This window comes from Denticeps clupeoides, chromosome 18, assembly GCF_900700375.1.
Source record: "Denticeps clupeoides chromosome 18, fDenClu1.1, whole genome shotgun sequence".
NCBI lineage: Eukaryota > Metazoa > Chordata > Actinopteri > Clupeiformes > Denticipitidae > Denticeps > Denticeps clupeoides.
The window spans coordinates 5,917,528-5,985,583 of NC_041724.1; the positions used below are offsets into that span (position 1 = coordinate 5,917,528).

The 68,056-nt window shown below is 44.9% G+C and overlaps 8 protein-coding genes across 12 annotated transcripts in view; 5 read left to right on the top strand and 3 right to left on the bottom strand.

Annotated features, from left to right (window-relative positions):
• Window positions 1-912: 912 nt before the first annotated feature.
• lpar4 (lysophosphatidic acid receptor 4) lies at window positions 913-4,792 on the top strand. The gene is made up of 2 exons (XM_028960370.1): window positions 913-1,061; window positions 2,955-4,792. The coding sequence occupies exon 2, from the start codon at window positions 3,122-3,124 to the stop codon at window positions 4,181-4,183; it is 1,062 nt and encodes a 353-aa protein (XP_028816203.1). The 5' UTR covers window positions 913-1,061; window positions 2,955-3,121; the 3' UTR covers window positions 4,184-4,792.
• A 2,484-nt stretch (window positions 4,793-7,276) lies between these two features.
• LOC114768397 (uncharacterized) lies at window positions 7,277-11,059 on the bottom strand. The gene is made up of 9 exons (XM_028960657.1): window positions 11,022-11,059; window positions 8,936-10,670; window positions 8,791-8,845; window positions 8,567-8,689; window positions 8,227-8,340; window positions 7,864-7,926; window positions 7,585-7,665; window positions 7,432-7,503; window positions 7,277-7,345 (listed from the first exon to the last, which is right to left on the bottom strand). The coding sequence occupies exons 2-9, from the start codon at window positions 10,628-10,630 to the stop codon at window positions 7,332-7,334; spliced, it is 2,217 nt and encodes a 738-aa protein (XP_028816490.1). The 5' UTR covers window positions 10,631-10,670; window positions 11,022-11,059; the 3' UTR covers window positions 7,277-7,331.
• A 2,987-nt stretch (window positions 11,060-14,046) lies between these two features.
• Window positions 14,047-18,517, top strand: p2ry10 (P2Y receptor family member 10). Of its 3 annotated transcripts, none has more exons than XM_028960147.1 (3): window positions 14,047-14,350; window positions 16,410-16,566; window positions 16,652-18,517. In XM_028960147.1, the coding sequence occupies exons 2-3, from the start codon at window positions 16,412-16,414 to the stop codon at window positions 17,505-17,507; spliced, it is 1,011 nt and encodes a 336-aa protein (XP_028815980.1). In that variant the 5' UTR covers window positions 14,047-14,350; window positions 16,410-16,411; the 3' UTR covers window positions 17,508-18,517. The 3 variants fall into 3 exon arrangements, with proteins under 3 accessions (XP_028815980.1, XP_028815978.1, XP_028815979.1); XM_028960145.1 differs by having other exon boundaries at window positions 14,048-14,350; window positions 16,367-16,566; XM_028960146.1 differs by having other exon boundaries at window positions 14,048-16,566.
• A 2,056-nt stretch (window positions 18,518-20,573) lies between these two features.
• gpr174 (G protein-coupled receptor 174) lies at window positions 20,574-26,864 on the top strand. Its single transcript, XM_028960393.1, has 2 exons — window positions 20,574-20,741; window positions 24,988-26,864. Exon 2 carries the CDS (start codon window positions 25,308-25,310, stop codon window positions 26,289-26,291), a length of 984 nt encoding a protein of 327 aa, XP_028816226.1. The 5' UTR covers window positions 20,574-20,741; window positions 24,988-25,307; the 3' UTR covers window positions 26,292-26,864.
• Window positions 26,865-28,905: 2,041 nt separating this feature from the next.
• On the bottom strand, window positions 28,906-33,308 carry LOC114768080 (integral membrane protein 2A-like). Its single transcript, XM_028960169.1, has 6 exons — window positions 33,146-33,308; window positions 32,244-32,378; window positions 31,983-32,162; window positions 31,539-31,649; window positions 31,052-31,196; window positions 28,906-30,887 (listed from the first exon to the last, which is right to left on the bottom strand). Exons 1-6 carry the CDS (start codon window positions 33,215-33,217, stop codon window positions 30,799-30,801), a joined length of 732 nt encoding a protein of 243 aa, XP_028816002.1. The 5' UTR covers window positions 33,218-33,308; the 3' UTR covers window positions 28,906-30,798.
• A 16,031-nt stretch (window positions 33,309-49,339) lies between these two features.
• Window positions 49,340-53,683, top strand: tbx22 (T-box transcription factor 22). Its single transcript, XM_028960566.1, has 8 exons — window positions 49,340-49,577; window positions 49,841-50,024; window positions 50,401-50,502; window positions 50,878-51,052; window positions 51,137-51,301; window positions 52,388-52,452; window positions 52,593-52,678; window positions 52,766-53,683. The coding sequence occupies exons 1-8, from the start codon at window positions 49,418-49,420 to the stop codon at window positions 53,329-53,331; spliced, it is 1,503 nt and encodes a 500-aa protein (XP_028816399.1). The 5' UTR covers window positions 49,340-49,417; the 3' UTR covers window positions 53,332-53,683.
• A 7,680-nt stretch (window positions 53,684-61,363) lies between these two features.
• Window positions 61,364-66,024, bottom strand: LOC114768079 (charged multivesicular body protein 1b-1). 3 transcript variants are annotated; one of them, XM_028960167.1, is made up of 8 exons: window positions 65,864-66,024; window positions 65,002-65,099; window positions 64,756-64,902; window positions 63,883-63,951; window positions 63,629-63,736; window positions 63,464-63,507; window positions 62,277-62,349; window positions 61,364-61,992 (listed from the first exon to the last, which is right to left on the bottom strand). In XM_028960167.1, exons 1-8 carry the CDS (start codon window positions 65,877-65,879, stop codon window positions 61,948-61,950), a joined length of 600 nt encoding a protein of 199 aa, XP_028816000.1. In that variant the 5' UTR covers window positions 65,880-66,024; the 3' UTR covers window positions 61,364-61,947. The 3 variants fall into 3 exon arrangements, with proteins under 3 accessions (XP_028816000.1, XP_028815999.1, XP_028816001.1); XM_028960166.1 differs by lacking the exon at window positions 61,364-61,992 and having other exon boundaries at window positions 62,000-62,349; XM_028960168.1 differs by lacking the exons at window positions 61,364-61,992; window positions 65,864-66,024 and adding an exon at window positions 65,581-65,620 and having other exon boundaries at window positions 62,000-62,349; window positions 65,002-65,104.
• A 1,087-nt stretch (window positions 66,025-67,111) lies between these two features.
• The window catches only part of tent5d (terminal nucleotidyltransferase 5D), a 7,619-nt gene continuing 6,674 nt past the window's right edge, over window positions 67,112-68,056 (top strand). Inside the window, exon 1 of the mRNA XM_028960165.1 lies at window positions 67,112-67,195. The gene's annotated coding sequence lies outside the window, so the exon portion shown is untranslated. The remainder of the gene's footprint in view (window positions 67,196-68,056) is intronic.

A 68,056-nucleotide genomic window follows, 5' to 3' on the forward strand; every position in this document is an offset into this window, starting at 1 on the left:
CTTGGTCAAACAATGTTTCTTCCTCTGATTCATAGCCTTGCCGTGCATTCAAGCGGCCGTGGTCCCCGTTTGGAAACTGTAATTACCTGCTCCCCTTTTCACCAGCTCCATTCTCCCATTGAATCCCATTCATTTTACAGAGCAACTTATCCTATAACTTATTTTGCTGCTTTCCAAGCCAAGTGGTAGTAGCAATGGTGGTAGTAGCCTAGTGGTTAACACACCTGCCTATGAGCCAGAAGACCCAGGTTCAAACCCCACGTACTACCATCGTGTCCCTGAGCAAGACACTTAACCCTAAGTCGCTCCCGGGGGGGACTGTCCCTGTAACTACTGATTGTAAGTCACCCTGGATAAATGGCATAAATGTAAATGCTTACCAAGCCCTTAAAACCGTTCAATTTGAATGAAGAAGCAGTTTGTTTACAAAGTTTTCATAAAAAAGTACAACGACTAGCTAGCTATCAAATAAACCATACAATTTGACCATTCATGTGCTCAGAACTAGTAAACACAACTTTTCTGATGCCACTTAAAGGGAAGATTAAAGGCATTTTAAACAATTTAACGAAAATTATTACATTTGTTGTTATTACAGTCTATGAAGCCAGTATGTTTTTTCGCGATTTGTCATTTTCAAAAGAGGTTTTTAAAATAAAACCTAAAGAATTACACATTCCTTCACAAATCTCTGCATGGTCAATTTTTGCTTTTTAATCATACAAGATTTTGTCACCACAAAACGGGTACAATGTCACATCGAATTTGCCATTTAACGCGAGATGACACCAGCCGGACCAGCCCCGCCCCATTTGCCCCGCCCCGCCCCCTTTTGCCCCGCCCCGCCTCCCATTCTCGCTCCCAGCGCCCCTCCTCTCCGACCACCGAAGTGCCATTGTCCGCTCTCCCGCGGACTTGCACTCAGAGCGGCGAGCGCCGAGCATGGCCGGGGTCCGGGGTTCGCGTCGAGGAGGAGCCGAGCAGGATAACCAGCAGCCGGGAACCGAGCTTCGCGACACAGCGCGCTGCTGCAGACCCCGGTGACGGGACCGACAGGCGAGGTGAGACCGTCCCGAAGGTGACACAAGTCAATTACGCTGATTAACAACTGACCTGGACGCTTTCACCTGGACATAGATTTCGTTAGGAATCGCATTAAAAAACTATTTTTCAATAATTGCATATCTTGATTATATAAAGATTTATGGTTTGATGTGATTAAAAAATGAAATGCACACTTGCAAAAGCAGGAGCTGCTCCTATAATAGGCATCTTTGTCATGGGTTGTAGTAGCCTACTGGGTAACACACTCGCCTATGAACCAGAAGACCCAGGTTCAAATCCCACTTACTACCATTGTGTCCCTGAGCAAGACACTTAACCCTGAGTGTCTCCAGGGGGGACTGTCCCGGTAACTACTGATTGTAAGTCGCTCTGGATAAGGGTTTTTTAACAGACACTAAATAGGCAGATCCTGCAGTTTCATCCATGGGTTCGCGTGACTTAGTCCAAACCATCTCTCACCCCTACATTAAACGGGTCAACAGGCTATTTCACGCAGTACCTTCAGATTCCTTTGTGTTCCTTTTTTTTCCTGGCCAGCTTTTGCGCTGATGTTTCCTTTGTACTCAGCTTCCCTAGATCATGACACAAACAGATCCACACCGCTGATAATACATCCTGTTCTTAACACCCCCAGTTAGCCGAAACCACTGAAATATCAGCGCGTGCCCTGAATGACTATGCTGAATAATCCTGCACTGATTTTTAAGCATTGTTCAATATGTTGAATGTGAGGTCATTAGAATGACCTGAAATCTGGTTAACACCATTTATCCAGAGCAGGCCCGTGCTGCGCCGCTGAGTCGGACCGGGGGGGGTCCGTCTTTTGCAGACTCAGGCACAAGTGAACATGAACTTCGGATGGAACTTTCGGGCTGAACAGCAGACAAAAACGTAGACAATGCGGGAAAGAACGAAATGGTCCGTATCGCCCGGTGACGGGGCCGACCGGGGCGACGCGGCCCTCTCGCACAGACATAGCTTTGTGGCCTTGATGTGTGGGCGCCGCAAGGAGCAGCGGCGGCTTTGTGAGGGCCGTGTGAAAATGCAGTAAAGAAGTCAGGCTTCGACTGGCACTCGGGCTACGTGATGGACTGCCGCGCGCAGCCCCTCAAGTGCCGAGGAACCGGGGGCCGGGGGCGGCAGGGGAATTTTCCCAGCGAGTGGCCGGTTTAAGGAAACAGAGTAAAGCCTGTCCTCTCCTCGCCACCGGCTGCCCACTAGGTGCTTATGTAAGAACCGGGACTTTGCCATTTGACTGCTGGGTCCACAAGATCTAATTGAGCCTCTGACTTAGAAGATGTTGAGATCCCGAATGGTTTTGAAGGAAGTGCATGGACGTGCCTGCAGTCCCAGCTAAACCCCCACAGCGAGCGAATGTTACGGGGGCCAAACAGAAACCACAGTGACATAGCTCCGGTCCGAAAGGAGTCAGCCTCGCTTGTGGCCCGTGGCCCAGACCTCGGTGTTTACCAGAGAAGAAAGTATTTCAGAAAAAACCCAGGAATGAACCGGGGGGTTTGTTATCCCATGACATGAAAGAAAGTCGTGTGGCTCCACGAAAACAGCGGGCTGCTGGCGAGGCAACAGAAGCGCTCCGTTCGGCTGCAAGCAATACAACCAAGCGTCACAACGTCCGCACGGCGCAGCAGGCTCATGTCAGTAACAGCTGGCTAATGGCTTAATGATGGCGGCATCCGATGCGCCCTCATTTTCATTCATAAACGATGATGCATTCTTAGGTGTTTCGTTGTTGTCGTTGAGATTTAGTTATTTTTTTACTCTGTAAAAACTGCGGGTGGTTTGGCGAGTGCGCGTTGACCCAAAAAAACGTCCGTGTCCAGCACGCAAGCTAACTCTGGCCCTTTGTTCTGTGTCTCTTCCCCCCGTAGGCAGGAAACAGGCTGTGGCCACAGGTCCTCTTGTTAGAGACAAAGGGAACCTCACAACTGACTGGAGCCACTCACGAGTCTGTAAGCATAATGGGGAGGATGTGGCCCTACATGCAGCCCGCTTGCTGACGGCCCCGGAGAAGAAGTCCCCCCGCCGAGCCGTCGCCATGGCGAGTTTGGTGCTCAACGAGACGGGAATGGAGGACTGCGGCATCGACGACTCCTTCAAGTACAACCTGTACGGTGTGGTGTACAGCGTGGCGTTCGTGCTGGGGCTCATTACGAACTGCGCCTCGCTGTTCGTCTTCTGTTGCCGCATGAAGATGCGAAACGAGACCACCCTTTTCATGACTAATCTGGCGCTGTCGGACCTGGTGTTCGTATTCACGTTGCCCTTCAAGATCTTCTACAACGTCAACCGCCATTGGCCCTTCGGGGATAGGCTGTGCAAGATCTCGGGTGGGGCCTTCATCACTAACATCTACGGCAGCATGCTCTTCCTCACGTGCATCAGCGTAGACCGCTTCTTAGCGATCGTGTACCCGTTTCGCTCACGAACGATACGCACCCGCCGCAACGCCGGAATCGTGTGCGCGGCCATCTGGCTCCTGATCCTGAGCGGTGGGATGTCGGTGACCTTCTTCTCCTCCACCAACAAGAGCAAAGGCAGCACCACCTGCTTCGAGGGCTTCTCAAAGACCACGTGGAAGACCTACCTGTCTAAGATCACCATCTTCATTGAGGTGGTCGGGTTCCTCATCCCCTTTCTCATCAACCTGGCATGCTCCTCAATGGTTTTGCGGACGCTTCGCAAGCCTGCCACACTGTGCCAGATCGGTACCAACAAGGAACGGGTCCTGCGCATGATCGTGGTCCACCTGGCCATCTTCATCATCTGCTTTGTGCCCTACAACTCCGTCCTGTTCGTGTACGCCATGGTCCGCACACAGGCCCTCGCCAGCTGCTGGCTTGAGCGGCTGGCGCGCACCCTTTACCCAATCACGCTCTGTGTGGCCACGTTAAATTGCTGCTTTGACCCCGTGGTCTACTACTTTACCTCGGAATCGTTTAAGAAGTCGCTCACGACCGCAAAGGGCCAGCCCAAGCAGGAGAACGTGCTCCGCAGCGAGGCCCCAATATCCAGTACCGAGGCCACTAATGTCGAGACATTGGATCCCCACAGACTAGCAAGTAACGGCAAAGAACAGGTGACAGAGACCCAGTTCTGAGCAGGAACAGCTGCAAGACGTGCGAACATCAAAAAAGCTGGGATTTCCAAACCCAGCTCATGCGTAACGGGGGGCGGGGGGTTAATGAGGTCGTTGTTTGTGCTAAACGGGAGGAAAGTCTTGGAATTTGTACTTTTGGACTGACACCAGGGGAGCCACGGCGGCCCTAGAAGATTTGTGCTTGGTTCTTTTCTCACTGATGTCGTGTTCACGAAAGAACGGTTGTTGAAGGCTTGCATTGTTGTGCATGGCTGTCATCACATTTTTTTTTTTATTCCCCAGTTCCCGAACCACCATTTAACCAGCATTCATATCTTCACTTTGTTCTCACAAAGCAGTCATATTTCGTATTGCTTGTCTTCGGTTATTTGGTTTTATTAGCACTGATACACACAAGCATACGCCCATGAATGCACTGGATTGTACAAATGTTATTTTGTTATTTTCTGAGGAAATCTATTATTTGAACGAAAAATGGTTAAATTTGATTTAAACTGTCCACTGTTAACATTGCACTTTTATAATGTGAAAATGCATTTGAATTGAAATCCGAGTGTTGTAATCTAGGGTCAAATTGAGAGGCCATTAAAAAAATGTGTGCTTCTGAAACATTGACTGATATTGCCGGGGAAGACATCCAGACAGGAATTTATTTTACATACACTCAGTCAGTCACTCATGTTCACTTTCGCAGCTAATTGGATTGTTAAAAAAAAAAAATCTTACACGCGCTAAAACAGTCTTTAATTTAAAAAGACTTTAATTTAAGATGGGCTTTCATATCTTTTTTTTGCTACCTAAGAGCTACCTGTTTATGCGTTTTTACTCTCTGGAATTAGGCTGTGCAAGGGTCCTGAACCTAGCATGGGACAAGCAGCAGCTCTGGGATGAAAAGAACAAGATGCACCAGTGTGGTTAAATCTCAATCATTTAAAAAACTGGTTGTTTCTATAGGTAGAATTCCTGAATTTGGCCACACTCAATTATCTCTATATAAAATGATTTTAGACCAGAAATGTGGTACTAACCCCTTAGAAAGACTGCATATGCCTGTTGGCAATTTATCATCCAAGATCAAAGTGGATTTCATATATTAGGACTGCATGCCTTTGAACTTAACATGCAATGTAAGTGTTTCATATAAGCTGTGATTATAGAATCATTGTATTTGTTATGGTGCATCACTCATGCACCATAAGCACTTATTTCAGTAAAGTTAGCCTTTTTATACCTCAGGTGTCAGAAATTAAAGCAGGGAAATAAACATAAATCCACCCAACAATTTATGTGACCCAATTACTCAGAACAAGCACACAAATGATTGCTGGCATGCTGGTTTTAGTTGAAGATCCAATTCCCTCTTCATCCCAAAACTGTGCTATTGTCAAAATAAACGTTTTCAAAAATATGTTGTAATAGTACTGTGCATTTTAGACATAATTCTAACTGTAACAATAGCTGCATTTTAATAGGGAATTATGCCAAAATGTGCTCTGTGGGCACCCCCACACTGTCGTTAAAGGCCTTGCCCAGTAGAGCCCACAACAAAGATGACCCAGTGGCTAGTTTGACCCTGATGGCATTAAGCTTTTTTTCGGGCAAGTCAATCACAAGGGAAGAATGAAGAACGATGAAATTATGCAGCAAGTTGGACGAGTGGACCATGAATGGAGGAAAAAGGATCTTGCGCAAAGGCCAGGCTGGGAGCCCTTCACTGCTTTGGCCCATTGTGGCTGCAGGGCCAAGGGTGCATTATGTCCACAGCAATACAGGCATTGTCTCTGGAGTGAATGAGAAGTCTTTAGCTTAATCAGGTCCAAGTCCGAAGGACCCTAATTCTCTTAAAATACGTTGTTATGGGTCCTTTCTGGCATAGAACATTCACTGGATTCCAAATTAGGCTCTTATGGCTGTTGTTTTTTTGAGGAAAAACATATGGTTAAGTGCCAGGGAGCCAAAGTGACTCCAAGTCCTGCAGAAAGACAAGGACACTGCTGTGAAACACATCAGTTTGTCGCATTCCTTGATTAGTGACACAAAGCTCATAAGACAAAGGAGAAAAAAAAAAAAAAAAAAAAAAAAAAAAAAAGGGCAAAGGTGAACTGCTAAACACTGAGACAGACCTGGAACCTCAGACAGCTTTTTTAACGGTGCGTGTATGCCGTACATAAGTGGCAGGGACATCTGGGGACTGGGACAAATAAAACAATTCAGCAGAACAGCTTTTCCAACTAATGCTAAGGGAACCCGAGCGGGAGGAAATGATGCAGCAGCTGCACGGTGATGACAGAAAGAAAAGGGTTGGAGAGCCTAAAGCAAATGTTGAGAGTTTGCCAAAAGGACAAGCTGGGATAAAGAAATTAATACATGTTAACAATATTAAGTGTAATAAATGTATTAAAAAAAAAAAAAAAAAAAAAAAAAGTTGAACGGAAAGTGTAAATAAAGACGCCTATTCGTCTGGCAGTGCGTGAGAGGAAGAGGACGACACAGGATGGAGAGGGGAATGAGGGAGCACACAAGTGGGTGGTGACCTCAGCCTCGCCTCAGGGTGGTACAGGTCATAGTTTCACAAAAGCTGCACAAGTTGAGTATTTATACATTTGGAGAAAGAACACACAATTAAAAAAAAAAAAAATATATATATATATATATATATATATATATATATATAAATGCTATTAATACTACACTGTCCCACCAACATGAGCCACCCATCCTCTGCGCCTCGCGGCAGGATATCTTCCTTGCCATGGCCTAACTTTAGACATGGAGTCATTTCCTGTCACACTGGTTAACTGTGAATAAGCAGTGGAAATAGAAGGGAGTGAGGACAGAGAGGGGGGAGAATATATATCACCTTAAATCCAGAGTTGGAAATTACAAATTACATAAGGTAGTTCAAACGCCTCTGGTCGTACAGACGGGACAATCTTTACAAAAAAAAAAAAAAAAAAAAAAAAAAAAAAACATGGCGGTCTTTAAAATTAGTAATTTAGTTAAGTCAGTCATATGGAACATGTGTTTCAAAAAGAACATTTTCAAAAGTTGTTCATTTTATTTTAAGAAATTACACATTATAAAAACATTTATACACCAGTTGTTAAGGGCGGGGTCACAAACACGTCCATTGCTGCTGCTCCTCAATCTAGTTGGATTTATCTGCAATAAGAACAGAGGTTCAGCTTGAACAATGCAAAACCAATGAAACGAGCGGATGTTATAATGTTAAAACCACAATTTCTTACCTCTTACCAATTTTTCAATCCTCTCTCGTAACCTCTTGTTCTCATGCAATAACCTTGCACAGTTCAGACAACCTGGAAAAAGATAAAATAGACTCTGTTAGTGAGTGTGGGCGTGTGCAGTTTGCATTCCAGTTCGGTGGCATCAGTACACACCTTGCTTTGGGCCATTAGGAAGCCCATTCCTCGGGCCCAAGGGAGACACGGTACTGCGCAAAGCTGACAATCGAGTGATTTCTGTACAACACAAAAGGGAAGCTTAAACAAACCAGATCAATAACACACACACACACACACACACACACACACACACACACACACACACACACACACACACACACACACACACACACACACACACACACACACACACACACACACACACACACACACAAGATGAGACATGATCAGAAAAAGTAGATAATATGCACTTACTTTCAGTGCCAACAGTGGATCGTCCTGCGGAGGTAGGCTTGTTGACCAAACTCACAGAGGGTACTGTAGAAGAAAATGCAGTTATGACCGATTTATTCTTCAGAGTCAGAAGAAGGCATGACCATGGTATACAACAGCAGGTTTCCAAATCATGACCAATATTTTACATCCTTGTAGTCTTTATTCTGTAGAAAGATTATAGGAAGTGTTTTGGCAGGCTTTCAAGAAGGGTTTAAGGAAAAGCGACTGAGTAGATGGCGCCACCTGGAGTTACATAGCAGAATATTCCTTTTTCAAAAGAAGTCTTACCGGACATTTAATAAAAATGAATTGCAAAGAAAAGATGAAAGTTAAGATATTCACCAATGGAACGTTTTTCTGTTGGCACTGCCTTGTTGTCAGCCATAGGGCGTTTTAAACACCGGGTTCGGACACTTCTAGCCAGGCTTGACCCCACCTCCGTGCTGTAGGAGACCGCTATGAAAGGGTAACAGGAATATTATTGTACTGTACTCATGGCATTAAATTCTTCAGATTGACCACAGATTCATTTGATTTTCATGGATTAAATTATATTACTAGACAGTCACTGCATCTGACTTCTAGAAACTATTTATCAGTATTTATTTGAACTGATTAGAATATCTTTGTAATCGGCTAAAATCACTTGCATTTTCTGAAGCACTTGTTCAGTCTTTTTTACCTGCTGTTTTGGAATTTGAGTTAGCAGCAGCAGGCACAGGAGCATTTGTGCGTCTTAGGCTTGCAGAGAATGCTGGCAAATGTGTTTTCGGTTTGTTCAGACGAGACCTGGGAACCCTAGAGTCTGAGGGGGAAAAAACAAAAAAAATCTAAGTTATAAAGCAATCTTCAAATAGAGTCGCAGTTAAGGAGAAGTCAAAGACAGGTTGGCTCTGATCTTTTCACCTGAGGTCACATTACATGTGTTGGGAATTGTAGCAATGGTGGTAGTAGTGTTGGCCTAGCAAAAAAAAAAAAAAATAGGTCAAAGGTCAAGACTGGCACAAAGAAATCAGAACACAAAATTGAAGAATGAAATTTGACTACGAACCTTCAAAATGCTAGTCTTTATAAAAGTGGACTTAATATTCTGCTCATTCTTTGCTGGAACAGACTGTGGAGCCCCCGAGGTCCCCGTTTGTGGGGTTCCACAGTCCCTAGTGACATCTTTCATGGACTCTTCAGACGCCTGCACACTACTACAGTCTTTACTTGTGCCAGAGTTAGCGGTGTCATCTCTGGAGTTTTCAGTTGTGTTTACAGACAGCTTCTTCAGGGCATTGTAAGATGGTTTTCTTACTGCCCCAAATCTGAAGATATTCTGCTTGACCATGGGAGTGGAGGTCGCAGAAAAGCTTGATTTACTTTCAAAAGTGTCCTCTAGACTGACGAGGCTGCTGCTGATGGATCTCATGGATTGTTGAAGAGTACTATGGGAACCGGCTATAATTGGAATCTCACTTATAGTCTCAAGAGCATCAATACGGGGACCTCTGATGTTTGATAAAGAGGAACGACCCTTAGCTTCGGCACTTCTCCTTTCAGGGATTATCCGAGAGGAATTCAACAAAGCATCTGTATTTGGGTTCTTTTCATTGGCGATAACAGCGGTTGAATTCAACGGAGCACCTACGTCCACATCTACACTTGCGATGCGGTCACTGGTCAGATCTGCAGTCAAATTAAGAGGATCACTTACATTAATGTCTACATTTGAGACACGGTCAGTGGTCAGATCGGCAGTCGAATTTAGAGGAACATCTACGTTCACCTCCCCATTGGAGATACGATCGCTGGTCAGATCGGCAGTCGAATTTAGAGGAACATCTACGTTCACCTCCCCATTGGAGATACGATCGTTGGTCAGATCGGCAGTCGAATTCAGAGGAACAGCTACGTTGACCTCCCCATTGGAGATACGGTCGCTGGTCAGATCGGCAGTCGAATTCAGAGGAACATCTACGTTCACCTCCCCATTGGAGATGTGGTCGCTGGTCAGACTGGCAGTCGAATTCAGAGGAAGGACTATTTTTGCATCTACACTTGTGAGATTTGCATTGCTCACAACAGCAGTGGAATTCAACTGAGCACCTTCATATGTGACATGGCCTTTGGTCAGTACAGTGGTTGAATTCAACTGAGCCCCTAAGCTCATGTTGCTGTCTGGGATACTGGCGTTGGCCACAGCAGCAGTTGCCCTGAACTGACCAGCAAAGTTCACGTCTTCATTTGGAATATCAGCAGGGATCAAAACATCGTCTGAACTCAACTGAGCACCCAAGCGCACATCTTCCTTTGTGTCGTTTCCATTGGTTTTGATGGAGACGTTGATGGACTGGGTTTCACTCATAACTTTCTGGGCTGATTTGGGAATACAGGAGCTGATGTTTATGCTCACACCACAATCTGCAGTTTCTGTTGAGTTTAATCCCAGAACGGACTTCTCAGAATGAAATGTCTGGAAGGAATCTATAAATTTGTCCTCAGGGTCAATGTCTCCATTGAAAGGACTACCTAGCTTTGAGCTCACATCGAGAGAAGGTCTTTTACTGCATGACCGGAGGAGTGAATTCAGCATGCTGGTCCCAGCTTTCTGCGGCGTGGCCATGTCGTCCATGAGAAAAAAGGAAACACCCAAGTCCTGCCCGCCAAACCGCACCCATGGAGGGATTTCATCCATGATGTTGGAAGTTTCATTCTCTCGTGGTTGACCTTTCGGCGTGTCAGCCTCCATGGTTCGGTTCATGGTTCAGGGTGGCGAGGTGCGGGAGTCTTCCACCCCCGCCCTGTTAGCAATAGAATAAATACCATTCCACAATATTAAACATTAATGTTTAGATGGAACCACCGCCAACTCCCCTATCTTCCAGTTCTGGTTCCAGGTTTTATGAATCAGCAATCGCATGATTAAAATGCTTTAGGTCACGTCGAGTTATCGGTCTAAAAACAACATGCGTCGAGGGTCAGTGGGTCCACCGTCACGTTTTTGCTCAGTTCGCCGTGGTAAATTGGTAACGTTACTCCAGTCAGCAACACCGCTCCTAAAACGACGGGCTCGGGAAGGTACAACCGGCTTAAGCGAATAGGGGGGGTGCGAATTCAGCAGCGTGCGGCTAAAAGATTTCATTCGAACTTACCGTGTAAAACAGGAACACGTACAACCCGCACAACGTTCGAAACGCGCCTCGGTCTTTCCGATTGGACAGCCCAACTCACAGAGCGCAGATTTCAATACGTGAGGACCAATAGAGAGTCGTATCACTGCATAGTCCACCGGCGAACAACCAATGAGAACGAGCGTTTGCGTTTTCGCACACCACGTGAGCGATATTTTAAATACATAATAATACAAAATACAAATGAAATACATTTTCAATAATTGACCCATTTTACGTGACATATATACATATATATTTTTTGAACCAACGCTTTAAGACGCCTTTAGCGGCGAGTTTTAACCTTTCCGGATTTAATCACGTGCCCCAAACGGCACATTACGATTGGCAGGCAGGCATGTCAACATGACGCTAAACGTGTTTTTTGTGCTTTAATGAATGTGGATGAGTTCCATGGTGGAAGTTTAAAAGCTTTATGAACATTGATGTTCAGTCAGATAAGGTTGATGTTTTTTTTTAAGTCAACTGGATTAATGTACTGCATCCTGCATTTTTAGATTTATACATCTAGGCATTCAAACGTTACTATATTCAAAATGTCCATCAACCCTTCCAATTTCGCTCGGCTAATTGTACAGGATAAGGACCATCCTCGAGCAGCTTAGTAATGTGTCTTAACAGTGTGTTAAAATTTGACTGCTGGGTATGAATCCCTGACTCATATTCTGATTAGATTTTGACATTATGTTTTCTTATTGAGCAAGCGATTTTTCTGTCAAGCTCTACCCCAGTTACTGCTCCGCCCTTACTATCAAGTTGAGTAGTAGTTTATTTATCCACTACAGAGGGAAATAGTGTAACGTGAGGACGGGACAACATACAACAAAAGTGAAGTGATTGTCATTGTGAAATGTGTCCTCTGCTTTTAACCATCACCTCTGCAATTCGGGCCAGAGCTTCGCTGTGTTTTGTTCATTGTTAAACTGATTGTGTGCAGCTGTTGTGTGTGTTTAAATGTTGTCTCTATTGCTTCACGTCACGTCACGGAAAATAAGTGCCCTACAGGAGCAGTGGTGGCCTAAAGGTTAAGGAAGTGGCCCTGTAATCAGATGGGTTACATTACAGTATTGAGGTGAACTTTTGCTATTGACCAAATACTTATTTTCTGCACCATTACACAAAAAATGTATTCTTTAAAAACCATATTTTCTTTTTTACAAGTGTACCTTCAACTTTGATGAAAATTACAGACCTCGATTATCTCTTTAAGTGGGACAACTTACACAATCAGTGGCTGATTGTGCCCCACTGTATCAATTTTGCTTTTTAAGTGACTAGGGTAGGACTCATCTGCTGTGGCACCATCCTGAAATGTGTCACATGTGACACACCACCGCACCCAGTGCCCACCGTGAAATGTGGTCTCTGCATGTAACCCATCCCCTGAGGGAGCAGTGGGCAGCCATGACAGGAACCGGGGAGCAGTGTGTGGGGACGGTGCTTTGTTCAGTGGCACCTTGGCGGTTCAGTATTTGAACCCACAACCTTCCGATTATGGGTTCACCTCATTTACATTTATTAGACATTTATTGGTTTTGGTTTTACACCTAACAGATATGAACCTTTTTCTGGAGTGCAGTAATTTGAAGAGGTGGTTGTTTGGATGGAGGTTGTCTGTTGGTCTGACAGACACTTTCATTTTTTTCAGTTTCAGACTACTCATCTATGCACTCTTATTAATATCTACAGGACTGAATGTGTCAACATTTAGAGTAAACACTATCACGTCCTCCGTAACCGCCTCGTACGCTTCTTCCTCTTTGCGCTCCAGATGGCAGAAAGCAGTTCCCTTGGCAGAAGACCAACTTTTGCACTAACAGAGTAAGGAACATTCAATACAATTGACCCTTCTGCAACTTATTCTGGGGTAATAAGCTCTGTGAGTTTTTTTTTTTTTTTTTTTTTTTCCACAGTATAATACAGTATACTGTATTTCAATACAAAAAATGGATGTTGCTCCATTTAATTATTATTTTTCTAAATCTACATTCATACTCATATTCTGTGGCATTAAAATGACATTTTGATATGGAGGTGACATTGTATTCCTTCTTTGAGGGTGTGTAACTGAAATATGCAAATAATAACAGAAATTCTGTCAGGTTGCACTGTGATACAGTTACTGGAGGAAACTCTGTCCTCCATTACCACTCTAAGCTACTTTTTATTAAATTGGAGGAAAACTACTGTTCATGTCTACACTTTACTTTCTAGCTTTCACAAAATTATATTAATTAAGAAATTGTAGTATCTCGATTTTCATTTATGCACTTTAGGTTTCATTTCATGCACTTTATTGCCTGGACGCAGCTCCTCGTCCAGGCAATGGTCATCTCGAAACTCTCTCCTGGCTGGAGCCTCTGCAGTCACCATAAAACCACTCCAGATGGTCCAAAATGTGGCAGCCCGTCTCATCTTCAACCAGCCGAAACACACTCACGTCCCGCCTCTTCTCACCTCTCTCCACTGGCTCCTGGTAGCTGCTCGCATTGAGTTCAAATCCTTGACGCTCGCCTACAGGGCTGTAAATGGAACTGCGCCCTCCTATATCAATACAATACTACCTAGCTACACTCCTGCACGCCCTCTGAGATCTGCAAATGAAATGAGACTGAAAATCCCCACTTCACGGGGTCTCCCGCTTATTCAAAAACACACGCACATGCACACACACTGCACAAAATACATAAAACATTTTTTTTCTTCGTCTAGCACTTAACAATTTCCAAGTATGTACTTTTTCTAACAAGTTAGGCCTTATCTTAGTTTTGTTAACTCAAAATCTATAGAAATCGAACGAGAATTGCTGGTGTCTTCCACCTGTAAGTTGCTTTGGATAAAAGCGTCTGCAAAATAAAGTAAAGTAAAGTAAAGGTTTACAGTTTTTTTCTCTAGGACTTATTTCTACAGGTCAAGTAAAATCAAGGCACTTCTTGTGCCTTGCAAAAGAAGCAGGGACAATAAGCTGGCACAGGTCGGTGGCAGCTCTGGTGGCTGTTGGCGATGCGCAGGTGTGGCTGTTTGCACATCTGCGTGCAGAGTCGTCCAGCTCTCGGCCTGACGTGGTGTTTTGGTGTGTTTTCACCCTTCGCTGCTAAGAGCTCTGATGTCACCGACTTCCACACCGCAACCTGCCTCTGTTCACACAGCATGCTGCTACTTCCTCAGCCGCCCGGCAGAAGCCTTGCAGAGGCAGTGAGCTGTGCAGGCTCAGTCCGGCGGGGGGAGAGCACCGATACAGGCGGCACCGTTGCCACCTGCCACGCAACTGCACCGGCACGTCAAGACAAGTAAGACAATTACATTCTAAATAAACAATGAGAACATGGAAGACAAAAAAGTTTACTTCAACTGTTACATTTTTTTCCCAGGAAGCTCATTTGTGTGAAATTGTGCATATAGTTTCTGGGAAGCAGTGCAAGTGAACGAAGCAGAAAAATAGGCTGTTAAATTAGATTAAATTGTATAAGAGTGTTTGGAAACTTCCTAATGAATTTATGAAGGGCACAACTGTTTAGATTCTGGTCATGTGACCCATCCCCATGTGTGAGTACAGAATGTACGATATGATGCCGAGAAAGTAAAAGAATGCACATAAATGGTGCAATGCATTTAAAACAGGTTAATTTCTTGAAATGTTTGTGTCTCAGTTAGAGCACCTAGCAGAATGAAAATCCGTAACCAAATCATTAATAAAATGAAGATGACATTTGGGTAGGAATAAACGCTGGGTGACACACAGATTGTGCATCTTTGCAACATATCCTATGTGTTTTATATATGTTCATGTTCATCCATACTTACATGACTGAAATCCATGTTTTCTCGCTAGATATTAAATACATTTTCAATTTAGTGGTGATGCTAATTTAAAGCTTACAAATTAAACATAAAATTATGCATTATACTCTATATAGATGTCATAATGCTGTGGATGCAAAAACTCCAGGACCTCTTTTTTCTGTTCTTCATATAAAATGCACCCTCAAGCACACATATCTTGCATGCCGGGCTCAGGAAGGGAGTTGGCATCTCGAGCGTTTGGTCTGAATAGCAGGAACATGGTGGACCTCGTGGTAGAGTTGATAAGGGGGTTGGTCTATTCCTTCCATAACTACATCCTGTTGTCATTAGAACAGAGTACTCCAAACATGATTTGCCTCTGATTTGCACCAGAAACAGCACTGGTTTGTCCGACCACTTGTTGTCAGCTCCATCGCCAAACCAAGATAAGGTCTGGATCTCATCTAGAGCCTCCTCTCATCAAAAGAAGAGCAAGGCAACTTTACAGTCCCTGGTTCCTTCCTTTCTGTTGTCAATAAAACGTCCGAGTCCCATCCCATCTTCAAACAACAATTAAACACACACCTCTTCGAGTAGTATCTACTGGACTAAACGCTCCTATCTTCCCCATTGCAAAAAAGCACTTCCTACTAACGTTTATTCCTCTGGTTTCACTTTGCACCTTAATAGAAAGATGTGTGGTTAGATTCCATTTTGGAACTGGTTTTTGTGGGAGTGAATAAGGTCCATTTGCAAACAATAGGTCTGTTTGTGAACCTTCAACAGAAATACAGTTTAATTTCAACCAGTCGGTTGTCCAGTGAGGCTAGTTAGGTGGTTAAATGAAACAAGTGAAACCCTGACATTGTGCAACTCACAGAGCTCATTTTTATGTTGAACATCAGTTTTTAATAGTCAGGTTTTGCAAGCGGTTTGTGTAATTTCCCGTATAACGTCTTGCTTTGGAGAGGACATCGCCGACCAGTTGGAGTTGAAATATTGTGTAGTGTATGATCTGTTGTGTTGCCTGAACCTTTAACTAAAGTTAGACAAGTGTGAGCTGCACAACAATCCAATGAGTCTGAACTTAGCTATTAGTTAGATACAGTTAGTAAGACTGGGTTTGGAATGAAAGCCGTCGTTGCATGAAATACACATTTGTAGTCAAAAGTAGTCACTCTGAATCTGGTATATCTGGTTTCAATTAAGGAAGTATATTCTAATCTCCGGCGGTGGTTTATTTTTGTCTTTTGAAATGTCAGAATACAGAAATAAAATACACTGTATCTTTTTTTACAGTATTTATCAGACGCCCTTATCCAGAGCGACTTACAATCAGTATTTTACAGGGACAGTCCCCCTGGAGCAACTTGGGGTTAAGTGTCTTGCTCAGGGACACAATGGTAGTAAGTGGGATTTGAACCCGGGTCTTCTGGTTCATAGGCGAGTGTGTTACCCACTAGGCTACTACCACCTCATCTTGTTGGTCAGAAGCCACCAATATTCCTCGTGTCGCGTTGCAGAAATCACCTCCGCTCGCTCGCAGTAAATGCCACTTTGGTGCAGAGATGACTGCAGTGTCAGGAGACGGGAACTGCTCCCACAACCACACCGGATGGAACTCAAAAATGGAACAGCTCTACACCTGGTTCTACCTGATGATCTTCATCCCGGGATTGCTTGGCAACAGCCTGGCGCTTTGGGTCCTGTTCCGATTCATAAGGTCCGAGCCCATCCTCACCCTTCCACTGGCAAAAGGGCTTCAGGTTGAACAGAGGAATTAACATGCCGTCTTTTATTTTTGACAGCAAGAAGACCAAGGCTGTGATCTTCATGATGAACCTGGCGATGGCTGACCTGCTTCACGTCCTGTCCCTGCCGCTGCGCATCTACTACTACTTCACCCACACGTGGCCGTTCGGCCACGGCGTCTGCCTGCTGTGCTTCTACCTGAAGTACTTGAACATGTACGCCGGCATTGCCTTCCTGGTGTGCATCAGCATCCAGCGCTGCGCCTTCCTCAGGCACCCGTTCTGCGCGAAGGCCTGGAAGCGGCGCTACGACGTGCGCATCAGCGCTGCCGCCTGGCTGACGGTGGGACTGTGCTGCTCGCCCTTTATCCTGATGAGGAACAGCCGCGGCAGCAGCGCCGCTGACAACTCCACCATCACCGCCGCCATCTACACCAACTCCAGCTGCTTCAAGGACCTGCCGATGAGAGAAGTGAACATGGCGCTGGCCGTCACCATGATGACCTTTGCCGAGCTGCTAGGCTTCATCGGGCCGCTCATCGTCATCCTCCTCTGCTCATACGTGATCTGGCGTTCACTCCTCCACCCCGTGCACAAGTCCAGCGACTGCCGCAAGGCGCTGAGGATGGTCCTGGTCTGCACAGGCGTTTTCCTCTTCTGCTTCGCGCCTTACCACCTCAACTTCCTGCTCTTCCTGATGGTGTCTCAGAAGATCATCACGCATTGTGGCGTGGTGCTCGCAGTGACACAGTTCCACCCGGTGTCCCTCTGCATCGCCAGCCTCAACTGCTGCCTCAACCCTCTCATTTACTACTTTCTGACCACCGAGTTTCGCCAGATCACGCGCCAAGGCAGCTCCATACTGCGCAGCCGGCTCATGAGCATGGAGAGCACCTCCTCCTTCCGGGAGTGACCAGACTGACCGAGAACCTCGAGAACTGACTGCCCGCCCCGCGCGCTTCCTGCGACTTCTGCTTCTGCAACACTGCCTCTATGAACTGTGGATTCGCAGAAACAGCGCACGTGCATGCAAACTGCAAGCTTCCATTCATAACTCATATTTTCATCACATCAAGTAATAACCTGAATCTGACAGCGGCGACCCTGACAGTGGAATGTTTGGCTTTAGGAGCATCTTGTTTAAAGGACCTTCAACCCTCGCAGCTTAGAAGCATGGGACAGATCTCTTAACATAAACAGAGTGGATGTTGCACTGAAACGAAGGATCTGCAGAAATGAAAAGGGGACAGAAAATAGCAGCTGAGAAACGAGAAGCAAAAGAGATTTTCAGATTCGAGATGACCGGGCCACACCTGTCAAAAAATGCATATATTATGTTACCATAGTTCCACGAATGTATTGGCTAAATGAAATGCCCATGAATGCAACCTACACAGAAGGAAACTCTGATTGAAATCAAGAAGCCATGCGAGATGCAATGCAGAAGAACAAATGTTTGTGTATCATTGGAGAAATGGTTCAGTACTGATATGGCATTAAATGTGAGTTTCCTTCCATAAAAGGGTAATTACTAATTTCATAGTTCTAGCAATTTGTAGTTGCAGCTGCTGAAGATATTTCAGATTAAATCATGTTTCAGATAAATTGAAGAGTGGGTCCTATTTGTTTTTATCATCATGTAACTTTGTCATTGAATTATGGCATTAATGCATCTCTGTAAAGGATTTTTCTCTGGATGTCATTCAAGAATCGAATAGCCTGTATTGCGAAGCTATTGTGAATGTGAAATGCAGACGTCATGTAAAAAAAATAAGCTATAGCCACAGCGACACGTCTGTAAACAAACTCTCAGCATTAAATGTGATTGTAATTATGAATATGCAGATGACTCATCTTGCCCACTCTTTCATCTGTTTTACATGGAAATATGAGTTAAATAAAGGTACTGATGTTTAAGTGTAACGTCTGCATCAAGCCTTAACGACTTTAAACAGAAGTCAGACAAGTACAGTTGTTGGTCAGAGCAGCACATTCAATGTTGCAATAGCCTGCAGAACCGCAGAGACGCTGGTCTTCAACTGACGGTTCATGACCACAACTGAAAAAAGAATCACGCTTCTGGGAAGTAGTGGGCTGATGGTGAAATGAATGTATGTTGTGTTATTACTAAGATGGAAGTTCGACTCGTGTCGTGTCCGTGTGTGGGTGTGTCAGCGAGCATGTGCATATTTGCACATGTGTGTAGGTTGTTTTTAATCAGGTCATTTTAATCTTGCCGCTTACAAAATGTTTGGTCCAATGTATGAAAATGGGAGTATCTTGCCGGTTCCCACTTCAACTACTAGAACTGTGTACAGTTGTGTGTGTGTGTGTGTGTGTTCTTTTGGAAACTTTATTAAACACTACAAATCAGCAGGATCGCCACCATCCCACAGTCAACAGGCAGCATGTGTCACCAACTACACTGTTTGGTGAGGTTCGGAAAGCCTAGAGAGTATGCAAATGGTCTTTTGTCACATTATGCTTTGCACCTTGCCACACGTACCCCACAGTTCTTACCAAAATAAAAACTGACATTGGCACAATTCTAATTATTCTTTGCTCTACGCATCACCACAATGGAACTGCAACTTTAATTTGAAGATATTTACATCCAAATCAGGTGAACGGTGCAGGAATTTTGCATGTGTGCCTCACACTTTTTAATGGACCAATAGTAATGGGACAAATTAACAATCATAAACCAAACTTTCACTTTTTAATAGTTGTCTGCAAATCCTTTGGAGTCAACGGTCATCAATACTGCAATGGTCATCAGTTCCTGCTTGTCCTTGGGGAGTTTTCCCTTCAGTTTTGTCTTGAGCAATTGAAACCCCTGCCAGCAATCACATCATCGATAAATACAAATGAACCAGTTCCACTGGCAGCCATACTTGGCCATGCCATGACACCACCGCCACCGTGCTTCACTGATGAGGTGGTGTGTTTTGGATTTAAACAGAAAACTGAAATGGCCCAAGGATGACAGCAAAATATTATGCACAAAAAACAGCATTGTAGCAATAGTGTTGTGCGCAATCTTACGGGCACACAATCTTACAAAATAATGAAACCTCTGTGAACCTCACAGTACAGATATTTTCTACTGCGTTTTAGTTTACGGTAAAAACGTAGAAGCTGTGGTTAAAACATCATATAGGTAATGATAAAGATCTTTAAATTGTACGACCATTTATGGCTGTTTGAAGTGTTTCACTTGAGATGAGAAAATGTAGATTACACTACAGAATTTTTTTTTTCGTACCTGCTGTCTTCTTTCTGCATGTGTCAGGCACGGTGACCAAGCAGATGTTCCGTAATGAAATAGCATAGTGCATGGAAAATGTGACAGGTCGCAAAAGTCACATGAGCCATGTGAATACATTCAATATAACCACGGAAAGCCCCTCTTCCTGTGTGTGTGGCCCATACCCACTTCAACTCCTTCTTCCTGGCACAGGTGGAAAGAATATATGAATATTTTAAACATTTTCAGCAGCTTAAAGGTGTTACAGGTGAATTAGGCACCAGGTTTCTGTGACCTGGACCCGCTCCATTCAATAAAACAATAAATGATCCGTCCACCCGAGTCTTGTTCAATTACCACAAGCCTAAAAGTCCACACTTGTCTGTCCAATAACCTCCCCTGCTGTTTTTTCCACATTACTACACGAGTCCCCGAATGGTTCCCATGAGAAACACACATACGCCCAGCACACACCTACCAGATGCATAAAATAAATTCGATTGATATCTTTATATCTTTTTTAAATAATTGTCTTTATCTGTTTCGTGCTCTTAGTTTCAACACTCAGAGATGTTAAGGTTCCTTGAGACTGCCCTTCTTATGTCATATAAGATGAAACAGAAAAATAGCAGAAGTTCAGCTCACTCTCTCTCTCTCTCTCTCTCTCTCTCTCTCAAAAAGCAAAAACTAAAAAAAAAAAAAACACCACGCCCCCAGAGTAGGGCAGGAAACTCTCTCTGTAGTGATGAGCGTGTTACAGCGAGAGAGAGCGAGTGAGTGAGCGAGGGAGGTTTTGTCTGTTCACTTTGTTCACCGGGAGGAACATGTGCGTGGTCCGATGTGAAGTCCCCGCACTTCTACGTGGCACAGAAGATACATGACTGAAAAGTGCGGCTCAAGGTAAGTCAATCCGATTTTTTTTCAACAACAAAAACAAAAAAAAAAACTATTCTAATATTTTCTATTGGGATTTTATAGCGAGCGTTATGAAAGGATATAACTAGAGGAGAAGAGGGGCGGGTCTGTACCCATGTGATGTCCAGATGACTGTGGCCTGTAGAACTTGTGATCAGGATCTGATCAGAAAGTCGAACCGATGTCAGTTTTTTCTGCCGAGGTTGAGGTTGGGATGGGTTCTTTTACCATGGAGTGCATGGAGGTTATGGGGTGGTCCACTGATCATCACGGATGGGACCCTTGCTGTCCGCTAGCGGCCCACTCCTCTTGCTCGTTTCCTTAACCAGCAGATTCAGGTTATTACTGATGAAACTGTCTGAGCGAACCACTTCTTCTTTCTACCAACACTGCTGTTCTGTCTGCTCGATTCTTGTTTTGGCTCGAAGCTGCGAGGGGTGACTTTGTGAGGTCAAGTTTGCATTCCTCAGAGAGTCCCCGCGATGCGTGACTCAGTTCTGACAAATGCGGTGAATTTCCATGCAAGCCCTCCTACCTTTCTCCATGGGACAAATCGAAGGTTTCTGACACTTTGACAAAAGGTAGCACAACTCACAACTGTAAAACCCTTTCTCTGAGGTGACAGGAACAGTATTGGGGGGACAAACGAGACCATTATGACTCATATCTGTGGTTTATCAGGAACATTTCCAGAAAATCAGCGCTTTGAAGCCAGTGGGGCGTCACCTTTTTTTTCCCCCTAATTCTGCATTTTTCTGAAAACTGGCCAAAATGAGTTCCAGTCCAATGTTTTGAGAAGTGGGGAAGAGTGCACCCATGACTGCACATCTCCATTTATATCCTGCTTGGCATGTTTGATTGCCTAATGCATGACTTTACACAGACACTGGAGGTCAGAGTCAAAGAAACGAGTCAGTCGGTCGGCCACCACTCGGCACTTGGCTCTCCCACGTCCGTCTCTCCCCGCTCCTTTCTGGAGCTGTGTAGAGCAGGGAGGCAGCAGGTCATCTTCTTCCCCCAACGGGCCACTTCTTCACTCTCCGGACCTCTGACCCATTGCCTTAATCCTTATCCCCATGATGGAGCGCCCATGAGGGAGCCTCCAAGCTTCATTTCTCAGCCTTGCCCTGAACCAAACAGATCCTCCTGTTTGGAGTGGAAAGGGAGTATTGCAGCCTTTGCCAAATGAGTCTGGTGCTTTCTGTTCCCAAAGAACACAGACACTCCCTGGGGAGCAGGGGATTTGTGTGTTTGGACACAGCGAGAAAGCCCAGCCTGCAGTGTGTTGTGTCGAAGGGCCACTGGCTGGCATCATAAGTGGGGCCAACAGCTATGAAACCATAACATACCAGTACCAGTAAGTTTGGCATATCTCAATTTTCTAGTTGTCTAGTTATATCTACACTTTTCTCTAACTATTACTCACATTTAATGCATGAATAGGACAACCATGTAAAAATGCCAGTATTATTATTATCACTGATTCAAAAACAACTTAGAGCATTTATCAGACGCCCTTATCAAGAGCGACTTACAATCAGAAGTTACAGGGACAGTCTCCCCCCTGGAGACACTCAGGGTTAAGTGTCTTGCTCAGGGACCCAAAGTTAGTAAGTGGGATTTGAACCTGGGTCTTCTGGTTCATAGATGAGTGTGTTACCCACTAGGCTACTACCACCCTTACACCATTGTTTAAGGCTACATAAATACAAGAATCTTAAATAAAGATGGCCAAACTACCTAAATCATTTTCTGACATACAAGTCGTCAGGTGTTCTTTTATCTCTTTTCAGGATTGTCTTGCATGCTTTTCTGTGCTGGTACGATAAAGGTCCTCTCTGTTCTCCATGTGTGTTTGGAAGAAGCTGAAGGCATGGAACACTACTGCGTTCTTCCCTTCAGGCATGCGGCTCAGCTCATTTCATTTCAGTCAAATGAGAGTCATTTACAGCAGACTCCAGAGTGACTCAGACCCAGAAACCGCCATTTCTACTGTATATACGCTACCTACGAGTGCAACAAAAAGTCTGCAACCCCATTCCATGTGTGCACTACAAACACGGGCTGTGTCTGCAAAGTGTAGTTGGCAGGTCTCCATACAAACCAGTTTTGTATTTTACATTTACGGCATTTATCAGACGCCCTTACTCAGAGCGACTTTGAATCAGTAGGGTTAGGGTTAATGTGTCTTGCTCAGGGACACGGTGGCAGTCGGTGGGATTAGAACAAGGGTCTTCTGGTTCATAGGCTAGTGTTTAACCCAATAGGGTTACCACCCATTGGTATTTATCAATGAATTTACATGTTATGTGGCTTCCAGGAAGGGCGAAGAAGCTGTTTGCTCAGCTAATTTAAAACAGCATCTATGAGACGTTGGCGTGTTTAGATAATGTCATGAGATCAAATCTGCACTTCCCTGGTGTGTTAGAGTGTTAGGGTACTACAGGTGCACACGTTGCACCAGTTTTAATCACATTCTCATGCACATATAAGTGGTGCAAATGCATATTTTTTGGTTAAAAAATATGCATTTTTTGTAAACTCAGGAATTAACAAATTTTTACACAAACAATTTGATTTTGAGGTAAAGATTTACTCATAAAGATTCATTGTCTATATATCTAATTATCTGTGTTATGTAAAATATAATTAACAGATAGAACTGAGCAGAGATTTCCGAAATTCTGAAAAATTGTGTTGAATGTATAAATTGAAATAAACAGCCGAGAAGAACTGAGTACAGGTTTGTCGCTGTCACAGGGCAGGTGAACTTTGGCGGGCTGCGTAAACAGGGAAGTATTTGTCCCCTCACAACAAGCACACCGGATCCTTGCCGGAATTTTACATGGGCTTATGCTCTGCTGCACTCGGCCGCTGTTTAATCGAGGCCAAGAAACAGACAGTTAACGCTGCACCTTAATTGTTGTTAATGATTGTTAATCCAGAGTCCTGGCATGGCCTTCGCTTATTAAGATGTTTTAAGGGCCATTGAACATCATCTTTCAGAATCCAGCCAGTATGCAGACTCTATTAAGAGGAAAAGGAAACCAGGTACAATAGCCAAAAGTGTCCAAATGACCTTTACTTATTCCCATTCATCAAATATCTTATGAAATATCATTTAAGTGTTTTAAGTGTTTTACGGCTATATAAAAAACACACACCAGCCAAGTCATATTGTCTTGAAGGTAAAAGAGAATGAGCTTGCTGGCACAGGTGTGAAAACCACATGGCGGTTCTACCTGTGTGCAAGCTCATGAACGTGAGAAACAGAAAATTCTGAAGAAACTGAAAAGTGTAAAATGAACCATCGCTTTCTTTCTCCCATACATGTGTGAAATTAAAGCTGTTTCTTTTTTGCAAACAAATCTCTCCAGAAGGCATGCAAACTCTCATGAGCGCTTTACGTAAATTCAGGGGCTGCATCTGACTGAATAATGACTAACAGTCGGCTGACAACAGGACACATCACAAGACTCTTTTAAATAACCCTCCCGAGTCGTGAAAACAAACCCGCCCATGGCACCTTTACTTGACATAAATAAGCAATAAAGAGTTTATTAGCGGTAATATTCCTTACGGAAATAGGAATTTCATTGAGGGCACTATTTTCAAACTGGTACTAAACGCATCATGATGCACAGAGTGTGGGGCTTGTTCATGAGGGTGAGGACAGGCGTCTCAAACGTCTTAGATAATACAACCTGATAATACAAGAAAAGCCACTTTGTAGTTATCTATGTCCTGAAGAAGAGAAGCAAACAGCCTATGAACAGATTTTATGTTTTTAATGAACAAAGTTTAAAATGGGAGGAGCTTGAAGACTGATCTCACACACATGCTACCTTCTCATTCTCATTTTTTAGCGCTCTGTTTATCAATATTTTTGTACACAATCACAGCCTGCTTTGGTCATGACAGAAATGATCTTAGAGGGCATCAGTACACTTTCATGATGTTCCTCACCATATTTTCTATTTGAATAATTTAACTGGCCCGGCATTGCGATTCTGAGGGTGTGTGGACCATGCTGGAGCCCAGCGCGCAAGTTTTTATTGCTGAATATGAAAATGAAATGCAAAGTAATGAACGAGCAGGCGGAGCAAACTCCAGCTGCTTTACCTGTTCCCCCGATGAAGCGAGGAGCCCCAAGCTACTCCACAGCGGGAGGCGTACAGAGGTCAGGCCTCATTTCTGCTTTCACTGACCGCGTCTTGCTTCTGTTTTCCAGGACCCGACCTGCCGCTGGTTCTAATAGCAGCGAAGAGGAGCACTGGACGCACCAAACAAATGGAGGCTTGAGGGGATTTTGGGGCTCTTCTGTCAGAGAGAGAAGGTGGGATCAGAGCGGCCATAAGGTCATTGTGCTATGAATGACGGCCTGGATAAGCACAGGCCACACATCGGAACGCGGGGACAGACGACCGGGCTATGTCCGCTCTGTCAGCGTGATGCTTCAACATCATCCGAGGAGGAAGCAGAAGCAACGTCGCCGCCACCCGAATCGCCAGCAACGCGGTGATTTCTCACACACAGTTGGCGGGCAGGAAAATGAATAACTCGTGCCTGAACGAGACCATCATGAAGGAATACCAGCACCACATCTACGCCGCCATCTACTCCATCATCCTCGTGCCGGGCCTCATCGGCAACGTGCTGGCGCTGTGGGTTTTCCACATCTACATAAAGGAGACCAAGAAGGCGGTGATCTTCATGATCAACCTGGCCATGGCCGACCTGCTGCAGGTGCTGTCGCTCCCGCTGCGCATCTACTACTACCTGAACCACTCCTGGCCCTTCGGCCAGTTCCTCTGCATGTTCTGCTTCTACCTGAAGTACGTCAACATGTACGCCAGCATCGTCTTCCTGGCCTGGATCAGCGTGCGCCGCTGCAGGCTCATCATCTACCCCCTGCACTACCAGTCGTCCAAGCGGAACCTGGACCGGGTGCTGTGCGCCGGCAGCTGGCTCATCGTGTGTTTGGGGTGCCTGGCGTTCCCGCTGCTGCGGCGGGGCGAGACCCCCCAGCATTGCTTCTCAGAGCTGCCCATGGTCGCCATGGCCCCAACGCACAAGCTGCTCCTCCTGGTGGCGGCCGAGCTGCTGGGCTTCTTCCTGCCGCTGGGCGTGGTGGTGAGGTGCACGTGGCTGACGGCGGGCAGCCTGCGAGAGAAGAACTGCGCGCTGCACGACAGCGGGGAGAAGCGCAAGGCGCTGAAAATGGTGCTGAGCTGCGCCGGCGTCTTCGTGCTGTGCTTCGTGCCCTACCACGTCACCTTCCCCATGCACTTCCTGGCCAAGTCCAGCGTGGAGATCGACTGCTCCTTCAGGAGGGCCGTGCTGCACTCCCACCCGGTCACCCTCTGCCTGGCCAGCCTCAACTCCTGCCTGGACCCCATCATGTACTACTTCACTACGGACGAGTTCAAGAGGCGCCTGTCGCGGCCCGAGCTGCCCGACAGCCTGCATCTGCACAGGAGGACCTCCGCCTCCAACAGCGAGAGCAAAGCCCTGCAGCTGGAGCAGGAGAGCTGAGGGTAACGCCCTGGGGGCCGAAGAGCCGCAGTTCTGACAACGTCTTCGAGGACGAGCTGAAACGTTTGCACTGTGAACAGAAGAACCAGCCGCTGAATAAAATATAGGTCTATAGCCTTCAAGCTGGTACTATTTAATATGAAACGTCTATGTGCTGTGAAGAACAACTGTAAATATCCAGAGAAGAGCTATTTAATATTGTGATAAGTGGAGAGGGAATTATGGATACCTTACCCTTTAAATGAGGAAATAAGGAACATTAAGTCTAAATTCATATTTGACTAATTGTATGCGCTGAGGGGTGAAAACCACACGGGCGACATTTTTACCTACTATACAGAACCAAAATGACAACGGCATGATTTTACTCACTAAATGACTAATTTGATTGTAATTGTGTAGTCATTTTTTTTGCAGTATAACTCATCAATGGCTTTTATACAATTTTACATATAAACCATAAGAAACCTGATTCAAAGAATTCATTTCACACTTAATGCCCATTTCACCCCTGTACAACTGTCAACATTTATGAAGCGAATCCCATGGAAAATAAAGCAATGTTGCACTGTATGTTATGAAATGTTGTTTTGAAAGAACATACACTTGACCACACGATTAAATGCATTAAAAAATCACTTTGTTTTAGAAATAGAAAAATAAGTTCTAATTTAGTCATGTCTCCGAGAGAGAGAGAGATCCCAATAACACAGACAAGGCTGAAAAATTCTGCCACAGTAACTGATGGAAATTGTGTTGAAAGAGGGGGATAAAAAAACAAAACAGCTCCCTGCGTATTAATAATTTGTCAGTGAATGGAACTCCCCATTCTGCCAGACGGCACTGATTGGGTTCTAATAAAAATGCACCGGTGTTTTATTATTATCTAAGCTTAATATGAAGCATCTCAGTTAACAATTTTAAATTAAACTACAGTGGCAAGCACCCAAAGTTTGTCAAGGTATGAAGTGGATGTCAGTCAACCCTGCGGGAATTTAATACTCATGAAAAAAGGCTACTGGAAACTAATAATGTTTTTGTACCGAGCATAAAGTGAAATGGATTTTCTAGTTACGATTGCAGGAGTGTGACAGCATGTAAAATAATCATAAACACTGTTATAAGGATCCACTCCCTGCCTCAAAATTTTTTGATTATTTAACCAGTTATCATTTACATTTACAGCATTTATCAGACACTCTTATCCAGAGCGCCTTACAATCAGTAGTTACAGGGACAGTCCCCCTGGAGACACTCAGGGTTAAGTGTCTTGCTCAGGGACACAATGGTAGTAAGTGGGGTTTGAACCTGGGACTGGGAACCTCTGATCTTCTGGTTCATATAGATGAGTGTGTTACCAACTAGGCCATTGGCTATGTCATTAGTCTGTTAATTTTACACAAGTAGCTATACTTTAGTCACTCAATCACGCTTCTCATTTTGCCTTCTTCCTTTCAACCTGAAATGGGCAGGACCTCGGCCTTAGTAGACCGCACGCGGCCTGCAAAACAAGGCCTGAGAACCCACCGGCGCTTCCTGTTCACGCTTTTACTGCAGAGGAAAGTCGAGTGGGCAGGTGCTGCAGTCCATAGAAGATGGATTTCCTGGCGCCACGAGGTGGGTGATTTAGAACGCGAGTTTCCTCTACAGCGGGCTGCGCGACGCTGCACCAGAACACACATCATCGTCACTGTACAAGTACAGTGAGCTAACGTTTTTTAACTAGGTCTGCCGAAGATGAATAAAATGTAAGTAGAATTAAATAAAAGATACAAGTCTAGAAGACGAGCTTTAAAAGTAAGCGAACAGAAAGATTGCAGAGATATTAAAAAGCAGCCCAAGTTGCCGGTTGTCACACAGGAAACTCAAGCAGCACTTCCTGCTGCTGGGCTAACGACACCGACAATAACGACTTGGCTTTATCTATGAATCATGATGCATGCCTGTAATAGTAAAAAGAAACCAAATAGCCAGAGCAGCAGTAAATTATGAAAGAATGACACATTTACATTTACAGCATTTATCAGATGCCCTTATCCAAAGCAACTTACAATCAGTAGTTACAGGGACAGTCTCCCTGGAGCAACTCAGGGTTAAGTGTCTTGCTCAGGGACACAATGGTAGTAAGCGGGACTTGAACCCGGGTCTTCTGTTTCATAGGCGAGTGTTACCCCTAGGCTACTACCACCCTGGCTCTACTACACACAAGGCCCTATGATTTACCCGGCGTGTCTGAGATTTGGATCAATTTTGCCAGGGTTGCGTTGTTACGGCTGGTATTACGTTTGTAATGCAACCTTTACATCGATGTTTAAAATTGGCACTATGCAGGGAATAAATATGACACTTTTTATTTTTTTTTAAATCTGGACAGTAGAGTTGTTAATTATTGCACAAAATGTGTTAACTAATAAATAACTAATGAAACCACTGGTTGGTGTTACCTTTAAAAAAAAAAAAAAAAAAAAAAAAAAAAAAAAAAATTAATAATATATATATATATATATATATGGCATGTTGAATCAGAACTGGCACATAACAAAGGCACAAAAGAAAATGACATCAAAGAAGAAAACGGTTTTGTCGTTACTACCAAAGAAAACTTGCAACACTCTTCTTTAAAGAAAGGCGTCTTTATTTTGACAATGCACAATTACAAACGTCATCTCATTCAATGGGTTCACATACATCATCATCTCATGCTTCTTAAAACCATTTCACCATTCCTCTCTCCCAGGGGCCTGTGGACCCCCGATCAACACACTCACGATTGTGCTCCCCACCAAAAATAAAATGAAATAAAAAATATCCCCCACACTTTCAAATCGGAGGTTTGGACATCGAATCAACAAGGGAGGGAGCACTGGGAGCGCAGCGCCAGCAGGACAACTTCATCAGTAGCATTCAGGCCGGAGCGCAGGGGTCTCATTCGCATTTATCTAGTAAAATAAACGCTCAGCTGTTAAGAGCCCGCGTTGCCTGCTAACAGGAGGAATAGATCAGTATTCAAGTCCTTAATTTGCGTTCGCAAGGAGGGGAGGAAAAAAAAAAAAAAATGGTGCCCAGATTAACCGTCTTGAGCACAGACGCCACAGGAAAACGCTGCACCGTAAGAAGAGCCGACGTGCTGAAGATGATGATGCCTGCTACATGGAATACTTGAAATGCAATTTTCTCCTTGCCGCATTTATACGAATTCGTAAAGCACAGTACACACTTCATGAGCATGCCAGGATAATACACATACCACTAGAAATTGTGTTGTGAGTGTGTGTCTTTTTACAGAAACCACACCGCATGGCCCAGTGTTCTAATTATTAATGATAATCAAACGGCCAACTTGTACTAATTATTACATATTTTTGGATCGTTTCGGTTTTCCGGTCCAACGTGTTGCTTTGCTGCATCCTTTTGTCAGAGGACGACGCAAGGCAGCGACGGAAGGCGACTTGCGAAAGTGAGTCGCCCACGAGTTCAGGGCTCCCTCACATGTGCGGGTTAACACATCCGAGGGGCGAGCGGAGGAGACGGTGCCAAGGGAGGGCGGGAGAGAGAAAGCGTGTGATTGGCCGTTCGGGGCGGCGTAGTACATTTACTGGAAGGACTTTGCGGGTGTGAGGAACTTGAAAGTCGTTCGGTTTGCACTGCACCAGTTACAAGCTGGTGTGCTTATTTAACGGGTGGTTTCTGTCCAAAGCGGCAACATCTGTGGGACGTCCTCTTTTAAAAAAAAAAAAAAAACAAAAAAAAAACCCACACATACACATCACAGGGAAACAATGAGCTTCATAGATTTTTTTTTTTTTTTCCTTTTTAAACACAAGACACAGCCACTAGGGGCAAATAAGCGGTCAACATTGAAGGACATGAGCATAAAGCAAGATGCCACCTGGGGTTTGGACGTACTAACGGAACCATATAAATTACTTTAAATTCATCTAAAAGCAGACCACTACAGTACGTACGCTGATATTATGGGCGCTGGAAAAAGCCTGAAGACCCACAGCACCAACACGAGGGGCCGCGGAGGGGAGGGAGACCCGCGGCCACTCGCCTCCAGTCACACGACAGGGTTAATCTACAGCAACTCAGGGGTTGATTTTTCCAGTAAGAATACTCTTGCAGTACACAGGACGCAACACTGAGAGTTAGGGTAGCAGGCGGATCTGATAAACCCTCTGGCCAATCAGAGCCAGAGGTCGGGATGTACTAGAATCTATATTAAGCAGGAGAAAAATCTGCTTGTTACATTTGGAAACCAAAGGATAGGAGGGGAAAAAAAAAAAAAAAAACGGAATCCGCAATGACCAAAAATATATATATATTTATATATATTGAAGAAATGCCTCTGTAACCAAACGTCTCCTGCAGCAGGTGAAAGACAGCCCTTCTCCTCCCCTCTCCTACTCTCACGCTCACCTGGCTGACCCCCGACCCCTGGAACAGGTGGAGAGGGGAAGCCCAGCTCAGCTACGCTTGCCTCCCTCCTGTGCGCCCTTTATCGACCTCAGGGCTTGCAGATCTTGGTGGCGGTCACAAACTTGTTTTCAAAATGGCGGATGGTGAAGCAGTCCTCTGCGGAACGTTTCTGGATTCCTTTAGAAGGGGGAACCAGAAAACAACTAATGAAACACAAAATAACGCTGGCTGCATTAATCAGAACGATCAATTGAGATCAAATATATGAGAATAACATACTCAAGTCAGAGAACACGATGCTAATCACTTTGAATTATCATTATTTTTTTTATTTTTTTTACCCATAAGCTCAGAGCGACGCTGCATCCTGTATGTTTCCTTCCCATCACACAGATGGTAGATGTAGAACCCCAGCTGCGCCACGTCATCGATGCGCTCCGTCACCACCAGGTCCTCATGCACCAGGTACGTCTTGTAAGAGCCAGACTGTCAACACAACATCAGTTCTTATTATTCTGTTCACAACGTCACACGATGCAAAACAACTGCAATAGAACCTGCTGCCTGCTCCTGTTAAGGCTGATTAATGCTGAACCAGAAGACCCCAAAGTCACAGGGGTCCCTGTAACTACTGATAGTAAGACACTCTGGATAAGGGCATCTGATAAACGAGAGAGCAGTAAGTCCATTGCTATACTATTCAGTTTGTATAGCGACATCTAATGGTCATTTTGTGAATGGTTCTACAGGATGAGATTAACTTTTCCTTTATTCCGGTCATTCAAAAAAAAAAAAAAAAAAAAAAAAGGACAGTCAGTGCATACTTACCATGAGCTGCATGAAGAGGTCCATGAGGTCCTGGGGGGGAAGGACCACCGAAGTGTTGAGCGGGATAACAAAGCAAGTCCTCATGTTCAGGTCCAGGTATGCAGTCAGTTTCTGCTCAAAGACAAGAATTTCAGAAAAACCTTCAAATCTCTAGTTGGTTAAACTGTGTTGGTTAAACTATATATATATATATATATATATATATATATATATATATATATATATATATATATATATATATATATATATATATATATATATTAGCAGTACTATGCAATCTAAGACACAAAACACTCCATAGTGATTGTTTTAAGATTTGATTCCACTACCTGCAGCACACAAGAACAGTCTATTAAAATGTATTCTCAACGTGACTAAATGCAACAGAAAAGTTCATAGATTGCTAAAAGAATGACCCTGGTGTATTCGAAGAGACATTCTTACCCTTTGAAAGTCATGAAGGATGTAAGCAGGGTCGCCCTCCCCAAAGCGGGGTGTCGGCACGTTGATGATGGCGATGTTGTCCCGGATTTCCACCTCCTCATCGATGCGGGGCAGGTAGTACGGCTCCCTCACGTCCTCGTTGTCCATCTCGGTGAAATGCATGGCTCCGTGGTAGAGCTTCTACTCATGGAGGGGAAAAAGGATGGACTGAAAGCGGCTGACGAGCGGCTTTGATGGAATAGACAGGTCTGCAGCTCTTACCTTGGGAGTGAAATACCTGTACACACAGGCCCCGCCAACAATGAGGCCAGTCAGGATGAAGGCCAGTCCAAGCAGCGTGAGCAGACAGCGCCCGGTGGAGCTCTCATGGTTATAGACAGAGGCCGTCTCTGGGTCCTTAGCATTAAGAGTTAAGAAAATATGCTTGCAATTAATATTGAATACTATTAAATAATTATGTATTACCATTCAATTTATTATTTATTGTTCACATTGCAAATGACTCTGGTAGCTGGAAATGTGTGTTAATGAAAGAATATCTGTGCACATTCAGAGAGAAGTTCCAGTGGAATGATGCTTCGCAATCAAAAAAAAGTTGGCAACCCTATTAGATATATACACCATAGATATACACTTGTTGTATTTTTAAATCGCCAAAAATCTGAAATCCCTGTTAACTTAATGTTTATAATAGAAAGTTATTATTATAAAATAATAATCGTGATTACAATATTGATACAAAATATGACGATTATCATTTCGCCCATAATCGTGCAGCCCTGCCCAACTGTGTCAACGTAAAGAATTTTAAGGGAAAAAAATTCGCTTTGCTAAGTGACTTTAGTAAAATCTGAAAGCGGCAGGACAGAGTAAAGCAGCAACGAAACGTGCCAAACTCTCGCCAGCACCGCGTCTGGTGCATCGGCAGACGTGGGTTCGACTGAATCGTCAATGCCTATTTATTGCTTCTCAACGAACTGGGATTACGAATGAATAATGCACGCAGCCGTGCAACCGGTGAGTTAGACTGGACGTTTCACAGACGCGAACAAACGTTTAATGCGCTTACGTCGCGTTACGTAAAGCGGCCGGGGCCTACAGCGGCGGCGGCGCCGCGCATGACGACAAAAGCGACGGGCGTTGGAAAAGGATGTCAGTCGCACCTTCTCAGAGACGAGCTCCACCTTGCCGAGGGCCTTCTGCGCCAACGCGGAGTTAAAGGCGATTTTCACCATGGTGCAGCGACTGCGTACACGGCCGTACTCCGAAACGGGCGTCGGGCTCCTCGGCGCGGTGACGCACTTCTTCAGGAGCGCCGGCGACTTCCGGTCACGTGAGGCCCGGCGCCACGCCCCCCGTGCGCAGTAAACTATACATTATAAAGGCTGATGTCGATAAAGTATATATGTATAAAAAATAAATGTAGAAAAATTTTCAGTCTATAAATTGACCCAGTCGATTAATGTTCGTTTTTCTTACACAATTTTATATTCCGAAGCAAAAAGCTAAACCTAAACCTTAAAAAAGGTTTGTCGGAATCTAAATCAGATCATTTTTATTTTATAAGTAAGGAACTAAAAATTATTGCAATAACATATTGCAAAACACCACTGACCTACTATCTTAAAAAATGACGCATAAAGCTGAAAATGAACCGAACTAAATTAATTTAAAATTAATAAAGGTTGATCTTATCTTATCTTTTTTTGTATGCTTAATTTTTTTTATCTAGAACTAGGCAGCGTGTTGTCATGTAATTTGTTCAGATGTCATCAAGTGTAGCTTGTATTATATCTCAACGGTTAAGCAAAGATGTGCAAATACACATTATTTTAAATTAAAGATAAACAAGCTCGATTACAACCATCGATAAAGGCTGTTGTTATGCTGAGAAACAATTTCATGTCGCAGTAACAATACTAGTCGCGAATTATTCAATGATTCTGGCGCCGCCCTGTGGCCGTGTTTGGGAACGCAGCGCCTTGTGACGCCGCACGGTAGCCTTGATTCGTGTGAAGCTGAGGAAGCTGCCTGAAAAGCCCCAGAAATCTGCATGGCATTTCTGTAGCTACTCGTATTCCCACTAAAGGAACTGACGGCTGGGTTCCTCTGAAGGCAGCGAGCCTGAAGAGTCGGGAGTTTTTGTTACGCCGTGCTGGCCTCCCCCTGCCGCCTTTCATTACGCTCAGCACACAGGGCCTCTCAGATGCATTCGCCTGCGTACGGGGTTTCAGCGGTGCTTTCAGCAGTAGGTCTGTGGAGGTGGGCCTGGGGAAATAGCGCAGTGGGAGTCGCGGCTGTCACCGTGTCAGTCTGCGGTGAAATGAAACCGAACGTGATTTTCCCCTTTTTAAATCTTATTGAGTGCCCCTCTGTTCCCAAAATAAAGTAAATGATCTGCTGGCCTGTGCGCTCCGCTGCTTCCTGAGGTGCCTACAAAAAAAAGGTTTTAAACCCTTAAACATCAATATGAAATTACTGCCGGGTTCAAGGTGGTCTTCTGGTTTTACTTTACGGTATCTTGAGGGTAAATAAACAACTGCAGTGTGCTTGCTCTCTGGTTCTATTGGAACATGGGGCAGGAGTCCAAACTCTACTGTACATTCAACATCTCATCTTTTCACACACGCCCCCCTCCCAGCTTTGACATTTCCTACGTTCAACAGGAAAATTTGGACCGGTAATCGCAACTGGCTTGTAAATAAACATTGCCGCTGATTTGCGCCAGGGTCCAGGCAAGGGCCCTTCAGCATGCTGACAGGGCTAAGTGGCCCTGAAAGCTAGGGAACCGTCTTACAATTTGTTTGAAGTCTTTAATCCTGCATACATATGTGCAAAAGAGGAAAGGATTAACAGCACGGTTCCAGTGGTAGTCCTTCGAGCGGCAGGAGAGTCCGATAGAAAAATGGAACCATCTCTACCCTGACGCATCTGCATGTGTTGAATCCCCATTTGTCATCAGAGAGAGTCCCTAAGCCTCCATGTTCACATTCATAGACTGAGATTTTATCAGAGGTGTCGAAAGTACGCATATTCTTCACTCAAGTACAAGAATAGATATCTCTGTTTAAAAAGACTAGTAAAAGTTGAAGTATTGACTGAACTTTTTTACTCAAGTCTTTACGAAGTACAAAACCATCGTCTTTTCCAAGTGCAAGCAGAGAAAAATTAAGTGAATTCAAAAACGTAGTTGCTCAATCTTCTCTAAAAATTTAACTTTTAACTTTTTTTGTAAAGAACATGGATGCAATGTTAAATGTTAATTTAAGATTTATTCCATTTTATACTTATACTACTATTTATATATATATTTAATTGGTCATTAAGCATAAATAAAGTTTTCTTTTATTTGATTTGCACATTATGCACTTACCTGGTTTTCATCAAAGACACATTACATTACAACTTCTAACTTTGTGGTGTTCTGGTTCATTCCTACCTCATTTGTAATACATGTAACATTGTACAGTACTTGTATGTAGCCATTGTATTGAATGGTTTTGTATGTTCTAGTCTAGCTGTCGTGTCCCTGCCCTGGTAGGCCTTGGTCACTATAGGCCGTTCTTTGACATGAACTGAATCTGGACTATATTCCACCTTGTTCACCTGTGTCTTGTTTCTACCTTACCCATTATAAAACATTGCCCATGTCCATGCTTGGTCTCATCCATGTCTGTCTCTGTGTTACGATGTATTGCAAAACATACAGTACAAGCCAAAAGTTTGGACACACCTTATTCAATGTGTTTTATTTATTTTCATGACCATTTATGTTGGTAGATTCTCACTGAAGGCATCAAAACTATGAATGAACACATGTGGAGTTATGTACTTCACAAAAAGAGGAGTCCTGGCCTCCACAGTCACCGGACCTGAACCTAATTGAGATGGTTTGGGGTGAGCTGGACCGCAGAGTGAAGGCAAAGGGACCAACAAGTGCTAAACACCTCTGGGAACTCCTTCAAGACTGTTGGAAAAGCATTTCAGGTGACGACATCTTGAAGCTCATTGAGAGAATGCCAAGAGTGTGCAAAGTGGTCATGAGTGTGTAAATGGTTGTGAAAATAAAGAAAACACATTGAATGAGAAGGTGTGTCCAAACCTTTGGCCTGTACTGTATGTCACAATACAACTGAATTGAATTAGCTTTAGATGATCAGTGGAACAAATGCATTTGTGTTTGTTTGCTTCCCTGAGCCTCCTCTAATTTTCTGATTGTCCTTGATGACTGTGTCCTTGTCCTGTGATCTGCGTCAACTTCCATACGTAGTACGAGAATGACCATTGGCTTGGAGATTCTTTATTTCACTTTGATCAAGAAACACACTGTTCTAAATGCAACATCTGGCTGAGACAAACAACTCTGTCACACAGACACACACACTTCCTCTCTCAGTGTGCTGTTTGCATCGAGGCGCTGACTTCTGCCTGCAGTCAGAGAGAATTTGCAGCACGGGCGTCACCTTTGTGAACATGCCCAGTCCTCTACAGTCCGTCTAGGCTCATTGCTTTTAGTAGCCTTTTTTTTTCGGTTCGCATGCTGAACAGACCACAAGTGACAAATGACTCGGTCCTTCCGTAAGCAGCTTCCAAAATGCATAATAGGGACAAAACCCCAAACAAACACATCCAACAGAATGATGCATGCTGGTACAAAAGCTCCAGCCCATGTTCAAGGGCCAATTATGTGGAATTTTATGACAGTTGTTTTAGGTGTCACCTGACAAGAGGCGACTTCAAGTCAGTGTCCTGAAAATTTTTTTAACTCCCGTCATCAGATAAAAAGAACCCAAATGGACTCAAATCTGGATTTCAAAGCTGATGGCTCTCCTTTTTATCTTCTCTTACTTTTTTTTTTTTTTCCCTATATTTTCTCGATCTGTAATCTTCCTGTTCTGTCAGCCCTCGACTTGTCATCTCAGACACCGCGGGATTTCGGGATCTCTCTCAACGCGCACATCTGCGGCCGCGCGCCTCTCTGTAATTGCTTTGGAAATTTGATAATTTCATCCTTACGGCGGGTGCAGCCAGTGTCAGGAAAAGCTCGGGTTTCAGAAAACTGGAAGAAATTAATCTTGATTAAACAACTGCTTTTGCTCATTTCCATTTAATTCTGTCCTCCCTACCGCACACACACACACACACACACACACACACAAGGTCCTCCATCTGTGGAAGTCTGAATGCCTGTTGGAACGGCACGTTTCTCAGCATTAGCTCAGCGCTAATCTAAAGATGTTTCGTTGCGGCTGCAGTTTAGCCACGACTCCGGCCCAATCAGCCCCTCTCCTGATTATACCTTCTTCCATCAGCCTTCACTCCGAACCATCTCTACCATCCATCATGGCTGTGCTGGACTCCTGACAGCTCAGATGGTTTGTTGGTTTCTGTGAACAAAGTGGGCAGCTTGTGTTCAATGCAGTTTTCATCTCGCCACCGCCGGCTGGCGTCTGCCTGTGATCATCTGTGTGCTTAGCGCAGTCACGACGTGGATCCCATTCCAAGAATGTATAGTTAACCCATGTTTATACACTAAATTATTGACACCCCACCACACTAAATGTTCTATTTATTTGCCGTTGCAGTGAAAGCTGACTGACATACTGCAGCTGCATTACCTCCAGCTCAGTGTGTTTGTACATGAATATTTACGTAATTTATGCCTGTAGGTACGCATGCGGGTGAGTGCATTAATGTATTTTGTCCTCCAGTAAATCACCTTCAGCATCTTCTCCAGCACATACTATTGACTACTAGACAAACCTTCTATAGAAGGACTGTTGAGAGCATTCTGACCAGCTGCATCACTGTCTGGTTTGGGAACTGCCCCACATCGTCCCACAAGACCCTACAGCAGATAGTGAGGACAGCTGAGAAGATCATCGTAGTCTCTCATCCGTCCATAATGGACATTTGCAACGCTCGCCGCACCCAGAAAGCATCCAGCATTGTGAAGAACTCAACACACCCCTCACATGCACTCTTCACCCTCCTACCACCCAAAAAATGGTACCGAAGCATTTGGGCCCTCACTGCCAGACTGGCCATCAGACACCTAAACACTCAGAACATATCTTTATTACATTCCTATAACAGCATTATTTGCACATTGTTACGCTGCACCTTCATGACTTGTTTCACTGGTTTTTAGCGCTGTCTGTATTGTGTCGATGTTGCACACGTGCAGTTTATGTCTGTATGTAACTTTGTTTAAATCTTACATGTAGCACCAGGTTTGGAGAAACTTTGTTTTGTTTCACTATGTACGTAGTTGAAATGACAATAAAGCCCAACTTGAGCTTGAACTTGAACTTGAAGAGAGAATGTCGTTTGATGCTGCACTTTTTGTGTGTGTGGTGGTTGCATGCTGGTTACATGTTGGCACCTGGTTTCCTCTGGGTTCTCTACCCGCCATCCAAAGGTAAGACCCTGATCTGAATTAAGTGGTTATGAAAAGTGAGTGAGAGTGTGCTTTGCACTGGCATAATATTGGTCACTAGTGACCTCTTTATACACTATTACCATGAGTTATTACACATAAGTATTGTGATTCTATAACTAATACCACAATCATTTGTCATTTACAAAATCAATTAGAAAATTAAAAAATCGAAATCTAAAGTCTAAATCTTTATTAAAGAGCTGTTTGAATGTGCTGTGTGAATATTGTACTGCAACAATAAAACTGCAGTAATTCTTCACCTTGAATTCAAATATACATACATTTTTAAACCATCGCTATGCTAAACTGCATTTATTCTTAGTAGAGTTTATATTTCTTCTATGTATAAGAAGCATTGACAGTGGTTAACAGTACTCTCTTTCTTTAGAATGCTCAAATTATTGCTCAGAATAGGAGGCAGTTATATAATATATCATATACAATATATTACTATACTATATTATACAATATATTACTTTCATTAAGAAATTACCCAAATACTGTTAACTGTTCTACACAGAATTGCATTAATATAAAGGGTTAGGACCCATCTAAGAATATGAGCAACACTGGGCCCAAATCATCCAGAAAAGTCCACACTTCCCCATAAGAAATATTACCCATTGATTCTTCTCTCGTTCTTTCTTTCTTTCTCTCCCACACCAATAAGCCACACTCTCCATGTGTGATCAATAAAAGGTAAATTTGATGCCTGAAAATAACAAAACTAACAAGAGAAAAACAGGAAAAATCAATAGAGTCCAAGAAGGATGGCCTGAGTGTTAAACTCAGGGGAAATGACTTCATCATAAACCCTCTCCAGACCACAGCACAAAGTCGGCGGTGTGACCAGCGCAGCCATGTTGACTTTACTCGGCTGGACCTGCTCCATCCACATTGCAATTTAATGAAATCACTTCCAGACCTTGAGCTTCGCTGACTTCATTGTGGCCGCTGTGCCGCTGAACCTGCACATCAGACCCGCAGGGCATCACCAGGGGGCGACGTTTCAGCCTTGCGCGAACACCAGTCCCCAAGGCTGGCGGCCCAGGGCCGCACGGCTGACCTGCTGGCCCTCAGCTGCAGCACGTGAGAGGTAGGACCAGAGAATGGATTGTCCTTCTAGCAAATGGCGAAGAGACGAAGCTGCTGCTCATAAAAAAACAAATTCATCAAATTCTTTATTTTCCATCAACCCTAGGTGGCAACAGGAATGAGAAACAGATGAATCAGGTCTGATTCGGTCATCTGTCCGCCATTAGCTGCACAAATAAAACAGTGCATGGTGAAGGCATCTTCAAGTGTTTTAAAAATAATTTGTTTTCACTCAAAGATGCGTCCGGGCTGCAGAGCTGAAGGCTGTGAGGAGCAGACATGAGGGCCTGACCTCCATAACGCTTTCCAGTTGTGGGACAGATCGTGTGTGGCTCTCTGGCGAGTTTATGGTCAATTGTGTTTTGGGGGCCCATTAGTTTGAGCCATCAGACATCTAAACAGAAATCCGAGCAGTGAGATTATTGAGTAAAAAACATGCCTCCCTCTTTCATCTTTATCATTTTTGCACTCTCTCTCTCTCTCTCTCTCTCTCTCTCTCTCTCTCTCCACCCGTCTCATCTTTACAATAAGCCTTAGAAATCCGGGCCTTGTTTGATGTGGCTGTGTGATTTGTCTCTCAGTCCTTGGAGACTGCAGGTCACCCCCCTGTCTGCCAACAGGATGTAAAATAATACTCGGTGGTACAGGACCAGAGGAGAGCATTGATGCCTGAATTAATGGTATCCTCAACACTGCCCTGCTGGGTCAAAGGTCATGAAAAAAAAGGATGCTAACTCTGTGCATTCTGTGTGTGTCTGAGAGAGAGAGACTTTCCTGTGGTTAAAGCCACTAAGCCCCCATTCAGGATGTTGTCATTAAGTGCTAATTGGCAAGATGTCTGATTAGAGCCGTTTTCAGACGGGTCCAACCTGTTCCGACCAGTGATGTTTTATCAAATAATTAATCTATTAGGTGTCATTAACTGGAACAAGATGCGAGCTGATTGGAAGCAGAGGGTCGCCGCCACATGATGTCACCCACACAGCGGCGGAGGGCCAAGCTGTCTCATGTATCGCTGCGGAGTCACTGCACTGCCCTCATCATCAACAAAACCACTCTCCGTGCATGAAGTCGGAGGAAACGAGCCAAACTTTGTGTGTGTTTTCTTTTTACATTAATTTTTTTATTGCCATTGGGAGATATGGGGGTCCTGGTTCCTACAAACAGCAGTTTAAGTTACTGACAAAACAGCAGCTTCATAGCGGTACAGAAGTAAAGATGATGGTAGAGCTCAAGTGCTTTTGGGAAACTTGTAATACAGACCAATCAAAACTAGCAATACCTGCTACATAACAGCACATAACAGGGAGCAGTAAGACCCTCGGGCATGGGCCTGATCTCTCTTTCGGCTAAAACTGAATACAGAAAAACAATAACTTTAAGTATATTTCAGGAGAGAACAAAGGTGCCCATTATAATGAAAATGCACAACCTGAGAACATCAGTGAAATATGGCATTGGATGTTACAAAGCATCCAGAAAACGGCACTAAGAATTACGAAAAAAGAGAACACACATTCACTGCTGGATCACAACTGGATCTCTGTTTAGGTAGTGTAGCAGCATAATTATTTAATATTGCGCACTGTAGTTTCCATCATATATTACAAACACACTTTGAAAGCAAAAACAGTTTAAAAAGAAAAGTTCCTTTCTAATGCTTAATGGATTTGTCCGTTATGGATTTATTTTTTTGTCCATTTATCCTTTATATATCTGCAATGTTTATGCTGAAAAACACAAAAACTGGATTCTATGGATTCTGTCTTTGAATATATGTCTTTGCATCTATGGGTTTCTTTCCCTGCATTGAGCAATAAAGTGACTCAACGTTCTTAGGAGAATATATTTATGAGCATTATGGTGTGTTAAAAAATGATAAGAATTATGATAATGAAATTAGAATTGACCAGGTAGAACATCACATAGTTACGGCACACTAATGGGCAATTGAATAGTTTTGACCAAAATCCAGAGTCTACCGGCACAACGTGGATAAACAGAAGGCTCATATCCCCCCATCTATCATCACACAGTCCACAGATATTAAAATCCATCCAGATTGCCCATATTTCAGACATTTTTAGAACAGGGAACATACAAAGTTGAACGGTGTTACATTGCACACAGCGAATATTACGTTCAAGAATAAGTAAATAAAAGGTCCAAAAAGGACATTTTGGGCTTAAAAACAATCACAGGGATATATTCAAACATCCATGCCGCCACCTCAGTAGTTGCACTGATTGATGGATTTTCTTGTCTTGGCAGCGCTTGCTGCCCTGCTGATCGTTTCCACAGTTTTGTTGAGGCCTTCGGCTTGGCGAACGTCTCTGAACCCGAAGGGAACTATATTTAGCCCGGCACAGGGATTTTACTCCATTGTTGAGTCCTGACTTTAATTCTGTAAATAAGTTCTTTTTGTGAAAAAAAACAAAAAAAAAACAATCTGTTTCCAGAGATGGCGTCCACGGCTTGTTAGAGAACTGACAACTTTATTAACACTGACGGAAAGATATTTTTCGTCCCGTACCCCTCTAATAAATCATTTTGTATGGTCCTGATAATGGAAGGAGCCACAAGAAATTAAAGTATCATGAGGAGAAAACCGCGACCTGGCAACAGCTATGACGGGGCTGGTGGAGCCTTTGATTGAAATAACATGTTTTCCTTGAGTTCCCGATTTGGCAGGAGTTAAATTATAGCATCCCTTTGGTTTGACAAAATGCCCCCACAGAAAGGAGGAGGGGGTCAATCTTTATGAAGATTCCCCTTCTGGACTAAAAGGGACCTTGGCACTTGGTGAAGTTTTCACAGATGATTCTGACCACATGGATAAATCGGTGACAAAAATTTTCCCCCTGGATATTGTGGGTATGCAGTTTTTCTTTTTCATGATAGGATCTTGCACAGCATCTTCTGCTTCATAAAACCCAGCGACCATACTCAAAAATGTCTTCCCCAAAATAGTATGATGCAGAAGAATATTAGTAATAAAATGGTCCAAAATAATGGTAATTAATACAAAAAAACTGACTTTGATGGGCAATGTTATTTTCCATGACACATAGCATAAGACTTCGGCAGTCTTTCTTAAAAAAAATTACTTTTTCCTTTTAATAGGAATAAGGTGAAAAGTTTCTTGTGAAACCTGAAATTTACTATTTAAGGGGTATTATGACTTAGTAGTAAAAAAGTTTTTATTTGTTTTCTTCGGGGCTTTAGTTAACCCTGGCCATGCTCTTCACATAATCCGCCAAAGAAAATCTACACTGGAGGAACGTGTTAATCCATTAACCCTTCTTCTTCTCCTCCACCGCCCCAAAAAATGTAGCCTCCCCGCCATTCTATGCCTTGTTCTTCCCTTCCACACTCCCTTTTCTCCCATGCTTTTTCTTCTTACTGCCCCCTCAGACTCGGGCCTGGAAGTATTCAGGCGAGTGCGAGCCCACTGCCAGGCCCGCCGCCGCTGTGACTGACATGTGAATTACAGTTTGCGGCGATGATAATAAGCTCGCAGATCACCGCCAGACACTAAGCCCCTCTGCCATCACCCACTCTGATTTGGCGAGGGCATGAAAGCCACGCACGGCGTCTATTTGAAGAGGCAAATAAAAATGACAAGCTAACTGTTAAGGCACTGCCGACTTTTTTTCACTTTCAGCCTATGCCAGTTCCATTTTTTTTAAGTTTCTTTCTTCCTTTTTTTTTTTACCAAAAAAGCAATATCTTTTCTTTTTGTGCCTATGTGAAAACCACATCCAGATATACGAAACCCTCACATTTATCATAAAAATCCAAAACGATGGCATGGCTTTGATGAGCAATGTTTTTGCTCATTACAACAATCCTGGTTTCTGCAGTAGAAAAATGCAGAAATCGCTCTCGCCCATTTCAAGAAGGCAAACCCCCTCCGGGAGCCCGAACCCCATCGGCCTCGTTTCTGAGGAGCGCTGCCCTCTCGGCAGAGAGAAGTCACATCCCTTTACTGCAGAAGCTGCGCAGATTGCTTGAAACACGCAGAACCCGTAGCCCTGCGGTTGCCGGCGTGTTTGGCCCAGAAGTGGGCGAGTGGAGTTTTAAAAGTACCGAGTGCTAACACGGCCGCCGGCTCCAAGAAAGGTTCCTGCACGACATCTCGCTTGTTCTGTTACGGCTTTCTACGCCCCCCCGTTTCTCATCCGACGGAAAATGAAATGTCACCGGAGAGGGAGCTTCTTCATAGACGGAGTCTGAGATTCATTAACAATTCCAGCTTGTTTTTGTTTCTCCGACCACAGTCGTTAGCCATGCGGTCGCGGCCTGCCGTCCTCATACACACGCTCTATCTTTCTAACACATGCGCACACACACACACACACACGCGCGCGCATGCACGTGGAGTGCGAAAGCTAAACAAAATCGGGAAAGGAGGTTTTAGACAACCCGAATTGCGTCCGCGCAGAGCTGATGCGATTAAGGCAGGAAGTGGGAGGTCGCGTGACCTTCTGGGATGGAGCAGTGCGAGACAGGGAGGCCTGTTGCTTGTGGTGAGATGCTGTGGCCTTCACATTCCAGCCATGGTCCGGGGTTAGTGGCCCACCAGTGGCACTGCCAATAAGCTGCATGTCATGACGTTTTCCTCGTGGCATATTCTAACAGGAAAATTAAAATAAAAATCTGAATTGGAAACTCAGTTTATTTATTATGTATACATATGTGACATATGTGGTACAAACAACCACTTGAGTGTCATTGTTTGTGACATCCTAGTGGTTAAGGAAGCGGCCCCGTAATTAGAAGGTTGCTGCTTCGAATCCTGATCCGCCAAGGTGCCACTGAGGTGCCACGGAGCAAAACACCGTCCCCACACACTGCTCCCCGGGCGCCTGTCATGGCTGCCCACTGCTCACTTAAAAGCAGAGGACACATTTCGTTGTGTCACCATGTGCTGTGCTACAGTGTTTCACAATGACATTCACTTCACTTCAACATGAACTTTAATTATGTTTTTAGTTTTTTTATAAACCAGGTTCAAAAGTGGAGGAGTGTGTAGGCATGATTGACAGCTCTCACACACTTCACACCCTCATTCTGGACAATTCCATTCTGTATACACCCACAAGATGTATACACCCAACCCCTTCCTGCCTCTGACATCTCTGGACCACGCCCATAACCAGGACCAACATGCAGATTATCAGCATTTTAATTCAAGTATTTTAAGGGGTGGACTAGTGGGTGTGGTACTTCATGTAGTGTTTGGAAAGCATTCACCCAAAAATTATCCATGAGTCCCCACTTCACAAATTACAGGATCGGCTGGTAACATCTTGGCAACAGATCCCAGAGGACACCAACAGAGGTCCACGTCTCACTGCACAATTGTAGGCAGGTAGGTTTTAAAGTTGTGGCTGATCTGTTTAAAAATATGAAATTAAAATGACAATAATTCACCTCATCATTCCAATCTCTTAAGAAATCAAGATGAATAAGAATTTGGAAAAACAACCTGTTAACCGTTTGAGAGTAAAAATAAATGGTGCATGGCTGCAGACAGACATTGGACGGCATTCAGTAACCAATGGAATGGCCTCTGCATTCAATTGTCCATGAACTCGTGTATCACTTCTCCTAATGTCCTCATAAAGGACATTTTATTTTGCCTAAGGTGCCATGATATTCAGTCACACTGTGGTCTCGGTGGAATCACAGAGGGAGACCCGTGATGAAACGCAGATGCAACAGCCGTGCCCCGGCCCCGAATCCTACCATGAATGGGATGCCGAGTTCAGGCCGTATGAATTTGTCACCCTGTAATTGCACGTCTTTTTTCCGAAGTTGCCTTCTCTCGGCGCTCCGTCCCTCCTCCATCCTGCGGACCCAGACGGTTCAGCGGTTAGCTGAGAGTGTCCCTCCGTCTCTCAAGCACGCTGACACACACTAGAAGGAGGCTTCAAAGACATGAGGGGGACATTGAAAGACGTTCCGGCCCTCCGGGCCCGTGGCTATTAGAATCAGATGGAGTCCTGCGGGGACGCCGCCAGCTCCGGTGTCAACATCAGACGAGGAGCGTGTTCCGCTGTGTCACCACTCCGGACGCCACCCAGCTCAGGCTGTACCTGAAGGTTTCAAGAATAAAATGATGTTGCTGAGCCATGCTGCTCGGGAACATAACCAATAACCAATCATTATCTTATCAGTTCAACTGATAACATTTTGTGCGTTATTTGGTTTGCTAAAATGATCAAATCGTGACCAGCAATATATGCATTTGTTTTATTGTGTGTTTTAACGCATGATTCAATGATTATTGAGTGGGTTATCGCTGCTTTCAGCAAACACATTTGACATTTGGGGTGCTGTCTTCGAACTGCTGCTGAGCGCGGCGCTATGCGCTCGATGTGGAGCTTGTTGGCGGCTTTGAATTCGAAGGTTTCCTCAGGATTGATATTAATTGACAGATAAACCAAGAAAGAAACATGATCTCTGCGCATGGGCTTAACGGGGCTTAAATCACCCAAATCGAGGAGGTAGCATTGGTGTTGGCCTCTCTCTACTTCTCTCGTCAATTTAAGTAAATCCCGAGGACACCAGACACTAGCAGACATGCCAAACGGTGTTTTCACGTGCGGTCTTACTTTCAGCGAGTGTTGCGGCGTAAACACGGCTACTCGTCCGCCACACGCCATTTCCAGCGCTGGTTCGGCGCTTCGGCAGAGGTCGGCCGTCTTTGTTCACACGCGAGGTGCCCGTGGAAAAAAAGGGGGCCCTCTTTCTGCTCAACGTCAGGCCGAAGCCCTAAAACAAACCATCGGGGGGGGGGGGGGAGTCACCGCCAATTAGCTCAGCCGGGGAGGCCAACGTCCTCGGCGCGGGAAGGCTGCTGTGTACAATTAGCCTCCCGGTCGGCCGTGCACGCGCTGCCAGTGTTTACAGACGGGGAAACCTCATGCAGAAGCTCCGCTTTCCAGCCAGACCGTCAACCGCCAATCACGGCCGTCACGGAGGCACAAGGGCAACGGAGGGAAGGGAAAATGAATGCAGCCTTTTGCAATGGTGGGGTTTGTGTTCCAAACCGTTTAGTGACTACTGAACAGCTAGTCGGGTGCACTGCAGTGATGTATATTCACCGAATATTTTTTAAAAAATGGCTATATGACGTGAACGAAGCGCGATTTTTATCAATGCCATGACTGGTTCTAAACGACAGCATTTTCGGCAGATGAATGGTCGTGAATGCTAAGCTGACGTTTTCGGAAACGCTCTCCTTATTTTCGTTCCGTGGAGCTGAAGGTGAATCCTCACCTCTGGCTGGGTCGCTTTTCAGGACATTTTTTGCTTTGAGCCCCCTTGGCTTTTGGAACACGCGTGTCCTCCAGATCTTAATGCTTCTGTAGACGGCAGCTATTTTTCCTCCAAAAAAAATCTTTTGAATTTCTCAAAATTGCTGCTGCAAAACACCCGGCAGCATTCAGTTGATGGTGTGTTCGTTTTTAGGGCTGGTAGTCTAGTGGGCGACATGCCTGTGATCTCGAAGACAACAAAGTCCCAGGTTCACGTGTCCCTGAGCAAGACACTTGACCCCGAGTTGCTCCAGGATGACGGTCCCTGTAACTACCGATTGTAAGACGCTCCGGATATGGATGTAAATGTGAACAAATAATGGCATTTTAACCCTTGACCCTTGAATAGCCTCCTCTGAGCCATGGCCAGCGTTCCTCCAGCATGTGACGCTGTTTTGTGACAGGTTGACGGCCTCCTGTCCAGCACAGGGCACCCATGCTGGTGCCTGGTAGGTTGGATGCCTCAGAACGCCAATCAACCAGTCACGCTACGTTTCACATCCCTGTTTACTTTGCCCTCTGCCAGTGATTGTAGGGGCCGAAACGCCGGCTTCGGCGCATGTAACCCAAGCGCTGCGAAAAGCCCTGTCCTAATTTCTGCTGGGCCTGAAAACTGATCACTTCAGACAGGCCTCTACTTGTGGAATCCTGAGGGCTGAGTAATATATGGAAAAAAGACCATTCGTTCCAAGTCTTTATTGTGAGATCGATCCTTGCTGAAATCATGGCGATGAGCTGTTGCACCTCCAATTAAAAAAAAATTCAAATTACAGACTGAATGTTAGGTGAGCGCACGGGACATGGCTCAACTTTACTTGACATGTTTCTTGGTAGAGATAAGCCTCGATAATGCGGAAAGTTGCCTGGCCAGCTTGTTCATCACACGTAAATTGAACCAAGGCTCCTTTCCTTCAGTGTAAAGCAGTTTATTAAAGTTTGTTAAACATCTCAATTACATCTCCATGTAAAAAAGTGTAGTGTAATGGATCACGACGTGAGGTGTGTCTCATTGTCTTTGTAAATCATTACATTTCTAACCCTTTAATAGCGTCATCAAATGTGTGGCGATGGATTTTTTTATTTATTTATGAGAATACAGTTTTAATGGCTGCCTAATTGTGGACATTTTTATATTGTATATGTGTGCATGTCAGGAGTCTGGCCAGGTCTCGTTTTAAAAAGAGAATTTGATCTCACCGGGGCTTCTTGGTGAAGATAAAACCAGAAAAAAAAAAAAAGAAAAAAATCTGTCAGTACGATTCGGCGTAACTTTTGACTGCGTCGGGGCGTGAAGAGTATACGGATGAGGGACCTTTTATTTCATTTAAACAACTTCCCAGTCGTTTGCAGGGAATCGAATGAAGAAACGCAACCTGGATGAAATCGAACACGAGTGGAAAATGTCCACGGGCCGATGACAGAAGCGCGCCTGCCCTCAATTGGTCGCAGGTCTGTTTGCACGAGTGTCAGTCCGGCGTCCAAAAGCTCCGTCAGACACCAAGCGGAGCGTCGCGGGTAAACACCGCGGTAATTTGTTATTTTATCTACCCCTTCCAGCCAATTATTTTTCCGTGATTAAAAACATCGCAATGAGGCCCCGCGGAACTTTTGTTTGCGTAAAACGGATCCGTTTCGTGCCGAACAGTAATTCAATAATCCGGATCTGTCGTTACCAAAAAAGCGAAGAAAAAATACACAGACATGCATGTGAATATCCAGAGTGGCCGCGTTATGGAACGCAGACCGGGACCCGGCGGAGCTGGCACCGGTGCCCCCCCCCCCCCCCCCCCCACACACACACACACACCGGAAACGTTCTCTTGGAGCGACGAGATCGGACGTGCGCGCTCCAGATGGCACCGCTTAAGCCGGATTTCAACGTTTGTCCCGGGATATTTCTCCCTTTTCCCCTTAACAAATTCCATTAAGCCCCGATTGGAAATAACATTAAAAGAAAAAAAAAAAAAAAAAGGTTTGATCTTTGCGCACCCCTGACAAATGGGAGCTACGAACAAAACGGTAAAGTAATACAAAAAAATAAAAACTTGGCGCATGGCGCTTCTGAAGATGGGCGGGATTTTTGCAAAAGTTATTATAATTTTTTTAATGAGAGATGGGATGTGACACATCCAAATACCAAGCGTACTTAACAAAAAAACAACAACAAAAAAAAAAAACACATTCAATAGATTCAATAGATTCAAGCCAGCTTTAAATAGAGCAGATTATTTATTCTTAAACGCGGTGAGCCACGGATGGTATAAAAAAAAGTTTAATAACATATTAATAGTTCAGATGTTTCGACGAAGAATATGAAAATTACGCATATTGACACTGCTGCATAATATTACATGACAACTGTAGAAAAAGAATCGAAGTGATTCTTTTTCCTTCTCAGGCGCCTCGCTGTTTGACAGCTGGGCTGGACCCACAGTGGGAGGGAGGGGAGCGTGGACCGGTGCTGAGTTTCGGGGTGTGTGTTGGGGGCGTGGATCCGTGGACTCGCGGCCACATCCACCGCCAGCTCCAGCAGACGCTCGGTCGGAGGCTCGGTCCCGCCGCTGCGTGGGAGAATGCAGGGTCTGAGTTCGCGGGCGCACGCCTTCTCCGTCGAGGCGCTGGTGGGGAAGGGCTGCAAGAGGCTCAAGGTGGAGCGGGGACACGGAGCCTGCGCGGCGGAGAAGGAGCGGAGAAAACCGGCGGACACGATCGTCGGCCGCGAAGAGGAGCACGGTCGGTGCCGCGTTCACGCACGAAATCTCCAAATTACGCACGCGTCAAAAAACGTTCAATAGCTGCCAAAAATGACAAATAGAGTTTTGTATCAGAGCTGAGCAAAGTTTTATCAAATGGGTGATCTAGAAAAAATCAAATCATATGTCAACATTTTGAATGGGCCTAATATTTTAACGCATTGCTTTTTAATGGCATATTTATGCGCTTTATTGGTAACAACTGTCGCTATAAAGAAGGCTTTCCCACCTGGTGTCGTAAAGAAAGTAAAGAAAAGGAAGTAAAGAGGAAGGATTCGTCGCGGTCGCAAAGGACCACGGACAGGCGGCGCGAGTCTGACCCCGACCCCGACCCCGGCTCGGACGTTCGCGTGGAGCTTCAGGGTTCCGACCTGTGGAAACGGTTCCACGAGATCGGCACCGAAATGATCATCACAAAGGCGGGAAGGTGAGAATTTCGCCGTTTTTTTAAATATCACGGATCAGAAAGATCCGTGTTTTCGTCACGAAAAATAAATCTATAGAAATGTATACTTCCAATGGCATAGCATAGCAGAGTATCTTCTTTTTCTTCATTATTAGTAGTATTAGTGTTGTATTTATTATTTATACAGTAAAATGTACATACACGATTGTAATAATTATTAGTATTTTTGCTTTCAGTGTAACCTAAAACATTTCATGTGTAAAATATGTTTTATTGATTATTGATAATGTCCGTGCGCGCAGCAGGCCCCACTGGCCCCGCTATTTTAATTTCGTTGGCCTCAGTATCACAAAAATAAAAATCTAAAAATAAAAGTGTCGATTGGGTTCGTCTGCAGGAGAATGTTTCCGTCGGTCCGGGTGAAAGTAAAGAACCTGGACCCGTTCAAACAGTATTACATGGCCGTGGACATCATGCCCGTGGACTCCAAGAGGTACAGGTGAGGAGACGGAAATCTGGATTTGTTTCTGGATTTACAATGCAGTGCCATTAGGGTCTTTTTTTAGTTACATTTTCAGGTCATTCGACTTTATTCGAGTCCGTTTGATTAAATCAAACACATGCAAAATGAAGTTTTGCGCATTTTTACGTGCAATGCGAATTTGAAGTAAATGCCCCTCTGCACCGAGACACACACACACACACACACACACACACACACACATATATATATATATATATATATATATATATATATATATATATATATATATATATATATATATATATATATATATATATATATATATATATATATATATATATTTTTTTTTTTTTTATTTTTTTTTTTGCTAAACCTGGTGATTTTGAGCAGGTACGTGTACCACAGCTCCCAGTGGATGGTGGCCGGAAACACCGACCACTCCTGCATCGCGCCGCGGCTCTACGTGCACCCGGACTCCCCCTGCTCGGGAGAGACCCTCATGCGCCAGGTGGTCAGCTTCGACCGCGTCAAGCTCACCAACAACGAGATGGACGACAAGGGCCACGTGGGTAACCCGCACGCACTCACGCGCGCACGCGACGCCGCGGACCGGCCGCGTGTGACGCGCGTCTTGCTCTCGCCACCCCAGGTCATCCTGCAGTCCATGCACAAGTACAAGCCGAGGGTCCACGTCATCGAGCACGACCCGCGGGTGGATCTGTCCAGGATGCCCTCCCTCCCGGCCCAGGGGGTCCATTCATTCAGCTTCCCCGAGACGCAGTTCACCACGGTGACCGCCTATCAGAACCAGCAGGTATGACGCGCACAACTGTCCTAGAACTCTAATAACGTCAAACTTAGAACTCGATGTTGCCAGAGTGGTCGGTTTTAAATTTGAATACGTATTGGGCACCCAGTTCCTATTCAAGTTGGACAGTTTTGTTTGTGCTGTGGCTCATTTATTGACAAACGTGCTGAATTGATTACATACCTGGCAACACTGCCTGTACCTCCAGGCACATGTGCTGTGTTGATGGGGCACAGCCATCACAGTGGTCACCTCCCACTTTAAAGTTATTTTAGTATTCTGGGTGACTAAAACGATGACAGGGCCGGGTGGGTAGTTAGTTTATCCCCTTGCAGAGACAGACAACTAGCAAGCAGTCATTTCTTGTGTGTATCTGCTCATTTCTGTGCACTGTGACAGCAGTAAACATGCCCCAAGCGCTGAATCTATTATCACTTTGAAAAGAAGACTCTTCATTTGATATCTGAATATCTGAATTAAAAATGCAAGAATTGCATAAGTAAGTGACTTAGCCTGGAAGGATTCCGTCAATATCAAATGTTTGGAACCTGCGTGATATTTACGAGTTCATAAACAGCCTATATTCCAGCAGGCGGCTCAGGCCACGCACATAAATCATCACTCGGCTCTCAGAGTAGCCGACCTGAACGTGTAAAGAATATTTCTGTGTGGGAAGGGAAATGGTCCCAGGGCTGAAAGACCACCGTACCGCCCCCCTGGCCCCTCAGGCTCTCTGTCTAACACAATTTCACACACACACACACACACACACACACACACACACACACACACACACACACACACACACACATAGAAAAAACCCAGAGCTTGTTTCATTTGAGTAAAATATTTTTATGATTATTCCGGGAGATTGTTTTACTGTTTGACCGGCCGCTACTGGCCAGGCCAGTAGAGTATGAGCAGTTAAAAAGGCCTCGGTTTGTAATGGGGGTTCTGTTTGACGTGGCACTTTGCCCAGGGCGGCTCTCAACGCACTCCAGTAAAACCAGAGATTCGCTGTTAATATCTGATGGTCACAAAAGCCTGCTCTTCTGCACATCACCGTCTCGACTCCTTCCTCCCATGTTCCAGATCACCAAGCTGAAGATCGACCGAAATCCATTTGCCAAGGGTTTTCGGGACCCAGGCCGGAACAGGTATGTCACCGCACCTTGACCGCAAAATATTTTCTAATTTATTTCTTCATCAAACTGTGTTCATATGTATATGTCAGGTTTGTAATTTCAAACTGGTGTTGAAACGCCTGGCTAATTCCTCCTCTTTCTCTTGGATTCAGAGGGGTGCTGGATGGAATTCTTGAGTCGTATCCATGGAGAAACCAGCTCACCCTGGACCTGAAGCCCTTTTCGCTCGAGCTGCAAGGTTAAAATATGAATATTTCACAACCATTTGAGTTTTTATTGACGCACGTGGAGCAAAAAAATGGAAACCGTTATGCTTGATTTTTAGGAGGGAACCCTGGCCCGTTGGCAGGGTGCGCTCCTCTCCCGCCCCTGAAGAACCTCCTGTCTCATTCGTGCACCCCCACCTCCAGCATTGTGCCCCTGTCCTGTCCCGACACCACCCTTTACCACATCCCAATCCCGCTGTGTTACAAGATGTCACCCACCGCTGGCCTGCTGGCCGGGAGGGTTTACGGCGGCCCCGACGCGGACCGGCTGAGGGGTTGTCCAGGGCTTCGCCCCCTGGTGGACCTCCCCTGCCTCTCCGCCCTGCATGGGAAGAAAGCCGGGAGCTGCAGGGGCCAGTGCCTCCAAGAGCCGGTGGCTCACTCAGCCTGCCTCCTCAGCCTGCCGGGCCTGCAGGCCACAAGGGGGACGGGACTGTCGCGGCGTGAGGTGATTCCCGTCCTACCGTCGCCCTGCGCCCTGTACAGCTGTGCCCTACCTCTGACGCCCCAGTTCGCCCCGGCCGCCCGCCACTCAAAACTGGCAGCCAGTGGCTCCGCAGCGGGGACGGAGAGTCTCCTCCGGCAAACGCCCCCCTGGCAGACATCCATCAACCACTGCCTCTGACCGCGCTGCTCTCGGAACGTGTTGGTGAGCCTTCGCTCAGCCTGAGGAAGTCAGCGGAGAATAATGTTACTTGGGTGTCGAGTGCTGCACGTTTCTTCTCTCGGACGGAGGGAAGTATGATGTCAAGTTGACAGACCATGTCAAGCAAGGACTGCATGATTGTTTGAAGTCCGCTGCACACTATTACATTGCAACAATGGTGCAGTGCTGGCTGGAAATATACTGTGTATATTTAAAACACTTAACAACACAAAAGGACATTAGGAAGTGTCTAACACGCTGAAGACTTGTCATATTCATATGCATTTTCTTATATATATATAAAACATTTTTATGGTTTTTCTATTAATCATGGGACTTGTGTATTTCATAAATTTGCCCACATCACTAAAGAATTATTTGTATGTGTTGCTTTAGGAATGACATCAAATATTTGTCATGATAATCAAATAAAACTGGATATATTTTCTGAGTGTGCGTGTGTGTACGTATGTGTATGTAATATGGAAGTCCATATTCCATACATATTCATGTGCAAGGTTTAGATTGGAGTGGGAAAAAAAAATAATACACAAATTTCATAGACACTGGATAAATGCATTTATATACATGTATATTTTCACACAGTGCTCCCGATGTCTTGGTATTACATGAAAAGGTATTTATTGGTGGTCGTAGCCTAGCGGGTAACACACTGGTCTAAGCGCCAGAAAAAGTCACAGGTTCAAACCCCACTTTCCACCATTTTGTCTTAACCCCGAGTGTCTCCTAGGGGACTGAAACTACTTAACTCTGGATATGGCCGTCTGAAAAATGCTTTGAATAAAATCCGAATCAGACAAACTTTATTTATCCCGGAGGAAATTGTTGATTTGAATAGAATCTATGGAATAGAATATATAAATATAAATCTGAAAATTAAATAGAGCTTCAGCCCCTATTCTATTAAAAAAAGAAGCAGCCATAGACAGATCGAAAGGGTGGTAGTAGCCTAGTGGGTAAGACACTCGCCTGTGAACCAGAAGACCCGGGTTCAAATCCCACTTACTGCCATTGTGTCCCTGAGCAAGACACTTAACCTTAAGTTGCTCCAGGGGGACTGTCCCTGTAAATACTGATTGTAAGTCGCTCTGGATAAGGGCGTCTGATAAATGCTGTAAATGAAATGTATAACCTCAGTTAAAATCAGTTTTCCTTTTATACAATTCCCCCAGTTGGAAAAACAGAAACAGATCTCATTATAGGCCACAATACCTGAAGGATTGCAATGTTCTACTCAGAAAGTCTCCTTAGATCCTTTTGATTCACAAGAATAAAAGCTTTTTAGAATAAAGACTCAAAATGGGTACAATGGTAAAGAAACAGAAAGTTCTGGAACTACAGAGATTGATTGCCACATGATCTCTTATAACCTATGATGCAATGACACTGGATACAACTCATGCAGGAAGGGATGATTTAAACAAAACACGTTTAAGTAGCACAAATGACCCTTAAAAAGCTAAATGAAATTTGTATGGGGTAAAACCGAAATCAGGCATTTTTTACATGTGAAATCGAAGCTTTTGTTTTCGTTTTGTGAAATCTCTGACTTTCTGAGCAGGATTAGGATTCCTTCCATCCACGGATGCCCATGCGAATGTTCTGATGTGATAATTTAGGCCTGAGCTCGGCGAGAATACGGAGCAATTTCCCCCACAAAACCCCAATGTCCGCATTCGCTGGAAATGGCCCGAATCCCGGCGGGCGGCGAAAAACAGCCATTTTCTTGTCAAGAACGTCACACAGGCGCGTCCCAGAAATAACAGGAAGAGATTTAATTAATAGCCGAAGGTTTTACGAGTCTATCGGAGGTCAGGTGCGAAACGAACCAGTACGGCAAACACGCCAATTTGCGTCAGCTTGATGGCGCAGCGTCTGAAAAAGCGTCTTCCGCATCCGCCGTTGCCGTGATTAGCGTGACCCTGATAACCACATGTAGGCAATAGGCACCTGCTAATCCGTTTAACCCCCTGCCCACCACGACACGCCGCTCTCGGCCCGGCTCAACAAGGCCCACTTGTCAGTCGTAATAACCAGACGCGATAAACATCCTTTAAATAACGAACTGATTAGCGGCGTCTGCTTCTCATTAAGGCTGCAGTTTCAGGCCGCGGCCTGCTTGTCTGCTGCTGCCCTACACCTCCACGCGTGCGCTGTCAGGAAAATAAGACAGAAAGCTTTAGAAAACACACACAAGTGGTTAGAAACTGAAATAAGTTCATGCTGACATCTAGAGATGCTCTACAGGAACTGGGTGTTGATTTCTCCCAACTCTGTAAACTAATGACTGATCTCCTACAAGTAGGGTGGTAGTAGCCTAGTGGGTAACACACTCGCCTATGAACCAGAAGACCCGGGTTTGAATCCCACTTACTACCATTGTGTCCCTGAGCAAGACACTTAACCCTAAATTGCTCCAGGGAGACTGTCCCTGTAATACTGATTGTAAGTCGCTCTGGATAAGGGTGTCTGATAAATGCTGTAAATGTAAATGTAAATGTACAAGCAAAGGTCTACAGATGGAGAACAATATGATAGAGAACAATAGGATGAGTCTTGTACATACAGTGTGTAATATTGAAATAAGAATATACTGCAATACTGCAACAGTCCTGTTTTGATCATTAAAGTTTTAATAATTGCTATAAACGTCTTTATTTTTATTATAACATTGTATTTTTCAGTTAAAAACATAGTTTGTGTTGCTGAGGTCTTTTTTTTTGTTTTTATAAATTTGACAAGGATTAGAAACAACTACTATTGTAAATACATTATATTATAAATACCATATCATTTAGAACTGATCTTGAAGTCCAACAAAAATATACATCAAGCATGTATATAAAGGCTCTCCTATGCAAATAAAGAATATTTGAATACTTTGTGTACATGCCTGCCCTGTGTTATTTCATTTTGTACTGTGCATTGCTCGGTATAACAGTTGGTGCAGTTACTCTGCTAATGCTCGGGTGTGTGCTGATTTTCTCTCATCTATGGCTCGCTGGCCGGTTCGATTACACAGCCCCCGGCAGTTTGAGGACACAGGCCTGCTGTACCGGCGCATGCGAGGCTTACCTTGGACCGTATTTTCTCTGCAAACTCAATAAAAGGAGGTTATTTATCAGGTCAGCTTATGAGATGTGAGTGCGCGCTGTTGTAAAGTTTGAAGTGAAACCAGCTGCTGCGGGTAATGTGAAAAGCAAGAGCAGTTTAACAGCTTATTAAACAAACGTCAGGCCTGCCTTACGGATAATCTCTGCATGTGAGAGCTACTCGGCTTTTAACGACTCTACACGCTCTCATTCAGCAGTCCTGCCCTACCGTGTACCCCTGTGCACATTTCAAGATATAAGTGTCGTCATGGGCAAGTCTTTCTATAAAATGTGATAATATTAGCATTTAAAAATATTGTTTTGCATATTATCATGCAACATAGACCATTAAAAGCATTAGCTGGTGCACATAGTGAGAGCGTATGGTTGCGTGGGTCAGAAAGGTCATGTGGTGGTTGGCCAGGCATGTGTGTGCCGACTGCCCAGGGTCAAAGGGAAGCAGGCTGGTGGGGGCCGGATTAGGAAAAAAGCTTCAACACGTGTCCTCGCAGCCGAAGCTGCTCAGCTGCCGGCCACCGCGGTCCTGTTTGTATGGGCAGCCTTCCCACCTCACGCACTGATGTCATCCATCACATCACCACCGTGGTCCACTCTTAATGACCCCAGCAGGCCTCGCACCTCCCCGTGCGGCTCAAGCATGCAGCCAGCAAACATGAAGTGCCATAAAACAAACACGGGTGTCATCACAGCTATCTGCAGCTACAGGATCAGGGGTCCATTCATTCTGGCCTGCTCAGCACTTTTTTTCACTTTCGACTTCTATTAATGGAAAGCTTGACTCTGCTTAGCAGCCAGACAAGTCAATTAGCAAAGCTTCCCTAAGAAAAAATGTTGCTAATGTACGATGCACTTAAATAGGTTTAAAACAGGAAAATGCTGCTTGATAGCATTTCCAACGGCTCTGTGATTTATAGATACGCACCTCTGGCCGGCGACTGTTTGTGTCATTAACCTCGTGTCCATTCGTGCCATTACAAACAGCAGCCCCTTCAGGGCTCTAATTGCCTTCCGTGAAGTGTGAGCCAAAGGCTGTGCAAAGAGGAAGTGACCTGTGGAGAGATCTGTCAGCGGGTCTTAGCTGCAAACTCCACTCAGGACCAAACACTTCCTCCGAATCTGACCCCTGGCTGTCCAGCAGCCCCCGACCCCCCCCCCGTTCCACCTTGCTCTTCAGAGGACTGATGCCTTATCCGGAGTGGCAAGCCCTGCAGGACTATCCGGAGACTCGCACCCTGCCAGTGTGGGCATTGCTGGCACTTGCCTCTGGCCGAAAATGGTGGCTGCTGGTGGGTGCAGGCTGCGTCACCACCGTCACCTTCACGCCGCACCTTTACATGAAGCTCATAAATTGGCCAAATGTTATATATACTGTTGCATAAAACGGGTGTGGCCATCACGAGGCCTGATGCTCAGTTCTGTAGTGATCAGATAATAGTCCAGGCTTTGACAGCTACGCCGCAGCTCGATTGATGCGCCTTGACTCAGCCGGCTTCCTGTGTGTGACAGGTTATTTATGCCTCACCAGAAGTTTTCACTTAAAAAAGGAAAAAAAGAATGTGAAGACAAGAGCTTCCCTGCACAAGCCGACCCAGAGCCGAGGTGTCAGGTGGCGTGGGGCAACAGAGGAGTTGTGGGGGGTGATTTAGGACCGTTCCAGGTCCCGTTCCCTCTGTGTCGGACCGGGTGCTGCCCTTTTAAGAGCTGGCCAGGGTCAGATCAGCCGCCTAGGCCCAGATGGTGCTGTCAGTCCCGGGCCTGAGCTGCAGGATGTGTTTGCCTGTCTGCCCCCTTCTCCTGCCGTCCCCTCTCTTTGCTGGTAATTGATTTCAGGGCGAATGCCCCCCGGTCCCAGACACACTCACACCCTGCCCCCAGGCTGCGAGGGATCCCCCACACCGGCCCTGCTGCGCGCTGTCAACGGTAATTCAATTAGAGACGCAGAAGTGTGACTAACTGCAGCCCTACCGAGCGCTTTTCCATATGCGCTTCTCTCTTCTGTCCACTTACTTCTCTTCCTGTCTTCACACACACACACACACACACACACACACACATGCCTAGAGCCACTGTCACATCAACACACAAGTGTTGCGCTTTTGGTAATACATGGCATCTCAAGATACATTGTGATAAAACATGATAAAGGTCTTCATGAGACCTTCCATGTTGGCAAAATAGATGATGTGAGCCTCGCCTCCTCTCCCTTTCCCTCTTTGTTCCTCGATGCGAAGCCAGGCCTTCTAGCAGGAGGGAGAAGGCCTCTATCACATCAGCCTTCAGCAAAGAGTCAGGCTGTCACCAACCACGCTGAGGACAATGCCCCCTGAGACCTTTCACCTCCGGCTCCAGTAAAGTCAGTATAATAGGCGTGAGTGGGGAGGGGGGGTGAAAGTGAACCTCCACGTTCTCTCCCTCACTCACGCACACTCTCTCATACTCATATTCAGAGTTTGAGAAGGTCCCCCACCGAAGGAGCCCCCGTTGAGCCCGAATGTAGAGGTGATCTAACGTGGCCCTGCCTCTGTGTAATAGATAGTGGGGTGAGAAGGTCGGAAGAGGGTCAAGGGTCAGAACCTGGGCTGCGGTCAGGCTTTAATGAGCTACGGGGAATGACTGAAGCAGCTGCAAAATGCTGAAAAGCTATAAAAACTTATTACACACGGCATTAACACATCCGTGAGGAAGCGCAGGCCGCGGCGGCGGGGCGATCGGTGTGTGTGTGTGTGTAATCAAAGCCCTCCACTGGAACGATTGGACATACATGATGGCAAGCAGCCGGCTTCCTGTGTTTGCCCGCTTAATGCCCGTCTCTTTTCCGACAGCCGTCAGCCGAATGGAAAATTGAATGTTTAAAGGGAGGCTGGGAGTGTGCGCTGGGGCAGGCGTCCAGCTTTCCAGACTAGGCACCGTATCACAGGGTCTCTGGGTTTAGGGGAAGTGGCAAATTAGACATGTCAGGCATAACTCTGAATAAGCTGAAGGTGTGACGAAACTAGGTGGTGATCTGCGTTGCATGACAGGGCTCTTAAGCACTATAATGGACGTAGCGCTTGGGCCATATTCCTTAAAGTCTGATGAAACATCAAGCATGTCTGGATTTACAGAAATGAGCAGAGAAGGGCTGCTTGCTAGTTATCTGTATCTTGGAGAGGAGGAACAAAACACTCTAAATACAGAGTGTCATTCTTTCTGTCACTTAGAAGACAAACTTAAATGATTTATTTAATATACATTAAGTTTAAAATGGGAGGAACTCATATCTAAATTTCTTATTTGACAAAGGTAGTCTTTCAGGCCATCTGTATTTAAATGCTGCATCTACTTGACACACCTAAATTCATACACAAACTATTAATTCTGAACAAATAATTTTACAAAAATTTCGTTTTTTTTAATTATTAAAACTGAAATTATTATTAACATTATTATAATTTGTAGTAGAAGTGAAAGTGATTCGTTGTCGTAATAGTAGTAGTAAATATGTTGTAGTAGTAGTAGTTAAAGTAAATACTTCATTCTCTACATAGCCAACTTCTAACACCATCTCCTCCTGGGTTTCACATTAAACATGTGAATTAAGCAGGTAAGGCCGCCATTTCAGCAATCCACTATAAAAAGGAAACAGCTAATCAACAGCCTGAACCCTCCAGGAAATCTGCGTTTCAGCAAGACGTTGTTGGAGAAGCACGCTGCTGTCTTTCTTGCCGAAAAGTAGGGAGAGGAAAGGCGAGAACATGACTGTCTGTCAGCGCTGTCAAGTCAGCAAGCATGTGTGGGGTGGAAACAGAAAGTCATAAAGTCAGATCCTCAGCTGTGATTCAGCTCAGAGAATCCGGCGAAAAAACAAGCTAAACGATGCAGATTGCTTATACGGTTTCCCTGACCTGCAGCTCCTGTATCATTCAGCATTAGCAGATTTTTTTATTATTATTGTAAAAAGTTGATATTTTTTGGTTTTTAGAAGTATCTTCTTGCTCTACAGTAACATCACCTTCATGGAAACAGCAGCACCCAGCTTTGATGAGCACGGTAATATGGACAGGTTACTATCTGATTTGACTGGCAGGTAGGCTGAGGTCATTGGCTGCATGACCTTTGGGGAGGGTGTGGGGGTCTCATGATCACCTCCTCCACCTCCGCATTAGGGAGCGGGGATTGCTGTTTAGAATTAGCTGCATGTTTCATGGTAGGAATGGTAAATACCTTAATGGCATAACCACCGGTAATAAAATTGTCCGCGGCAATGAGGATAATGGAGGCTTCTGCCCGGCCAGCCGTCAGTCAGCGGTCCCAGACCGTTATTGGGATGGACGTGCCTTCCCCAAGAGACAGGGGTCACCGGCTGGGTCCTCGCAGGGCGCACTGCCTGCACACGGGCGGGACCCAGGCCCTCTAATTGGTTCCAGCTGAGGCGGACAGGGGCCCGGCTTCATTGCTGCGGTAATGACAGCTTGGCATGCGAGCGGCCGAGAGCCGCTTCCGACACAGGTGAGGCTTCTGACCCCTCATCTGTTTCCTGTTGAGGAGCCGGGCCGGCGGGGCAATAGGGTGATTTAGGCCACCCTATCAAAGATGACCACTTGTAAGACCATGACTGGGAGAGAGACCAAGTCTAAGTAAGATACTCCTCCTCCTACTACTACTAATAATACAGTAAAAACATTCTTAGTATGTGACGAGGACCAGACAGTACCAAATAGCCCAGATATAAAAAAATATAAATAAAAAGCATGAAATCATAATGATTTATTTCATAATGAAATAAATGAAATCATAATGAGTTATTTTAATTTACACACCAATTGCACAGTTTTTTAATAATGCTTTATTTTTTTTCAACCGAGAAGTCATTTCGAGAGTTCACAATGCAACAAAAATGATTTAAACAGATTCATAAATTATTTATTGAAATAAAAGGAACAGGATACAAACAGGAAGTGACAATAAATATTGAAATGACGTGAAAAAATATTATATTCAGTAAAATTACAGGGGGAAACCAGTAAAACTGATTGGACAAATCTTCAGGAGATTTTACAACCATGAAATAGCATTTGTCCAAGCAGCAAACTACCTTTCTTTGCCAGGAAATGTGATACTTTATTAGTTGATCAATGAGGATTCTTATGTCTCATTACCCCAGAGCTGCTCATCAAAGGCTGAAGGAGATCAGTCATCGGAATTCTTACTTATTACATGCAGCAGCTTTTTTGACCTCAGTGATGAGTTACCAGGTTACTGGGCTAATTATGTACATGCGGCGGTGCAGCTTCATAGTCTCTCATCTTCCCCATGTGAACATCCCGCCATATTCACACATACACAAACCTGAAATAGTCCAAGGGCCACAGACATCCTACAAAATTTCCTGCCCTGCTCAGTAGCCAGGTCCAAAGCAGGCTCTTCACAGCAGACAGATCAAATATAATCACTCAAGACACATACTCTCACTTCTTGTGCTCTACATCTGGTCACGCAATTTTGCCAGTCTTTGTGAGAGCTCATCCTGTAAAGATAGGTCAAGAGATAAGAGATGTAACAATGAACAGGTTCACTCAATATAAAATGTACAATAATAGGTAGAACATGGAACATATCTTGATGTCACTGTCCTTATTCTTCTTATTATTAACATCAATTAACATAATACTTACTATTGTTGTTTTTATGCTGGTTATTACTACTGCTATTACCGTGGTGGTGTCACATTTATAAAACACTGATTTCAGCACACTGACTGAAAGTACAGTGTGTTGACACATAGTGCCCACTGGGGGCACTATGCCCTACCTGTTCTGTGGAAGCCACACTGGTGGTCACGGAGCCTGTCTGACCCTGAGGCAACTCCATGTTTAGATCCAAGCTGCACACACACGCACACGCACACACACACACACACACACACACAGAGAGAGAGAGAGAGAGAGAGACATAAACAACATATGTATTATCACAATTTCAATGCAGGAGGAGAGTGAGGAAGAGGTGGTGCCACTAATTCAGTCTTGTCAACACTGATCTTGGCTGACATGACTGTGCCCCCACCCCCAACACCGTCTGTAGAGAGTAGTGGGTCACGTTCGTGGTCTATTCTTAGTAGCACCCACAGGGCAAAGACTCATTCATCTCTGCACATACACACAACCAACCAATCCAGGATTGCTATTAAACAAAAGCTGTCTGCATATCACTGTCCACACAAACCCTTTCACAGAGCCTTTTAATAATGATTTCTAAATTGCAGAGCATGATGTTATGCAACAGAATGGCAGGCTTCCGAGTGGAAGGCTGCAGCGTAACACTGGGTCACAGCTCCTAACCAAAGGACACGTGGCCATGTACTTGGGCTGATATGAATAGCTATTACAGGATTGGTTCCTGGGTAGATTTGGTATTGCCACTGACACAGCTGGCATGGCAGGACTGAGCAATGGCTCCTGTGGCAGAATGGCTGAAAAACTTAGTGCACCTGAAAGCGTTGTCTTTGTGTGTTTGGTTTGACCACAATCGTCAGTTCACTATGAAAATGCTGGTATTGGATTCTGGGGTTGCAGAAGCAGACCAGTTTCTTCTCAGCTGATGGTGACAATACAATATCTCAACCTGATGAATGATGTCAAATGAACCTTTCTGAGTTAGCACAGCAAATATTCCAGTTATAGTCAATAACGAGGCATTGACAAGGCATTTTACCCCTTTCAGCAAATTGATCCTGTGTTACTCACATATTTAAAACATGCTCCAGAAATAAATAATTGTCGAAAACACTGAAAGCTCAAAACATTCATGTATGTTGTCAATGTGCATAAACCTTTGACCAGACCCATCTATTTATTTTTAATCGAGAGTGCAATTTTCCCTTTTGCTGGAAGTGCACATTTAGCTTCAGTCCGCTCCTCTGCACCACTCACTCCTACCCCCCCATCACAAGGCTAATCAAAAGGTCTCTGTCAGGGGATTAAAAACCTGTCTCTTACCCTGCCTCATCTGCCATCTCGTGCATAAGCATGTCCACTTGATTCTGCAAAACCAGAAAGGGGGTATTGGTCACATTGCACCTTGTTGACTGTCAACGTGATATTGCGATGATTAAGGTGAACGCATTGTAATGTGTATTGTGATGTGTGTGTGTGTGCATTCACCTGTGGTGTAGTAAGCGTTGTAGTACTGCTCATGGTGTCCTCCATCTGGGCGGTCTGAACATCCAGTGTCTCAAACTGATGCTCAAACTTATCCATTAGGGCCGAGATCTGACCAATCAGAGCATCATGGACTTAGCAAATGTTGCTGAATTTCCACACCAATTCTTTCTTTTCACTTGAAAAGTATTTAGCAAAACTTTGTGCATGTTTGCGAACAACTTAAGTCATTGTGGCCACCGAGCATTCTTGCCTACCTTTTCCAGGTTCATGCTTTTCAGAGTGGCATCCATTGATTTCACAACTCCGGCCATTGATTTGGTTACCTGGGGAGACATGGCACCTTACTAATAACACATTAGGGTGAAATAAAAAGTTGTGACTTTTTTTTATGTGTGTGCAGAAATACAAAAATTCATTGTTTTTACATAAGAATATTGGTCCCTCTCTGACTCACTCCATCCCAAGGTCTCTTGCTTTCTTTTTTTCTCTCTCCTAGAGACATACTGTATGTTAATTTGGGCTTTATAAGAACTAAATGTTGTTGTTGTTCTTGCACATAACAGGTAGGGGTCGCTGTCTTTTCACTTTAGATTTTCAGCCATCACCTGCACACTGTTATTTGTACCTACAAACTGTTGTGGTTCGCTGTAAGTGGAACATTTGTGAAGGCGTGGATTTGAAATTTTCAACACAAACCAGAGGAACGTCAATAAGCGCAATTCAACTTGCGTATTGAGGTTAAGTAATTGGTCCTACAGAGCAAATTATATAATCGTTACGTAATCTCTTACTCTGCAAATGGATCGCTGTCTTCTAGAGAAAACAGCATGTCACTTGGCCTTGCCACTGGACTGCTCCCCTGATTATTTGCCGCAAAATGCTTTCAATAAAAATAGCTTGGGCATTTTTTTCACATCTTTTCATTCAGGACCACTTACTGGTTAAACATTATCTAAAAAAAGAGATCACTATTATCACTACATTTCTTTCTAAGCTCTAGCACATTTGTCAAAAAAAATAAAACCCACACCACTCATATCACATTAGCCACAGGCTAACCTGAATCCCCGTGTGGCTTACACATATGCAACCAGTGTGACGTGTTGCGTGCCCTCATTTGACCCCACCTTGTTCATGGTGACTGCGGTCTGAACCCTGGAGGCCACGGCGTCCACTCGTGCGCTCATCCTCAGGAAGTTGATGGACTGATTCTTCTGTCTGATTGCATTCTCGGCGTGGATTCGTGCCACCTCCATGTTGCCCTTCTGAATGGCCTAATAGAGGGTTGGTCAACAGGAGATGTGGCTCTGCACAATGTCTGTCACAGCTGCCTGTTTTGCTTTGAGATTTAGTGGCCACGTGACCCGCCTTACCTTCTTCACTTTGGCTTTCTCCACCTTCTCTTCTTTGTCACATTTTTTGGAGTTTCGCTGCAGCTCTTTGGCAGCAAACTTGAGATTGAAGAGATGCTCTGTGCTTTAAGTTAAAGTGACTTATTATTTCTCTTACAGAATTTTTATTCTATGATTTTAAGGTAGCAACCAGCATGCATTCACCAGTTTTGATAAGCATATGCCATGGCATGTGCAACATTTATTTCAGCCCAGAGTTGTATTCATTTCTGACTAGGAATTTGTGCTGGGGATTGTAATGGCCTCTGATCCTGAGTCATTCAAGATTGCTTTCAAGCTGTCGGAGCGCAGCTTCTGCTTCTAAAATCGCCCATGATGCTAAACACCCTGAGGCATGACTAGCACATCTCGTCATCTCTGGAATGATCTTGACTGACGACATGACCAGTCTTGCCAAAACTACACTAAGTTCTTTATTTTTTACAATTTACTTATCAGAAACACTTGTTTGTTGCATTAAAAAAGAAACCAAACTTGGGCCAACAGTCCAGTCTGAACTATGTCCACGTTGTTAACGATGGAATACCTGCACATACGTACAGGGGAGCTTTATCCGCAGCAATTAGCCTCGAAATTTCCTAAATGACCATAAACTTTTGAAGCGCAGCGCAAACTGTTCAGGTTGGTGGTACTTGGTGGTGTTCTGTCTGTAGGCGGGGATAGTTCCTCACTCTAGAACCAGAGAAAACAAACGGAACACAAACTTAAAGTGTCGCTATATGTTATATTTAAGATGAAGACTGAACACACGTTACAACGACGGCTATGCTAGCGCCACCGCCAGCTTTGCTCCGTGTCGCTCACAGTTAACTTTGAAGGATACTTTCCATGGCCGACATATTGGAAGTTTCTTCGTGCCGCAGCGGAAGGACGTACAAAAACAAACCGACAATAATTATCTTATATTAATTTATGAAACGCGCCCCGTTGACGAACCTTCGAGCGCAGTTCCGGTTTTGGTTTTAATTGTTTTTTTTTTTTTTTTTTTTCTTTCTCTCTCCTCCTGACAAAACTGACAACCTCTTCCGGTTACATGTGGCGACGCAGGTGACGTCACGGTGACGCATTTGAAGGCGTGCTCTCTATCACGTCACGGACGCTCGGGCACTCGTTTGATCTCGCGGACATTTTATTTATTTATTTATTTATTTTTATAGACTTTTCTCCCCGTCTGGTACAAGCCTGGTGACGTCACGTTTTTTTTTTTTTTTGAAACCCGTAAATTGACCTTTCATCTGGCTCGCGCGCTCGTCCGCAGTTATGTTTAGAACCGCAGACCCGTTATATCACATACATATTTTTCCAGGAACCCACTCGTGTTAATCTATGAAATGTTCATCCACATTATTTCATTAGCGCGTGTCCCCTCCCTGAACCCACGCCGAGCCATAAATAGACTAATTCATCTTTAATCCGCGCGGCCCGCACGACGCAGTGGACGTGCGTGGGTGGGTGGGTTCGGGTCGACGTGGAGCGCCCCGAGACGCGGAGCACGACGAGCCCGTCTGGACCCTCACTGCGGAGAGCCAGCGCTGACGTGGGCAGCGTGGGGGGAGGCGGCCTGATTGATGATTGGGTTCGCGTCTCTACATCACGGGAGCGGAGCGGGATGAGTCACTCGCCGCCCCGATACGATATTCGGCGCGTTCGCAGCACTGCGGCGGCCGCGCGTCCCGCTTCCATTCCACGATCAGCTTTCACGAAGGTCCGCGTCCCCATGTGCAACACACACATTTGTTCACGTGTAGACAAATGCACATGCAGCACAAGTTATTCTGTGAAATATTTTTTAACAAGTCGCCGTGAACGTTTGTTTAGCCTTTAGTTGCGTCGAGACCGTTTTAAATCCTCGGCGTGCGTGGACGCCTCGCGTCCCGGCGACGCGTGTCTACACGCTCTTGACACCTGTTAACTGTTGTGGCTGCGCCGGGCCACCTTAAAAAAAAAAAGCGTGACGCCAGGTTGCCATGGAAACTGCTTTACGCTACAGGGTGGTGGGGAGGGTTGGGGGTGGAGGGGGGCGTGTGAGAGAAAACAGGAGTTTCGCTTTCAGCACCACGCACAGCCTGGACAGCGACCGCGCGACGACCAGACCCGGAGCTCGTCCGCTCGGAGACCGACGCGCAGCTCCCCACGCCCCGCCACGCACGTCTCGGTGAGTGCGCACGGCGTCGCCGGAGCTCCGTTTTTACGCACGGGGCTTCGGAGGCCTCCAGCTGTTTGGGGCGCTGGCGAACAACTTTAAGTTTTTTTTTTGTGTTTTTTTTTTTTGTCTCCCATTAAAATTTCTCACATGCTCGCGCGCGTATAAAAGTTTATACCATTATTAGTTGTGGCTGCTCACGGACGTTTTCGGGAACCCTTTGGCGACGCATCTTCCTAGACAAAATAAAAAAAAAATATATATATACATATTGGGTAAATTTTGCGCGCAAGAATTCCTTTGCAGAACGTGAAGTGGCGGCGGAACCTTTACTCAGAGGTGACGCGCGTCCCGTGCGTCAAAAGCGAGCACCGCCGAGGTTCCATCCGAGCTCGGCACTTGCGATTAATCAACTCAACCACCGTCGATTTGAACCACGTCGACAGCGATCGAGTTCGGCCGGGATGCGAAGTTTCGACGTCACGTGCCACCCCCCCTTCCCCCCATTTGTTTACTTCGGGGGGTGGGATTTTTTTTATTATTATAAATCCTATAATGTCGCCGCTGGCAGCTGCGTTACGGCGGAACGTTGCCTCTGCGCCAGTGTAGTTCAGGATCAGGCGGAGAAGCGCATCTGGGTGCAGGTTCTTTTCTCTCTCTCTCTCTCTCTCTCTCTCCCCAGCTATGACTCACACTGGCTTGTTTGCGGGTGAGTGAGGGACGAGAGAGGGGGGCGGGGGAGGCGAAAACAAAATTCTGCACCATCACCGCAAATAAACGACTGCTTACGAAGTGGCTTTGGTCCGTTACGCAACGTGTATTTGCTTATTTGTTCGTGTTAAGCATGGAAAGTTATAAGGGGCTCTTATCGCG

Coding starts and splice junctions, on each gene's coding strand:
- lpar4 (XM_028960370.1), top strand. CDS start 3,122: ATGGCGAGTTTGGTGCTCAACGAGACGGGAATGGAGGACTGCGGCATC.
- LOC114768397 (XM_028960657.1), bottom strand. CDS start 10,630: ATGAACCGAACCATGGAGGCTGACACGCCGAAAGGTCAACCACGAGAG. Junction 8,690..8,790: donor CACATGTAATGTGACCTCAG/GTGAAAAGATCA, acceptor TTTCCCCCTCAG/ACTCTAGGGTTCCCAGGTCT. Junction 7,666..7,863: donor ATCCACTGTTGGCACTGAAA/GTAAGTGCATAT, acceptor TGTGTTGTACAG/AAATCACTCGATTGTCAGCT.
- p2ry10 (XM_028960147.1), top strand. CDS start 16,412: ATGACTGCAGTGTCAGGAGACGGGAACTGCTCCCACAACCACACCGGA. Junction 16,567..16,651: donor GTCCTGTTCCGATTCATAAG/GTCCGAGCCCAT, acceptor TATTTTTGACAG/CAAGAAGACCAAGGCTGTGA.
- gpr174 (XM_028960393.1), top strand. CDS start 25,308: ATGAATAACTCGTGCCTGAACGAGACCATCATGAAGGAATACCAGCAC.
- LOC114768080 (XM_028960169.1), bottom strand. CDS start 33,217: ATGGTGAAAATCGCCTTTAACTCCGCGTTGGCGCAGAAGGCCCTCGGC. Junction 32,163..32,243: donor ACAGGTATTTCACTCCCAAG/GTAAGAGCTGCA, acceptor CTCCATGAGTAG/AAGCTCTACCACGGAGCCAT. Junction 31,650..31,982: donor TCCTTCATGACTTTCAAAGG/GTAAGAATGTCT, acceptor GTCTTTGAGCAG/AAACTGACTGCATACCTGGA.
- tbx22 (XM_028960566.1), top strand. CDS start 49,418: ATGCAGGGTCTGAGTTCGCGGGCGCACGCCTTCTCCGTCGAGGCGCTG. Junction 52,453..52,592: donor CGGGACCCAGGCCGGAACAG/GTATGTCACCGC, acceptor TCTTGGATTCAG/AGGGGTGCTGGATGGAATTC. Junction 52,679..52,765: donor CTTTTCGCTCGAGCTGCAAG/GTTAAAATATGA, acceptor CTTGATTTTTAG/GAGGGAACCCTGGCCCGTTG.
- LOC114768079 (XM_028960166.1), bottom strand. Junction 63,737..63,882: donor AAAGCATGAACCTGGAAAAG/GTAGGCAAGAAT, acceptor CTGATTGGTCAG/ATCTCGGCCCTAATGGATAA. Junction 63,508..63,628: donor CAACGCTTACTACACCACAG/GTGAATGCACAC, acceptor CTGGTTTTGCAG/AATCAAGTGGACATGCTTAT.